General features: G+C 33.3%; 4 protein-coding genes across 6 annotated transcripts in view; all 4 read right to left on the reverse strand.

The window, feature by feature from the left end:
- Positions 1–28,787: 28,787 nt before the first annotated feature.
- Positions 28,788–30,702, reverse strand: LOC124935280. Its single transcript, XM_047475726.1, has 2 exons — positions 30,395–30,702; positions 28,788–29,940 (listed from the first exon to the last, which is right to left on the reverse strand). Exons 1-2 carry the CDS (start codon positions 30,700–30,702, stop codon positions 28,788–28,790), a joined length of 1,461 nt encoding a protein of 486 aa, XP_047331682.1.
- Positions 30,703–44,987: 14,285 nt separating this feature from the next.
- On the reverse strand, positions 44,988–56,335 carry LOC124936384 (gamma-tubulin complex component 4). The gene is made up of 16 exons (XM_047476880.1): positions 56,025–56,335; positions 55,077–55,368; positions 54,092–54,228; positions 52,429–52,527; positions 52,217–52,337; positions 51,300–51,572; positions 50,842–50,922; positions 50,568–50,651; positions 49,958–50,044; positions 49,292–49,347; positions 48,998–49,183; positions 48,575–48,800; positions 47,762–47,850; positions 47,094–47,247; positions 45,315–45,437; positions 44,988–45,232 (listed from the first exon to the last, which is right to left on the reverse strand). The coding sequence occupies exons 1-16, from the start codon at positions 56,192–56,194 to the stop codon at positions 45,164–45,166; spliced, it is 2,247 nt and encodes a 748-aa protein (XP_047332836.1). The 5' UTR covers positions 56,195–56,335; the 3' UTR covers positions 44,988–45,163.
- Positions 56,336–61,519: 5,184 nt separating this feature from the next.
- LOC124934009 (chlorophyll a-b binding protein 6A, chloroplastic) lies at positions 61,520–63,440 on the reverse strand. The gene is made up of 4 exons (XM_047474464.1): positions 63,176–63,440; positions 62,979–63,081; positions 62,031–62,319; positions 61,520–61,819 (listed from the first exon to the last, which is right to left on the reverse strand). Exons 1-4 carry the CDS (start codon positions 63,361–63,363, stop codon positions 61,680–61,682), a joined length of 720 nt encoding a protein of 239 aa, XP_047330420.1. The 5' UTR covers positions 63,364–63,440; the 3' UTR covers positions 61,520–61,679.
- Positions 63,441–66,053: 2,613 nt separating this feature from the next.
- The window catches only part of LOC124933915 (dihydrolipoyllysine-residue acetyltransferase component 1 of pyruvate dehydrogenase complex, mitochondrial), a 12,715-nt gene continuing 6,679 nt past the window's right edge, over positions 66,054–72,089 (reverse strand). For all 3 annotated transcript variants that reach the window (XM_047474359.1, XM_047474358.1, XM_047474357.1), the window contains 10 exons: positions 70,848–70,908; positions 70,729–70,773; positions 70,409–70,492; positions 68,938–69,014; positions 68,787–68,849; positions 68,152–68,222; positions 67,931–67,991; positions 67,733–67,793; positions 67,553–67,633; positions 66,054–66,534 (listed from right to left, as the gene is read on the reverse strand). In XM_047474359.1, the coding sequence (XP_047330315.1) occupies positions 66,476–66,534; positions 67,553–67,633; positions 67,733–67,793; positions 67,931–67,991; positions 68,152–68,222; positions 68,787–68,849; positions 68,938–69,014; positions 70,409–70,492; positions 70,729–70,773; positions 70,848–70,908 (663 nt within the window). In that variant the 3' untranslated portion in view covers positions 66,054–66,475. The remainder of the gene's footprint in view (positions 66,535–67,552; positions 67,634–67,732; positions 67,794–67,930; positions 67,992–68,151; positions 68,223–68,786; positions 68,850–68,937; positions 69,015–70,408; positions 70,493–70,728; positions 70,774–70,847; positions 70,909–72,089) is intronic.

A 72,089-nucleotide genomic window follows, 5' to 3' on the forward strand; every position in this document is an offset into this window, starting at 1 on the left:
ATCAGCTACGCCCCTCAGATCACCCGGTTTCTTATGTCCAAACGTCGCAATCTCGGAACCGGTGTTCCGGTTGGACCATCCAACACTCTCACCACGATCATGATGCAGAGGTGGATATCAAGGATTGAGGAACGATCACCTGAAAACACCTTTGTAAATTGGTATGTGAGGATGGTGGAAGGAGACTGGTTCACCGAGGATTAATCTCTCTGTCCTTCCATTTCTATTTTCCGGTTTCTGGTCATTTTGTTGTACGACCAGAACCGCTATTATGTCTCTTCTTTCTTATATCAATGAAATATTTTAGTTTTTCTAACTTTTCATCCTCATTATTCCATTCCGGTTTCTCAAACTCATACTCACACTTAAAGTTAACTTCACAAATTCCGGTTAACAAGATGTAACAAAAACCGGAATCTCAAGCAAAAATGAAAATCTGAAAAACATAACCGCCCATGGTTTTACCTTTCAAAATTTACCGCCCATCAAAATCAACCTTTACCGCCCAAAGTTACGGCAGTAACTTTTGGAGGGAAAATTGGCGCCAAAAACTCCAAAGTGACGGTTCATCTTCAAAACTGCCTGGAACCGCCACCTATATAAACTCAAGACAGTTCATTCAACACATGCGCTTTCTCTCTCTAAAGATTTCCAGAACTTCAAAGATTCTCTCTCTCCGATCATCATCAATCTTCATCTTTTCCTCAAAAATCATCAATGGATCTAGGCAAAGCCCCGTTTCAATGGATGTTGCAGGTTGATTTTGAAGACATCGACCAGCACGCTGAAGACAAGAACAAAGCTGTTCTTCAACTCCTTCGAGATTCTGGGTTGGAGAAGTTCCTCTCTGGCCCGTTCACCCTCTATCCGGCGGCGGTGACGGAGTTCCTGGCGACGGCGACACTGTTGAAGAGAAAAATATCGGCTACCGTCAACGGGAAGGCGGTTCTTATAACTGAAGAAATCTTCGCGGAGGCTCTCGGTCTACCCAACACAGGCTCGGACTTGAAATTCGACTTAACCGACGCAGAATCAAATGCTGCCCGGTTGGTTGTATCCCTTTCAGGTCAGGACCTGGTGCTCCACAGCAGCCGGAGAATCAAGTTGAAACCGGAATACAGGTGGCTAGTGACCATCATCTCCAAATCGCTCCAAGGAAAAGGAGGTAACTTCGACAATCTCACAAAATTTAAGCTAAGAATGCTGTTAGCAATTGTCCGCGGCGATAAGGTGGACTGGGGTTACGTGTTATACGAAGAGTTCTGTCAGATGGTAATCAAGAAAGAAGGCCGGGTGCAGGCCTATGCCATGCAAATCGTGAAGATTCTTGAGTTCCTGAATGTGGAACTAGGTGAAGGCGTACCGCTTCCGATATCCAACATCCTTGACTCTGAGTCAGTGGCAGAGAAACCGGAGAAGACGATCAAGCCGAAAACCGCAAAATCAAAGTCATCCAAGGGAGCCAGCTCATCGGTTCCGGTTGAAGAAGAAAAACGACAGAAGAAACCGTCCAGAAAAGCGGCTGAGGCAGAAGCTCAACCAGAACCAAAAAGAAGGAAGAAGGTATCAGCAAAGAAGAGCTCGAAGAAACCGGCGGACTCCGAGAGAACGCTTTCCTCGGACAATCCTCCTGAAAGAACCGCAGAGATATTCCAACCAATTCCCATCAATACCGTTGTTCCAACTCCTATTCCATCTGATTCTCCAAAGCAAACCGAATCTTCGGGGAGCGAGGAGAACAAATCAAATTCAATGGAGGAAGCAGAGAGAAATGTTGATTCTGCAACCTCCAAGTCCCCAAGCAAGCAAGCCGATGAAGTGTTAGCCGAAGTGGGCTTGAACACTTCAGAAGCTATTCAGAATGTGGTCCAAGAGATCACTAAAGAAACCGAAGAAGACGACGTTTCTAGTCGTCGGAACCCAGAAAATCAGGATGAAGTACCTGATCAACCAGAAATCCAACCGGTCGATGAGACGACCAAGTCAACTGAAGAAGCACCTCCGGCTCAGGAGGAAAACATTGAAGAAAGGGAACCTTCCGGTTCCGCAGGAGGCAGAACAGTTCCAGAAGGCCCTTCTCAGGCAGATAAAGGCAAGGGCATCTTGATTGAAGAAACTGAAACCGGAACGGGCACATTGCAGGTCGACCCCCAGACTGAAGCCACAACCGGAGAAGAATACCCATATACGTTAGAGCAAGAAAATGAGTTGTTCGATGAATTTATTCAAGATATGAATAAGGGTGCAAGTGAAGCGTTGGCTCCATATATTAGGTGGGTGAGGCTCCGAAGTGAGACCAAACTATCCGACATGCTTCCAGGTTTCAGTGGAAACAAGCAATGGGACGCACTCATCCAGTTAGAAGAACAGGCACTCGAGTTAGCCAACACCCAACTAATTCAACCGGCAATGAGCAAAGCTCCAGTAATTCTTGAGAACGTGCGGTTACAGGCTGTTGAGAATGCATTTCAAGAAATCCAAGGAAAAGAGCTGGAACCGATTGAAATGAAGATGGCGGAGCGATTTATTGGAGTACGAGAACGGCTTGTGCAAAGCTTCGAACGCCTTGATAATAAATGGTGGGATACCTGCAAGCGTCAATTCAATAATCCTGAGCAATATCAAAGTAGACCTTTCTTTCTTAATGGGGAAACATCCGGCACATCTGAAAATCCGGAACCAGAAACCGCTCAACATATCAAGGCTCTGGACATCGATCAGATTAAGCAAGCAGTGGCGGAAACCGTTAATTCATGCCTGGGGAACTTCAAGGCGGTAACCGAAGAAAGAATCTCCGCGGCTGAAGATAAAATGGTAAACTCTATGCAAGCTATGATGGATACAACAATGCAAACAACGGTCCAAGCCATGATCTCCAAGTCTGTTGAAACCGCAACCGCTCCACTTCTGGATATGCTGCAAGCAATGGCAATCCAGATCGGTGAAATGTCCAAAGTTCAAGTCGGATCAACACAAACTCAAATCGAAAAAGACGCTGAAACCGCTCGGAAGTTGCAAGAAGAAGAGATTGAAAGAGAACGGGTTCAGAAGGAACTTGAAGACAAGGATCATGAGTTGGCCCAACAATGCAATGAAGAGGAGCAGGCAAACGCTCAGGAACCGGTACAGGGTCAATCATCTCATTCCATGAGTACTCGGAACAAGAAGAAACGAAGCGCGGTTAAAGAAGTGTTAAGAAGGGCAGAATTGAAGACAGCCGAACCGGTTGGACTGAATGCGGAACCGCTGGATGAAGAAGAAGAAGAAGACTCGGAGGAACTAAACAGACGGAAAAGAAGGTCAACCGGAGAATCCACCGCAAATCCAAGCTGCAGACCTTTGACTGTCCAACCTCGTCCACCGCCAAAACCAGCTTGTGCCAACTTCAATCTTAGGAAAAAGGTCCCCGGCCATACAAGTGTGTGGGCAGGTGTGGTGATAGATGCTGACAGACGTGCCAGAGAGCACAGAGCAAGAACAGAAGAAGCAAGGAAACGTCTGGACAAAGTGCTTGAAAAAGAGCAAGACAAGGGGGGATCATCCAAGTCTTAAACTCTATTTTTATTATTACTTTGAACAATTATGTTTTTGATGTGTTTCGGAACTTGGTTTCTTTTGCTAACTTCTATATTTTTCAAACATACTTTTTATGTTTCCCAAAACATACATGTTCACCGACCTCTTGTATTTTTCAAAACATACACTGTTCAAAAATCAAACACATGTTTTTCAAACACATTTCTCTCAAACAAAATCTTTAAAACCGGCCATACATTACAAGTTTTGAATATTTATTCTAAATAATCAAAAAGGGAGAAATTGATAGAAAAATTAAGTAAGTTAATTTTCTTAAAACCGGCCACACATTACAATTTTTGAATATTTATTCTAAATAATCAAAAAGGGAGAAATTGATAGAAAAATTAAGTAGATTAAGTTTGGAACCGGCCAGACAAACTAAACAGAAATTAAACTTCATGTGCAGGTACTGAACAAACCGGAACCGGAAATCAGGCATCAATAACCAGCTCATATTACTTCAAAGAAACCGGCCTCAAGTGATCAAGATAAATGATCACAGGAACCGGCCTCTCTTTCTCAAGCAACCGGTTAGCCAAGATAGAAGAATACACTTCAACCGGATCATAATGCACAAAGACACAGAAACCGGAAAGTACAGATCAAAAGTCGGAAGATTCAAATCTCAAGAGTGACGTACTATGACGGAAGAAACGTGTCTCGAAAAGATAAAAGAAGATCGGATCCGATCAGAAGCATGGGAAGAAAGCAATGATGCCTTGGTGATCCGATGCTGACGACCGGAAGCGGATGCTCAACACGTGTATCAATCTGAAAACCGGTTATGTCATCATCTGCTCAGAGTCATCTGCATGAACGCCAGGTGTTGAGGAAGTTGAAGCGTGCAAGCAACCCTTCTGCAAACAGGCGTGATAACGATCAACCAATCATCAAGAGAGAGAAGAAAGTAGCCGTTAGCTACTTTCAGCTATAAAAGGAAGACGGATCGTCTTCATTAAATAAAAGTTCTGCAAGTGACGGATTACGAAAACAAAGTATCAAAGCATTAAATTCTAGAGAGATAAAGTTTTATGTTCTAAAACCGGTTTGCCTAAAACCGGAAATCCTTGTGTGTGATTATTGTGTTGTGTTGTATTACATCAAAGTGTGAGTTTGGTGTAACCGGCGAGTAGCGAAGTTGGGCTCGACCGGAAGTGTAAATTGTAACTCTAAAGAGTTAGTGGAGATCCTTCTCATAACTTGAGAAGAAGGGGTGACGTAGGAGGGTTTGCTCCGAACATCCATAAACAAATTCTGTGTCTTTTGTTCTTTCATTTCGCTTTCATTTCCCGCTATCTTACCGAAAACCGCAAACAAATCATACTTCCAAAACCGGTCACTCATTCTCATTAAACATCTTCCTCCTTAAACATCATCTAAAAGTCGCAAACGTTGCTTCAACCTGAAACAGACACTTCCGCCCTTGAACACCGGTTCAAGAGTCTGTGACAGGTTGTGCAGTGCTGAGAACGGTTTTAGTCTTTAACCGGACTATCACCAAGTTGTGTGTGTTGTCGTAAGCGGCCTCCCTTACTCAAAACCGGAAAATACAACCCCGGTCCTCCAAGGGCGTCCCCGATCCTAACAAATTGTATTTTCATTTTTTCATATTACTCAATATGTATTTATTGTTCAACAATGAAGGTTGTTATTACTTGACTGACTCTGGATATTGCAATGCAAAAGGATTTCTTGTTCCCTATCGAGGACAACGATATCATCTGAAAGAATTTGATGGACATCGACCAGAGACCCTAGAGGAATACTTCAACATGAAGCATTCTAAAGCTAGAAATGTTATAGAAAGATGTTTTGGGTTGTTAAAAGGAAGATGGAAGATTCTTGCATCCCCTTCATTCTTTACCATTCAAATCCAAGTTCGCATCATAATGGCATGTTGTCTTTTGTTCGCAAATATATGAGTGTTGATCCACAAGAGTCAATTATTGAAGAAGAAGAAGAGAACAATGATGAGGAAAGTGATGATGACGAAGAAGTAGAACATATTACACAAATTAATCCAAGTAATGAGTGGCTAGAATTTAGAAATAATATGGCTACTAATATGTATAACATGTGGTCCACTAGATCCAATGACAATAATGTTGACTAGTGTTTGCTTCTTAAGCTTATTATGACAACAACGTGATTTGAATTAATTCTTGAATGATTTGTACTTGATAGTTTTTTATATCTATAATTCATTTATTGTGCTTTAGATTTTCATATATTTTAGAAATTTTGTAATTATAACTTATATTTAATAAAGTTTATATATTGTATTCAATTTTCTGTTATTATTGTTTTTTTGTAGGATGTCTACATCTACTATTTATCGTGGACGTGGAAAAAATAAACAATTTTGGACTGATGAAGAGGTTGATGCTTTGATTGATACCCTCCAAGAGTTAGCTTGTGATCCATTATGGAAAGTAGACTCTAGATTTAAGAACAATTACATGGGTCAACTACGTAAGATGATAATGCGTAAGATTCCCGATTTCAATAAAGAAGCTACTCCTCACATTGAATCAAAGATAAAAAATCTTAAAGGCAAGTACAATCTCATTGCGGAGATGTGTATGCAAAGTGGTTATCAGTGGGATGAGGTTGAGCATAAGATCAAATGTGAAAAACAGTGTTTATATGAATGGTGTCTGGTAAGACTTTCTAAACTCTCTTCGATTATTTATTGAGCGTTTACTTTGGTAGTTCTTTCTATTTATTTTTACATATTCTGAATGTTATGTTATTTTATTTTGTATAGACTCGCCCAAATGCCATTGGGTTGCGGGATTTTACATTCTCATATTTGCGTAAACTAGACATGGTGTGGGGTAAAGATAGGGCAACAGGGCTCGGAGCTGAAGATATATTTGACGCAAGCATGGATCCTAGTTGGTAAAAGAATGTGATTGTGAATTCTTCATCGGATGGTGAAGATGAACCCGTTGCCGTCTCTCACTCACAAGGCTCACGTACAATTTCATCAAACAAAAAATCATCCTAGAAAAGAAACAAACTTTCACCGAGAAGGGAAAGTTTCCACAAGAAATTAGAACCTCTTCAACAAAGGATTGACTCAAAGTTGGACAACTTTAGTACCAAATTTGAGTCCATTTGTGACCAAATGGCATCACAATATAATGTTGTTACAAATGCTTTGATTGCTGAATCTAAATCTGAATTTCTAAGTGCTGCAAAGATGCAGAATGTTATTGATGAACTAATTAGCATCGGTATACCTCAAATGGATGTTGGTAAAATTGTTGAAATTTGCTACAAGGACCCTGCGAAAGCGGAAGTTATGTTCGCGTTGCCAAGTCATATGAGACGATCCTATGTGCTTGGGTTTGTTCAACCATCTTCCAATCCATGAAGTATGTATGGAATATGCAGTTTATGTTAAGTTTATGTTAATTTTCTATTTGTTGTATTAGGTACTTTAAATACTTTTATATATTTAGGAAGAGAGCATAAGAATTGTTGTTTTATTAATTGGGAAGATGGTTGTTTTCACGTATTTATAAAAAAAATATAATTTCACTTCATATTTATTGTTTCTAATTGTTTTATTTAGCATGGTATTTTATAATTTTAATATTTCTCATTTAATTAATTTTAGTAATAGATAATAAATTTTTACGTATCAAAAAATATATTAATATAAATTGATAATTATCAAATTAATTTTATTCAAATAAACATGTTAAAATTTATAATATAAACTGTTAGGATCTAGGTCGCCGCTGGTGGACCGGGGGTTGGACCGGTTAGCGATTCTCACTCGTAGGGTGGTGGTTAATCTGGTTAGAGATTAACACCGGGGTTTCAATACTACACAACCTGTCACAAACCCTTGAACTAGGTTCAAGCGCGGAAGAGGTTTGTTTTCAGGTTGAAGCGGTACACTTGTATGATAGGTACGGTCGGTTTCGGATGATGAAGATTTGGAGATGGTGGGTCGGTTTCGGTAATCTGGATATTCGGTATGGTTAGTTATAGAGTCGGTTTGGAGCGGTATGGTTAAGTTAGTCGGTTATGTAATGAAGCCTGCAGAAAGTAAATAACACAACAGATTTTATGGATGTTCGGAGATAAAACTCCTACGTCACCCCTTCCTCTCGAAACCGCGAGAAGGATATTCACTAAGGAATACAAGTACAATCCGATCGAGACTTATTTCCTGCTCGATAATACTTTTACAATTCACACCGAAATTGTAGAACACACTTTAACTTTCAACACTTAGGCTTTCTAGAATAGCACACTGTTATCACTTGTAGTAAATACTCTTAGCTTTCGTTATCCCAATGTATGTTCCACTTTTTGTTGCTGCATTTACTCTTCTTCAGCTACCTCCTTTTATAGGTGAAATATGTCAACGGTCATATTTCAATGCCTTGAATCTGATTGGCTGATCAGAAGTGCAGTGATTCAGTGTCTCAGACCTGCCGGTCTGTTCTTCCGGTTTGTAAGACAGACCTGCTGGGTTTGTCTTTTACTCAATGTAGGCACTGTCTGTTTGGACAGTTGTCTGTACTTTGAAGATTTCCTTTCTGGCTTATCCCGAAGTAGAAGGATTCGGTAGTACTGTTTTCTACAGCCTACAGTCTTTCCTCAGACTTGCATGGATATGGAAGTATTCAGTCTGTTTCTTTGGTATCATTCTCAACAGATACCCAAATTGTCTTCTTGTACTGGTCGGCCGCTTGACTTGGCCGAATGTCTTTTGATAGTGAAGTAACCGGACTTCTTCCGGTTATTCTTGTCTTGTGGATAGTCGGCTGCTTGATGGTTCCGGTTTTGAGCTTTGGCCGATCCTTCCTTTGTGCGGTCACGTTCCGAATACTCTTGATCGGTTTGGTAGCTTGACCGGTTCGGTTTCTTCAGTTGGTTCTCTTGTTCATCCGGTCCGGTTCCTTGTTCCTGCATGGGAAGTTTGTTTAAGTTAGGTTTATTCGAACCAGTCTGAATTTATCTAACAATTTCTCCCTTTTTGATTATTTTATTTAAAATTATCAAAATCATGTAAGTTTGCAACCGTAGGCCGGTTGTTTTGTTTGGCCGGTTTTTGAAAAAAAAACTTAGAGAATTTTTCGAAAAATTTTGAGAGAGAAGTTTTGGAAGAGTCTTTATCTTTTATCTAACAATTTCTCCCTTTTTGATTATTTTATTTAAAATTATCAAAATCAAGTAGGAATGCAAAATAAGGCCGGATTCAAAAATAACTTTATATATATTTATAGATGACCGGAAAAGACAAAGCATAAAAAAGTTCTAAGGCAAATGAGAAAGAGAAGAATAGTCCCTATTCAGAGTCTGTGAAGTCATAGGCACTCTTCTTTTTCGTCGGTTGCGGTTGCCTGGACTGTTGGGAGGATCGTTGTCTTTTAGACCGGGACCGCAGTTGTTCCTCGACTTCGTCTTCGACTAGGTCGGCTTGCTGCGAAGTACCCGTAGTAACCGGTTCAGAGATTTCATTGAACATCTCGGCAATGTGAACTCTCTTAGGAGCCGGCCTCTGTCTCTTCTTTGGTGCGGAAACGGAGGCGGCCGCTTTCTTCTTCTTCTCGTGTTCCTTTGCAAAGCCCTCCAGCCTTCGTGATTCCCTTTCCAGTCGTGCGGCATCCTCCGCAGCCTGACTTGCCACTTTCTCTGCATACCCTAGGTATAAGGCCTCGGCTCTTCTTATTTTTTCGGCTTCCAAATCTGTTTCGGTTAGTTGAGACGATCGCGGCGCCTCTTTATCTTTGCTAGCTTCGGCGTCCAGCGCATCCTGGACCCTTTTAGCCACTAAAGCATCAGCCTCTATAGCCGCGGCATCTGCGTTCTCCTTAGCCTTTAGAATTTCGGTCATCTGTGCGGTAAGTGCCTTTACTTCGGCCACGAGATCTTCGTTTTTCTTTTCCAGTACCGAGACCCGGTCGATTGTTGTGTCGACCCGTTCGAAATCCTTCTTCAGGTTGGAGGTCACATCCTCTAGAGTTGCGGTTCTCTGAACACACTTTTCGCGCTCACCGGCCTCTTCCCATAGTCCGGTGCTGAGTTCTGCGAGACGTGCTTGATGTTGATCCAGAAGCTGCTTTGTCACGTCTGTGAACTTCAGGGCCGAATCAAATATGTTGTTACATCTATCCTTGAACGGTTGAAACTTGGACACGTCGTGTTCTTGAACTCGGTCATCGATCCGCTCTGATAAGGATGCGTCAAGCTGCTGAAGTCGGTCCTCAACCCGCTCCGAAACTGATGCTTCAAACTTTTGAAGTCGGTCATCAATCCATTCTTTAGGAGGGACTAAAGCGGTGACTTCCGGTGGTGGAGGAGGTATTGATTGCTCGGTGGGATCAGGATCGGCTCTCTCACTGGAGTCTATCGGTGCAGCATTCTCATTTGGAAGTTCTAATGTTGCCGCATCCTCCGAGATTGTTACCGCAATTTCCAAAATCGGTACCTCGACATCTTCTAATATTGGTGCCTCAACATCCTTTGGTATTGGTGCCTCAACCCCCGAAGTCGGTACCTCAACCTCCCTTGGAGGTGTTGGACAGTCAACTGGAAATTCTTCGATTACCGGAGCGGTATAGACCGGTACTTGCTTTTGGTTGCATATTGCTTCCAGCCGCTCTATTTCTTGACGTATTTCCATTTTGCCTTTTTCAAGCTTTGTTAATACTCGCGGCGCTACGGTACACACCGATCCCCCCTCGGCATACTCTTCCTTAATTTTCCGGATGCGTCTTCTTAATTTCCGAAGATGGCTTCTCGGTATCAGGAGACAAGTTCGGCATTGTACCTCCTGAATTGTGTTGGATTTTGTGAGGCGTAAGATCATGTCCTCTACCTCCTCCAATCTGTCGATGCAATCCTGTTGCGGGAAGCTCGGTAGGATATCTTTATATTTTGTACTGAACCGGTGCTCATGCCACTCCAAATATAGGTCTATAACGTCCTCGTCTCGCTTGTTAATGCCCTGAAAGATTTTCTGGGCTAATCTTTCGGCCTCGGCCTCGTCGGCCTCTTCCTTGTTGTGGCCTTCATCATTGGCTCCTTCATCAACCCCGTCTTCACCCTCGGTGGTCTCAGGATTAGCGCTTTGTTCGGCATCGTTCGGACTCCGAGCCGAATGATCGTCGTCATTGACCGTTCTATCATCGATCCTCTCCGTGTCGGTTTCCTCAGGGGCCCACTCCTCATCTTCTGTTTGTTGTGGTGGGTCCACGAAGGTTATCTTTTCTTTCCTCTTTCCTCCGGTCTTTGTTTTTGCCGGGGCATCTTTCTTTGCGGCTTTCTTCTTTCGGCCACTCTGGAACTGGAGGCCGTCTGCGTTCTTGTAAGGAATTGCCTTGATCTAATGAGGCAACGTTTTGCTAACGCAACACCGGGACCAACGTTGAGATTCAGGTGGAGGAAGATCTTACCGAGGGGCACGGCATATCCCCACGACCGGGTTGAATCCGGTTTCACCATGTCCATGAGGTTGCCGAACACTGATCTTGCCCAGTTAACCTCTTTTTCTTCCAACAGACCGATTATCATCTTGATTTTGTCTTTGGTAAGGTTGCTGAAATTTCCTCCCCTTGCCAGTATCGCTCTAGCGAAAACGTCACACGCCGGGATATATTCCGGTTTCAGCATTTGTTTACTTCCGAATGTAGTGATCGGCTCATTGGTTGCCGATAAGAAGTGGCAAGCCGTCTCAAAGGTGTCATTGTCTATTTCTGACGTTGCATCCTGGCCGGTAGTTGGGAGACGCAAGCTCTCGGCCACCAATGCTTCGGTGATCTCGATTTGGGAACCGCAAACCGTCGCGATGATCCTGTCGTAGGAGATGATTGCGGTGTTGAAGAACTCTTCGACCGCATCTTTATAAATTATGTGAGGACCGTCTAGGAAATATCCCAGACCAGTTTTAATCAGCCGGTCAATAACTTCCTTCGCTTCGGTCGTCCCATTCTGCCGGATTTCCTCGAAATCCACTTGAGAGTAGAGTTTGAACAACGCCGAATCACGACCCATGTTGAAGAGTTTGAGAATGAGAGAAAACGGCTTCAGAGAATTTAGGAAGCTTAGAGAGAGAAAGTGAATCGCGTGAGAATGAAAGAAAAGTGACCGAAGGCCCCTTTTATAGGCACGGTTTGGAAGCCCAACCGTCCCATCATGAATGGGCGGGAATTTTCCCTCCAAGATGAAAGTGCGCCAAACTATGGGCGGTTAAGTGTGAGAAGGTGGGCGGCAACTTTGGGCGGGAGATTTCCCTCCAAAACCCTTAGCCTATGTCATGGATGACGCATTCTTTTCTTTGAGGCCGAATGATTGAGCGGTTTCGAAGTCTAACCAGACATTTTGATTGATCAGAGTGTTAACAGTTTTATGAGACCGGATGAGTACGCGGTTATGGGTTGAGGATCGGTTACTTAGATAAATTTTCAAAGAATTTAAGAAGACACGGTCATTTAAACTGAAATGATAATGGAATTCAAGAAATATCAGATAAAGAAAACCGATTATAAGATTCGGTACAGGAATAGGCATACAAAAACAATGAAAAATATAGCCTATTCAACAGACATTCTCCAGAGCCGTTCTCTTGCCGAACCACTGTTGAGGATGTTTGAAGAGGGAGCCGGTGTGCCCGGTCCGAACTTTGGGCGATACCCGAGAATTAACTTGCTGATATGCGGTGCATACCCGAGACCCTTCTTGGTCAGCACCATATTCTTTAAGTTTTCCCAAATGACCGATGACCAATTGATGGCCGATTTGCGAAGAATGTTGGTCATGATGTTGTAGGTATTCCTGGAATACCGTTGGTTGGGTGATTGACACAGAATTGACCTGGTCACGATTTCGAGCAATAGCTGACCGTGACTAGCAAGTTGGGTTTTTGGCCCAAACTGTTCCACCGGAAGAGGGGTGGCCGATAAGTAGAGCGCGGTTTCAAATCCCGCAGGGTCCTGAATAGCCGGGAAGTCAGAGAAACCTTCAGCGGGTAGACCGAAGAGTGAGGAAAATTCATTCTCGTCGATCCAGAATGTGTGGTCTCTGACAGTCGAGACGATGTATTTTCCTCTGATGCAGGCGCTTCGAAAGAAGGCCTTGACATCATCTAGAAGGATTGGACCGGCCTCTTCAAGAAACGGTTGAAGACCGGTTTCAACGAGAGAGTTATACATGATTCTCTGATTAGTAGTGCAATCCCTTATGTCCGTGCAAGATTCGAAATCGATGCATAGGAAGTTTCCCAGAGTTCTGCTCGGCATGATTTCGGTATTGAGAGAGAGATTCAAGAAGAATACAAGTGATTTTGTTCTTATGAATGTGATAGAATGAGAGGAGGATGACTCCTTATATAGGATCGGTTTTGGAGGGAAAATCTGAGCATTGATGGTCAGTTTTGTTTTATTAAGGAAAAGAATCTTTCCCTTTTCAAGGCGCATGGGGAAGGAGCAAAATGCAAAACCCAAGGTAAGTGTTAGTTGAGAAGTAACCGGTTCGGTTGGATATTAAATGTTCGGGTGGTTGGGAGTTATCTCATTAATTTTGAATTATCTCATTAAATGCATTTAACACATAACGATATTGATTAGATAGAGACCGAAAATGGTAGAGATAATGCCGAAACATGGCATACAGAAATGAAAAACACAAATAAAACCGAAGTAGACATGGATGAAGCCGATATGATCAGAATTGAGTTGGTTAAGGATACATCCGGTACATGCTGCAAAACGACCGGATGCAGGAAGGAGTGACTTAGCGGGCGCGGGGATTGAAATCTTGAGGGAGATTGAAGTTCCCCCTCCTCCATTCTCTCTCAAACTGTTCATAGAATGAATCAGTTCCTTCCCTTGTGAGCACCTGAGCATGACTTAGACCTTCGCCGGGACAGGTCGGGACGCCAAGCTCCTCAAGAAGTCGGCTTACTTGGGGAATGAGGGCCACTGACCGGGTGCCGATTATCCAAATAAGGACGTCAAACAGCACTCTAGACCAGTTCACCGGCGCACCGGTGACAATGGCCGCCATCATGTTGAAAACCGCCACGCAGTAAGTGTTAGTGACATCTTTTCCTAAGATGCCCCTTCCTAACACGTCGTTGAGTAGCTGATATTCAGCTCTCAAGTGGGCCTTGCTGCCGTGGTCATCCACCGGCTCATTCGACCGGGCTAGGTTGTGTGAGACCTCGGCCTTTAAGTTGGCCGGGGGGTTAAGATCTGTTAGCCCTTGTTTGGGCAAGCCGAAGCACCGGGCGAAGTCTTGCTCGGTGAAGTCAAAGAGAATACCCCCCACTTTAGATTGAATGTGGGTGTCAAAATGTGGTGTTCCTCTGAACACTCTAGCATTTTGGAAAAACTCCAGAACAGACCCAGGATAAATGGTGAGTTTATCATCAAGGAAGTATTGGAGGCCGGTATCCTCCAAGGATTTTATCATTTTATAGATGTCGTAATGATCGGTATTGGAACACGATTCAAAGTTAACCTGAAGAATGTTTGTGAACTGAGACATTTTTGCCTTAGTGATAGAGAGGGTGTTTTGTTTTGTGAGTGTTTTGGTGAGTGAGTGCTTCCTTTAAATACTGGTTTTGGGGCTAACCTATTATCCGGGCATTAAATGAGATGATATGTATTAACCGCGGGATAAGAAACTTTGCATGAAATAGGCAGTTTTGCAGTTCTAGGTGTCGGTCATAGGCCTGGACTGTGAAAGATATCAAAAGATCTTCACGTCTTTTTAGGCGCGACCAGGTTTACTCTGAAAAGGCAATGATGCAGAACAGATACCTGTAACCTCTGATAACTATTCCTCTTTTGTTTGAAATTCAAATAATCTAGGGTAACCTGCTTCCGAACCGGTCAGGTATCAGTTGTTCATCCCGATGCGGTTATTTGGTGCATGCACCAAGTAGCCGGTCGGTTTACTCTATCTGATAGACTGGGCGGTTCTTCCACAAACACCCCGAAGATTCAAAGTTCAACATCTTAGGAAGAATTACCGGTTTGTCTGTCTGAACCGATTTCCCTTTAATTATCCTTTGGAAGGATTTGGCTAATGTCGGTTAAGCCGAGAGTAAGTCTGAATTGAGAAAACTTAGCTTCCTGCAGCGGCTTCGTGAAGATATCGGCTACTTGTTGATCGGTCGGTACGTATTCCAGCCGGATATGCTTCAGCGTGACATGCTCTCGGATGAAATGATGCCTTATGTCGATGTGCTTGGTTCTGGAGTGGAGAACCGGGTTGTAGGTAATCGCAATGGCACTTGTGTTGTCACAGAAGATCGGTGACTCTTCGGCTATGATACCGAAGTCCTTCAGCTGTTGTTGGATCCACAGGAGTTGAGAACAGCAACTTCCGGCCGCCAAGTATTCAGCCTCCGCAGTTGATGTAGCCACCGATGTCTGTTTCTTGCTGTGCCATGACACCAGTCGGTCACCTAGGAACTGACATGTTCCACTGGTGCTTTTCCTGTCGATCTTGCATCCTGCATAATCTGCGTCTGAGTAGCTTGTTAGATTAAAGAATGAGTCTTTTGGGTACCACAGACCGACATCAGGAGTGCCTTTTAGATACTTCAGTATCCTCTTTGCGGCTGTGTAATGAGATTGCTTTGGATTTGCTTGAAATCTTCCACACACACCAACTGCAAACAGGATGTCCGGTCTACTTACTGTTAGATACAATAGGGAACCGATCATGCCCCGGTATGCAATCTGATCTACTGATTGGCCTTCATCATCTCTGTCCAGTTTGATGGATGAGCTCATTGGAGTGGCCGCCGAGGAGCATGTGTCCATACCGAATTTCTTTAGCAGCTCCTTGGTATATTTAGGTTGACTGATGAATGTTCCTTCCTTGAGTTGTTTAACCTGAAGACCTAGGAAGAAACTTAATTCTCCCATCATACTCATTTCAAATTTGTCAGTCATCATTTTTGAGAACTTGTCACAAAGCTTTGGATCGGTGGAACCGAAAATAATATCATCTACATAAATTTGAACAAGTAGGATATGTTCCTTCTTTTCAAACTTAAACAAAGTTTTATCCACCGAACCGATGGTGAAATCATGCTCTAATAGAAATGCGGTTAGCGTATCATACCAGGCTCTAGGTGCTTGCTTTAGACCGTATAAAGCTTTGTTCAGCCGGTATACATGGTTTGGAAATGCAGCATTTTTGAAACCGGGTGGTTGTTCAACGTACACTTCTTCACGTAGGTCACCGTTCAGAAATGCACTTTTAACATCCATTTGAAAAACCTTAAAGTTTTTTAAAGCCGCAAAAGCTAGAAAAATCCTAATGGCTTCAATCCTGGCTACAGGAGCAAATGACTCTTCAAAGTCAATACCCTCTTCCTGTTTGTAACCTTGAGCCACTAATCTGGCTTTGTTCCTCGTGACCAAACCGTCCTCATTGAGTTTGTTTCTGAATACCCATCTTGTTCCTATGACCGATTGATCTTTCGGTCTGGGAACTAAGTACCAGACTTTACTACTCTCGAACTGGTTTAGCTCTTCTTGCATTCCCAAGATCCAATCCGGATCTGACAATGCTTCATCTATCCTTTTCGGTTCAATCTGGGATATGAATGCTGAGTTAAAATATCCTTCCAGAAGTTGACTCCTAGTTCGAACAGGTTCTGAAGGGTCACCTATAATTTGCTCAGGAGGATGTTTACTGTTTCTTCTGAGATTCAGTTCAGGGGTGTCTACCAAGTTACCGTTTGTTTGATCAAGGCTAGACTTGTCGGTAGGCTGAACGAGATTGTCAGACCGACCGACTCCCTCGGATTGGACCGAAGTGTCAGCTTCCTGTTGTGGAACAGCTTGATCCGGCTGGGTATCAATATTACCCATTAGGTCATGGACAAACCGCCTGAAGACCGGAGTCTCATCTTCACTATCAGAATGAATGTCGTTATTTTCCAGTCTGTTGTGTAGATCAAAGCATGAAGCTGTATTGCTTTCAACCGATTCATCGAAAACAACGTGAATTGTTTCCTCCGTGGTTGCAGTTCTATTATTATATACTCTATATGCTTTACTTACTGACGAGTATCCAAGCATGATGCCGGTATCGGTCTTTGCATCAAAAGCGGTGAGTTGGGTTTTACCATTTATATGAATATAACATTTACAACCGAAAATTCTGAGGTACTTGAGTTTAGGAACTCTGTTAAAATAAACCTCATACGGTGTTTTGTTGTGAAATCTGTTAATCAAAGACCGGTTTTGTGTATGGCATGCAGTATTGATAGCCTCAGCCCAAAATTTCTGAGCAATGCCGGAGTCGGCTATCATGGACCGTGCGGCTTCCTTGAGAGTCCGGTTTCTTCTCTCGGCCAGGCCATTTTGTTGAGGAGTCCTAGCACTAGACAACTCGTGTCTAATGCCGGCTTCATCAAGATATGCAGTCAATGTACTATTAGTAAATTCGGTACCTCGATCACTTCGAATGCTATTAATACGAGTTGATTTTTCATTTTGCAAACGCTTAAGAAGTGTGATCAGGTTTGATACAGTTTCACGTTTAGATGGTTGAAATATTACCCATGTATATCTAGAATAATCATCAATAACTACCATGGTATAGAGCATACCTCCTAGGCTAATGACCTGAATCGGTCCAAATAGATCCATGTGAAGAAGATCTAGGCATCGGCTGGATTGAATATTTCCATTACTCTTAAAAGATGACCTAGTTTGTTTACCCATCTGGCATGCTGAACAGACCTTATCCTGGTTAAATACTATATCAGGAATACCTTCAACTAGCTTTTTACCGCGAATGTAGTTTAAGGTTTTCATATTTAGATGGTTTAGTCTCTTATGCCATAGCCAGGTTTGATCAGTCTTAGCTATCATGCATATGGGATATTCTATTCTTGTTTTCCAGTCTACCTTGTAGATGTTACCTATTCTATTTCCGGTTAGTAGTACGATGCCTTGAGAGTCCTTAACTAAACATGCATGTTTAAGGAATTCTACCGTGTATCCGGCGTCACACATCTGACTAATACTAAGTAGATTGAAACGTAGGTTTTCAACTAAGAGTACATTATCAATAGTTAGATTACCATGGACAATCTTACCCTTGCCCACAGTTTTACCTTTTGAGTTGTCACCGAAGGTAATTAGAGCACCGGTTACTGATCTGATGTCGATTAGCAAATTGCTATTTCCGGTCATGTGCCTGGAGCAACCGCTGTCCAAGAACCATTCGGAGTTTCCTAGCCGTTTCTTTGGATCCTGCAAAATGTACATATTTACAACTGTTTGGTACCCACATTTACTTGGGTCCACATGCGATTAGTCCCTTAGGTACCCAAACTTTAATAAACCGGACGGTCTTCTTTGCTAGGGTTTTAACTGTCCTTTTGACACTTGGTCTGGTGTATTTCGGTTTTCCATCAAATGTCCTAAATAGTGGTCGTCTTTGGTTCGGTGATCTGTAGTTTGACCTACGCGGTTCAGGGAAGTCTTTCTTATATTTGAGGATTTCGGCTTTTCTTTTCTCAAGGTCAAGCCATGAATCGGTTCGGCCAACATAATCGTATTTTAGCTTCTCTTCCCTATAATATGCGGTTTCCTCTTCTTCGGCTGTCCAGGTGCTCTTAAGAAATTTTATAAAGGGGAGATTTCCTTTTGTAAGCCTTGCTTTCTCTATGGGTTTTCGTTCTTTGGAGCTATTCCCTGTGTATCCTAGACCACGCTTACAACGAGGATGCCTATAGTGTTTATTCATATTCTTTACTATATCGCTAGATCTCTTATAGGCGGCCATCGTATATTGAAATCGGGCATTCTCTTCCTCGGTTAGTTCACTAGGTTGTTCGATCTTAGGATCTAACTCGGTTTCTAGGGTGTGGGTATCATCAGGTTGTATGACTTCCAGTTCGGTTATGATAGGTGCCTCTGGTTCTATTGGGATAGGTACTATGGGATCGGTCTTGATGTTGAGGTGTTTAGGTAACATGGTCAATAGGTTCTTATATTCTTCTACCATGTCATTTAATGCTTCATATAGCTCGTCTTTAGTAAATTCATCATAGGGAGAGTCAAATACATGTTCCTCATTGGCCATGAGGCACGTGAGTTCATCGTCACTGTCACTGCGAGCCCATAGACTTCCTCCATCGTCGGCTATTAGTGCTTTTGGTACCTCACTTCCTTCACCGGTTTGTTGATAATTGTTTCTGTCATTTTGATAGTCCGGTTTCTGGGTATCCCTTCTTGGTTTCCTGCATTCCCACTTAAAGTGTCCCATACAATTACAGTTATAGCATCTTACATTGGATTTGTCACCATAGTAGTTGTTTGTCGGTTGGCTCCTTTTCATGAACCTCCCAAACTTCTGTGCGAGCATGGCCATGGCGTCCTCAGTAAACTGTTCGGCTGTTCTGATAGGTGCGGGTGCAGGAACCGGTATCGGTGCAGGTGTGGGTACAGGAGCAGGTACAGCCGGTTCTGTAGATGTGATTAGTGCTCTGGTTGATGTTGAGACCGAGACTTCCTCTTCGGTTCTAGATTTCATTTCGAATTCATATGCCTTGAGATCTTCGAATACATCGTATAGTTTCATCTTACGTAGGCTCTTTGATTCTCTCATTACCATTGTCTTTATATCCCAGGCACTTGGAAGAGATCTCAAAGCTTTCATAACTACCTTTTTGCTCTCATACTTCTTGCCCAGAGTTGCTAGTTCATCTAACACACCAGTGAACCGGTCACTGTATTCCTTCATAGTTTCTCCTAGTTTCATTTTGATACTTTCGAACTTCTGTGTGGCCATCATTATTTTGTTCTCCCTTGTTCTTTCATTTCCTTCAAAGATCTGGATGACTGTGTTCCATGTCTCCTTCGCGGTCTTGCAATCTCTGATCTTGCAATAAGTGTTTCTGTCTACGCTGTTGGAGATCCGGTTTCTTGCATGGTTGTCCAGATTGTTCCTTCTCCTATCTTCAGCCGTCCATTCTTTTCTATCTTTATCAATGAATATCGGTCCTTCGGTTAGAATGGATTCCATTTCATCATCCAAGGTGACTAGGTGCAGGTGCATGCGTGCCTTCCAGTTGGCAAAGTCATCACCTTCTAGCATTGGAGGCCTATCCTGATACATGTTTGCTTGAGTATTGAAACTAACTGCTCTGATACCAATTGTTAGGATCTAGGTCGCCGCTGGTGGACCGGGGGTTGGACCGGTTAGCGATTCTCACTCGTAGGGTGGTGGTTAATCCGGTTAGAGATTAACACCGGGGTTTCAATACTACACAACCTGTCACAAACCCTTGAACTAGGTTCAAGCGCGGAAGAGGTTTGCTTTCAGGTTGAAGCGGTACACTTGTATGATAGGTACGGTCGGTTTCGGATGATGAAGATTTGGAGATGGTGGGTCGGTTTCGGTAATCTGGATATTCGGTATGGTTAGTTATAGAGTCGGTTTGGAGCGGTATGGTTAAGTTAGTCGGTTATGTAATGAAGCCTGCAGAAAGTAAATAACACAACAGATTTTATGGATGTTCGGAGATAAAACTCCTACGTCACCCCTTCCTCTCGAAACCGCGAGAAGGATATTCACTAAGGAATACAAGTACAATCCGATCGAGACTTATTTCCTGCTCGATAATACTCTTACAATTCACACCGAAATTGTAGAACACACTTTAACTTTCAACACTTAGGCTTTCTAGAATAGCACACTGTTATCACTTGTAGTAAATGCTCTTAGCTTTCGTTATCCCAATGTATGTTCCACTTTTTGTTGCTGCATTTACTCTTCTTCAGCTACCTCCTTTTATAGGTGAAATATGCCAACGGTCATATTTCAATGCCTTGAATCTGATTGGCTGATCAGAAGTGCAGTGATTCAGTGTCTCAGACCTGCGGTCGTCTCAGACCTGCCGGTCTGTTCTTCCGGTTTGTAAGACAGACCTGCTGGGTTTGTCTTTTACTCAATGTAGGCACTGTCTGTTTGGACAGTTGTCTGTACTTTGAAGATTTCCTTTCTGGCTTATCCCGAAGTAGAAGGATTCGGTAGTACTGTTTTCTGCAGCCTACAGTCTTTCCTCAGACTTGCATGGATATGGAAGTATTCAGTCTGTTCCTTTGGTATCATTCTCAACAGATACCCAAATTGTCTTCTTGTACTGGTCGGCCGCTTGACTTGGCCGAATGTCTTTTGATAGTGAAGTAACCGGACTTCTTCCGGTTATTCTTGTCTTGTGGATAGTCGGCTGCTTGATGGTTCCGGTTTTGAGCTTTGGCCGATCCTTCCTTTGTGCGGTCACGTTCCGAATACTCTTGATCGGTTTGGTAGCTTGACCGGTTCGGTTTCTTCAGTTGGTTCTCTTGTTCATCCGGTCCGGTTCCTTGTTCCTGCATGGGAAGTTTGTTTAAGTTAGGTTTATTCGAACCGGTCTGAATTTATCTAACATAAACCAATCAAACACATCAATAATCATGATAATAATTAATAAAAATATAATATAGAGAAAAAAAAATGTAATATCAAACTTATTAATAATTTATTTTAGTTTGACTAATTATTTTTCTTTTTTATATTTATTTATTTTTACAACTATATATTAAATTTATTTATTTATTTATATAATTTTTAATTGAGTATTAATAAATATAAGTATATTAATAAATAAAATTAATAAATTTATAAGTATATTAAATTATAAATATATAAAATTAAGTATAAAATGAATTATTGTACAAATAAAATACTATCAATAATAATCCTTAAACCAAACCAAACACTTTCAATGGTAATGGTAATTATTATCGGTCTTAACCAAACACTACTCTTCTATCAATCATATCCATTCTCATTCCACACATCTATTAATCACATTCTTATTCTCACTCCCTTATTTGAACCAAGCGCCCCCTCATTGTTTCACCATGACGCATTTTGAAGCTGTCGAACTGTTGAGTAGCAACCATGATCTTGTTTTTTTGGTTTGCTCGTTGCCCTCACAAAGTTGAGTGAGTCTGTCCCAGACCTCTTTGGCAGTGTCACATTCGATGATGTAGTTGAACATACTGTCATCGAGAGATCTGTACAGAACATCAAGAGCCATGTTGTTGAGGTTATTATGCCTCTTTTCATCAGCAGTCCAGTCGGCCTTCTCCTTATCAATATTGATAGGACCTTCTGTGACCACACTCCACATGTCATCATGAAGAGAAGAGAGATGAGCACGAACTCTTTTCTTCCAAACAATGTAGTTTTCACGAGAGAAGGTTGGAATGGCTGTAGCACTGGCATCTTTGGGTATGTTCGACATATTTTAGGAAAGGCTTGAGAATAGAAACAGGGCTCTGATACCAATTGATAGGATCGGCTTTATCGATAGAGATGGGGGTCTGACTAAGGATGAAGGCTTAAGAAAAACAGTTTGAAAGAAATCCTGTTAGGGATTTAATTTGCTTTCTATTCTACGCAAACTTGTGTAAACACTTGAAACGGATTAAAGGAGGAATTGTTTACTTGGGTTTGAAGCACAAGACGAAATATGAAAAGATGACAGAAAAGAAGAACACAGTAGTTTGTTTATGGATGTTCGGAGAAACTCTCCTACGTCACCCCTTCTTCCAACCACCGGAAGGATTCACTATAAGATGATTAGAATCAAATACAGTTTACACACACTCTTAGCTCACTATTGAACATAACACTTTCTGTTCAATTACAAGATGAAGAATATCAATCAGCTAAAGGTGCTTTGATTCTAGCTCTCTCTCTCGATTCACACACAATACAATTAGAAAGAAGCTTCACAGTTTGAATTTAGTAAGCAAGATGATTGAGTAGTTTCTCTCTCTGCAAAATCAGATTGCTTGTTCTTTGCATTCGCTTGTTCGTGAGACTTGTTAAGGCAGATTGTCCGTTGTCCTTGAGATTTATTAAATACAGAGCAGGAGCTAACGGTCGAATCTTCAAGAATGATACGTGGCATTCTTCCATTGAAAAGCCTCCATTGTACACAACAGGTTCTGTAGGTTCTGAGCACAAGGATCGTGGCCGTACAGAACTGGTAGTGCGCAGAATATTCCATCAGGGATGTACCTACAAAACGGGTAATGTGAGGAAAATTCTCTTATGTGGCATTCCTTGATTGGATGCATATAGCTGATGTACTAATCTTCAATAGAAAGTGGAGTAGAAGTAGGGTACAGCTATAGCCCGTGGGTAGGAGAAATGCTAGATTCAAGCGTACTGCTTAAACTAAGCATTAGACGTATTTCAGTTAGACAGATTTTGAAAATTAGTCTAATGAAATAAGTCATCTCCTTCTAATAAAAAAGCGTCTATTAGACCCCCTAGTCTAATAGAATTAGACTCGCGTCTAATTACAATAACCATTAGACTGGCACGTCTAACTCCACTGAGTTAGACTGACACGTCTAATTCTGAATATCAATTAGACTACCCGTCTAATTACTAAAATATTAGACTACACGTCTAACTCCGATGAGTTAGACTGTACGTCTAATTCTATTAGACTCACGTCTAATTCAGTGTATTCATTAGACCTTCCGTCTAATTATTTACATCTATTAGACTACACGTCTAACTTCGATGAGTTAGACTGTACGTCTAATTCTATTAGACTCACGTCTAATTCCGTGTATTCATTAGACCTTCCATCTAATTCTTTACATATATTAGACTACACGTCTAACTCCGATGAGTTAGACTGTACGTCTAATTCTATTAGACTCACGTCTAATTCCGTGTATTCATTAGACCTTCCGTCTAATTCTTTACATCTATTAGACTACACGTCTAACTCCGATGAGTTAGACTGTACGTCTAATTCTATTAGACTCACGTCTAATTCTGTGTATTCATTAGACCTTCCGTTTAATTCTTTACATCTATTAGACTACACGTCTAACACCGATGAGTTAGACTGTACGTCTAATTCTATTAGACTCACGTCTAATTGTATGCAATGAAAGTCAAAATCGGTCTAATGACACTCATTAGATCCAAGTCTCATAACATGTTGTCTCAATACACTTGTATCAAAACTCATAAGTTATTTCATCATCAAAATATCAGTGGTTAAATTATTTCAACACTTAGTCAAAATAATTTGATCCAACAGACAGCATCTCCAGATCTTGTCCATGCACTAACTACATAGTTTAATCTCTTATTTTCAGATGAAAGAATTTGAATCTGTTCTTTGAGCATCTCATTCTCAGAAGAGATCTCTGTTAAGTTTTCATCAAAAACTTTTGATTCAGATTCTTTGTTGGAGGAAAGAATAGTTGATTCATATTTGACTTTCATTTCATAAAAAGAGTCAGTTAACTTCTTGTACTCAATAATCATTTCATTGAGTGCATTAGTTAACTCCTCGTTTGTAAATTCTGGTTCAGAGATATCATTTACCTTGGATTGATCATCTGTCATCAGGCATGTGACAGCTTCATTCTCTTTTTCAGCAGGAGACTCCTCTGAGTCACTGTCAGCCCATCTAGATTTGTTTTCATTACACATGAACGCTTTCTGGTCCTTCTTTGCTTAAACACCTCTACCGTAGATCTGGTTGAGCTTATCCTATATCTCTTTAGCAGTGGAACAGGACTTGATTTCACAGAACACATTCATATTGATCGACTGGTATAGAATATTTTTAGCAACATTATCCAGGTTGTTGGTCATCTTATCTTCAGTAGTCCACTCACTTCTTGGCTTCGAAATCTTTATGGGGCCATCAGTAATAACACTCAACATATCATAGTCAAGAGCATCCATGTAAGCTTGCATTCTTATCATCCAATATTCGTAGTTGTCCCTTGACATAAGAGGAATTTCATTGATGATAGATATGTTTCAGGTTCTTGATGCTTGAGAATAGAAACAAGGCTCTAATACCAATTGATAGGATCGGTTTTATCGATAGAGACGGGGGTCTGGCTATGGATGAAGGCTTATGAAAAAACGGTTTGAAAGAAATCATGTTAGGGACTTAATTCACTTTCTATTCTACGCAAACACTTGTAAACACTTGAAACAGATTTAAGGCGGAATTGTTTACTTGGGTTTGAAGCGCAAGATGAAATATGAAAAGATGACAGAAATGAAAGAACACAGTAGTTTGTTTATGGATGTTCGTAGAAACTCTCCTACGTCACCCCTTTTTCCAACCACCGGAATGATTCACTATAATATGATTCGAATCAAATACAGTTTACACACACTTAGCTCACTATTGAACAGAACACTTTCTGTTCAATTACAAGATGAAGAATATCACTCAGCTAAAGGTGTTTTTGATTCTAGCTCTCTCTTGATTCACACACAGTACAATCAGAATGTAGCTTCACAATATTCAAAGGCTTGAATTCTTTGTAATTTCAGTAAGCAAGATGATTGAGAGATTGGCAATTCGTAATGTTTTTTGTCCGTTGTCCTTGAGATTTGTTAAATACTGAGCAGGAGCTAACGATCGAATCTTTTAGAATGATATGTGGCACTCTTCCATTGGAAAGCCTCCATTGTACACATCAGGGTCTGAGCACAAGGATCGTGGCCGTACACCACTGGTAGTGCGCCGAATATTCCATCAGAGATGTACCTGCAAAACAAGTAATATGAGGAAAATTCTCTTACGTGGCATTCGTTGGTTGGTTGCATATAGTTGTTGTACTGATCTTCACTAGAAAGTGGAGCAGGAGTAGGGTACAGCTATAGCACGTGGGTAGACGGGTGCTAGCTTCAAGCATACTACTTAAGCTGAGCATAGACGTATTTTAGTTAGACGGATTGTGAAAATCAGTCCAATGAAATCAAACATCCCCTTCTAATAACAGAATCTATTAGACCGCCTGGTCAAATAGAATTAGACTTACGTCTAATTACAATAACCATTAGACTACACATCTAACTCCATTGAGTTAGACTGCACGTCTAATTCCGGTTCTACCTCAGACTTGTCTGAAGGAGTTAGACTTATGTCTAACTTTCACAATGCATTAGACTACCCGTCTAATCATTCACTAACCATTAGACTGCACGTCTAACTCCACTGAGTTAGACTGCACGTCTAATTCTGGTTCTACCTCAGACTTGTCTAAAGAAGTTAGACTCACGTCTAACTTTCACTAAATTAGACTACACGTCTAATTATCCAATAACCATTAGACTGTACGTCTAACTCCACTGAGTTAGACTTCACGTCTAATTCTGGTTCTACCTCAGACTTGTCTGAAGGAGTTAGACTCACGTCTAACTTTCACAATCGATTAGACTACACGTCTAACTCCGCTGAGTTAGACTGCACGTCTAATTCTGCACATATTAGACTATCCGTCTAATTGCAAATCTATTAGACTTACGTCTAATTCCGTATACATTAGACTTACGTCTAATTCAGTAAATATATTAGACTGCACTTCTAACTCTGGTGAGTTAGACTGCACGTCTAATTCCGTATACATTAGACTTACGTCTAATTCCGTATACATTAGACTTACGTCTAATTCCGTATACATTAGACTTACGTCTAATTCCGTATACATTAGACTTACGTCTAATTTTGTGCATTCATTAGACTTCACGTCTAACTCCGTTGAGTTAGACTTAAGTCTAATTCTATACATTCATTAGATTGTACATCTAACTCCGTTGAGTTAGACTGTACGTCTAATTCTATGCATTCATTAGATTGTACGTCTAACTCCGTTGAGTTAGACTGCACGTTTAATTCTATACATCTAATGTCAAAATTGGTCTAATGATCCTCATTAGAGCCAAGTCATATGAAATATGATTTCAATACACCTGCATCAAGACGCATAAGTCATTTCATCATCAAAATCTCAATGGTTAAATTATTTCAACACTTAGTCAAAATAATTTGACCCAACAAATGCGTTTCAACCTTAATTTGTGTGACAAGCATCTTTTAAAATGAAGCATTTATTTTTAAAAGATTTTGGAAATATCTGGGAGCTTTAGAAATTAATTATATAAAATAATTAATTTTTATTCAAATTTTAATAATCTGGGAGTTAAATAATAATTTAACTAGAACCCGATTTCAGTTAATCAAACATAAATAATTTAAAAGATTATTTATTTGAAAACAGAGTTGCTAAATGATTTTAGAAAAAACAGTAAAATGTACATGTAAAAATGTATTTTATACCAAAATTTTTATAAGGAGTTTATTATTTTTATTTTTGGGGGATTTTTAAGTATTTTGGGGTATTTATTTATTCTAAGCCATGAATTATACCTAATTTATGTTTAAAATCATATTAAATAATTTCAACCCATTCTTAGGTTTAATTTGGATGAAATATATACAATATTTTAACCTCAATTTATTTTTAGATTTTTATTTAATTTTCCTAATTAGGTTTTAATTATTACAATAATTAACCCTAATTTGATTTTTAATCTTTAATCATTTTGGGGTTATTTTGAATTTAAAAATTTAAATATTAATAATATTATTTATAAATAGTGTATCAAATTTTCATGCTTAAAATTTTTATTATATAATTTTGTATGAGTATGAAAAATCTATATATATGAAAAAAAAATTCATCTAGCCTTAATCAATTAGCTCAATTAGACATATAATAAAAGTTCATTTAGACTTATATACTATTAAAAATTGGCTCAAACTATGTTACCATATACTTTTTTTTATTTTTAATATTTATTAATTAAATATTCATTTTTTTTTCTCTTTCTTATTTATTTAGTAATTAATCTATTTATCTCTTTTTACTATTACTTTTTTATTAATTCATTTATCTCCTTTTTACTATTTACTTTTTTTTATTATTTGAATATTTTGTTTTTATTTTTTTTTTACTATTTTTTTTATATCAACATAATATTGTAATCTATAAAATAGATCAATATTTACTATAATAATTAATTCTATTAAAAATTATAAATCAAAAATCAAAGATTAAACATAGGTGCTATTAATTTTATTTTTGTTTATACTTAAAAAAAATAAAAAACAAATTAAAGAGACTAAAAAAGATTTATATAATATTATAGTAAATATTGAATTATTTTATATATTATATAAAAAAATAGTAGAAAAAATAAATAAAAAATTAAATACTTAAATAATAAAAAATTAATAAATATCAATTATTACTAAATTTAGTTAGAATAATCAAAATTATTATAAATATAAAAAACTTAAATTAATTAATTAGATATTTTTTTATTTTTTTATTTTTCAAATAAGTATATGATTATAAAGAATATTAGACCCAATTAAAATTTTAAATATTTGTAATTTAATCCAAAATTAAATGTTTGATGAATTATTTTTCTAAATTAATTAGAATAATCAAAATTATTATAAATATAAAAAACAAAAATTAATTAGTTAGATAATTTTTTAATATTTTTATTTTTCAAATAAGTATATGATTATAAAGAATATTAGACCCAATTAAAATTTTAAATATTTGTAATTTAATCCAAAATTAAATGTTTGATGAATTATTTTTCTAAATTATTTTTCTTTCCAAAATATTATCAATTTATATTTATATGATTGGTTTCTTTTCACATAGATGTTATCGATTTACATGATTGGTGCATATGTATTATTTCTTCAAATTTATATACTTTGTGAATTTAAACATATAAATAAATATTAAATTTGGACTGAATTTAATTTTAAAAATTAATATCAATTCAAATCTTTAAATTATATTATTTTTATTTAAAATTTTTATATATAAATAAAATTTTGTTTATATATTTACGTGCATTGCAATTATTTTATTCCCTTCTCTCCTCTGGTCATTCAATTAATTAAATAAAATATTAAAATAATATAAATTTTAAATTATTAATTTTTATTTTATCATTATTAACACTATTTAGATTTTTATACCAAAATAATTTTCCCTCTCTCAAAATTATTACAAATCATTTTATAATAAATAATTCGAATTCAGACAAGTATTTAAAATTGTAAATTGATGAATATAGTATTGTTATCATTTATTCATATATATATATATATATATAAAAAAAAAACCTTCTCTTTTAAAAGATCACAACTGTTCTATTTAATTACCAATTTATCTCCTATAAAATGAAAAAGATGAAATTAACTATGGCTTTCAAAGGATTAAGAGTTTGAAAATTATAATATATATATAACATTAACATAAAACTTTATAATGAAATTATTAAATTTAAAAAGCACATGTTATACAAAATACAATTTTGCATTCTCTACATTCATAGCCAATTCCAATTCCAAATACTTGACACGGTGATTCATTGCAACGGTTACAAACAAATTGAAGGTCAGGCATAATGCTTGTTAGGGGATGTTTGTGACGCGGAGAATGATATTGTCCGCCAATCTTGAAACGATCCGGAAATAAACCAAACAATTCTCGCACACAATCAGCATCAACACACTGGTCACATTCAAAACAGTTGTACATCCAACTTTCTGAATGTACTTCCCTCTCACAAAATTCACAGTGGTATGTTGATGCACCTTGATCATAATTACTCATGAAAACATGAATTGGATCTATCAATTTGAATCCATGTTTGTCGTACCAATATACAATTTCTCGAGGCAATATCAAACATTTGGGATGAATGCTAAAATTACAAGCATCACAACCAAATGTGAAGTAGGTGTGACGAAACGATGAGATGGCAGAGATATACATACTTTTGTCCTCTTCAAAGAAATTGCTAAGACCACATGAGATGCAACCTCCGATGGATCTCCCATACTTAAGAATGAGAGGGTGTTTGTGAGTCTCGTAATTGACTAGTCTAGGAAGGGCAGCGCATTTAACGTCCAAGTAGTATTCTTCGCATTCATTGCATTTGTAGGCAAACCCATTCCCTGTCATTTGACAACCTTGGCATACAAAGATGCCTAATAATCCAGGATCCATCTTTTCTTGTAGGATTAGTATGTGTCCTGTGTCTGTGTGACCCGGATGCTTTAACTCACGCGGCAATTTAGCACACCATTTGTGTAAATCGAATTTGCATGTGGACTCGTTGCAACTATAAAAGGGAGCATCATTCAATAGAGGAAGCATGCACCCATTGCAGACTTCATATTCACGTCTACGTGTACTTGTCCTGCTATAGTTAAAGTTTGTAAATTTGCGTAAATCAAACTCAAGTGTAAGTGGATGATCATGGCTAGGGTGATTTAATATATCTCCATTTTGATCTTCGGCATCCTTCCATTGAGATATATTTTTAATAAATTGGGCTAGCGTGTTCTGTACTGCCTCACTAGAAGGCAATGGAAATTGGATCAATTTGTCATTTATTTGATCTTCTTCGAACGTCTCAATTATTGGATCCCTACATAAGAAGATTATAAAACACAAATCAAATGTAAAAAACTAACAACATTGTAAGAAAATAGTTGTATGAGATGTACCATTTCTTAGTTGAGCAATTTATGTGAACATAGTATTTACACCTCTGACAAAGATAGAAACCCAATTGGATGTTTATATGTTCCTTACAAACTCCGCATAGACACTTGGGTAAACATTCTCCCTGTCGATGACATAACTTAAGCGGATGCACGTGACTATCATGTTCAATACTTTGAGGCAGTGAGTGACATTGCTCGTGGATCCAGAACCAGCAGATTTTGCACTTATAGGACATACCAAATTCTTTATGTTTCTCACCACAAAAACAACAAGAAAATGATGCGGGGGATAACTGAGCGGTCAATTCGTGGTTGTGCAGAGTGCGAGGACAAACAAGAAAGGACGTTGATGCGCATCTTAGATCCAAGTCAAACTTGCAAACCGCACAGTGATAACAAAATTGCGTCACTGAAGGGTAGTAAGTTCTGCAAACATCACAACCGTAACCAGAGTTGGGATAAGGTGAGTTTGTGTGGAGGATTAAAGAATGTTGTGGGTGTTTTGGATAGTCTTTCATCTCTTTGGGTAAAGATGCACAAAATTCGTGAAGACGAAAACCGCAATATTCTACACAACATCTGAACCCACCTCTTCCAATTTCATTGCCACAACCATTGCAATCTAGTACATCTTCATATTCATCTTCAATTTCAAATCCATTTCTAATATCTTCCTTGTACATTAATGGATGTTCATGTCCAAAATGTTTAATACCTTTCTCTCTTGCTTCTTCTATGAGTGGAAAAGGCACAAGAAAAGATCCTGAACTTGGAGGATAATCAACTTCTTCTCCTTCTCCTTCTCCTTCTCCTTCTCCTTCTCCTTCTCCTTCTCCTTCTCCTTCACCACCTTCACCTTCTCCTTCTCTTGCTCTTGCTTTTGCTCTTTCTTCTTTCTCCCAACATTCAAACTCCTTCTTCCAACCTTCTAAGAATCCAGCTGGAAACATGATCAGGAAAAGGAGGCACAAAAAATATCCAATTAGTGATTTGGGGTCTAATAAAATCCTTATAATACATTGTATGTGAGTGATTCATTTAATTATTATATGTCAGTGAATTGGAATGGTTAATTATTGAAGAGAACGTGCTTAAAGAAATTTGATAATATAAAAATAATTATAATAATAATAATAATAATACTTTAGTACTATTTGTAATATTTTAATTTGTTTAAAAAAAATATTTTTGTGAATAATTTTATAATTAAATCATTATAAGTATATATTTTTGAATTCTCGGAAAGCAGGCTGAAAAGTTTAATAGAGTGAAAAGCTCAAATTCTCTTTTCCTCAACCACAAAGTGGGTTTTGGAGTTTTGATCTGGTTTACCTAATCAACAAGTTAAACAAATTTGAACATAAATTTGTAGTATATGTAATGGAGTTCAAAATTATAGTGAAAATGGGCTTCAATTAAATCTAAGGGTGGATTTAAATCTAATATAAAAAATAAATAAATTTCTATTACAGTGAATCAAACCGAAATTATTTTAGTATATTGAGTGTTTTTTTTTTCAAATTTGAGTTGATATTACATTTATTCAATCTGTATCAGGTTTCGTTGGATCAATTTTTTCGATCGAATAATTCTCTCGTCGTTAGTGGATCGTTTGTTATTTATATTCTCAGATCTATATATATATATATATAGATGCTTAATTTTTAAATTGTCCGGATTGCCGGGTCGAGAGCTGTGGTTAATTCGGATACTTGGGTCGGATTGTGGGTTGACCCACCTTTAAATTTAAAACGGTTAAAAATAAAATTAAAAATGCTAGAAATATGTTTCGAACTTGCAACCTAACAAAAACAAGTACAACTCTTTAACCAACTAGGCTACAAAGAATTTATATTTTAAATTCAACACCAAATTTGATACACGCGAGACGTTTTAATATTAATATAAGTTCAACTTTTTAACTAACTAATCTATATATATATAATAATGCTTAATTTTTAAAGTGTCAGAATTGCCGGGTCGAGAGCTATGATTAATTTGGATACTTGGGTCGGATTGTGGGTTGACCCGCCTTTAAATTTAAAACGGTTAAAAATAAAATTAAAAATGCTAGAGGTATGTTTCGAACTTGCAACCTAACAAAATATGTACAACTCTTTAACCAATTAGACTACAAAGACTTTATATTTTAAATTCAACACCAAATTTGATAAATGCGCGACGTTTTAATATTAATATAAGTTCAATTTTTTAACTAACTAATCTATATATATATAATGATGCTTAATTTTTAAAGTGTCCGAATTGCCGGGTCGAGAGTTGTGGTTAATTTGGATACTTGGGTCGAATTGTGGGTTGACCCGCCTTTAAATTTAAAACGGTTAAAAATAAAATTAAAAATGCTAGAGGTATATTTCGAACTTGCAACCTAACAAAATAAGTACAACTCTTTAACCAACTAGGCTACAAAGACTTTATATTTTAAATTCAACACCAAATTTGATAAACGCGGGATGTTTTAATATTAATATAAGTTCAACTTTTTAACTAACTAATCTATATATATATATATATATAATGATGCTTAATTTTTAAAGTGTCCGTATTGCCGGGTCGAGAGCCTTGCAACCTAACAAAACAAGTACAACTCTTTAACCAACTAGGCTACAAAGACTTTATATTTTAAATCCAACACCAAATTTGATAAACGCGGAACATTTTAATATTAATATAAGTTCAACTTTTTAACTAACTAATCTATATATATATATATATATAATGATGCTTAATTTTTAAAGTGTTCGGATTGCCGGGTCGAGAGCTGTGGTTAATTTGGATACTTGGGTCGAATTGTGGGTTGACCCGCCTTTAAATTTAAAACGATTAAAAATAAAATTAAAAATGCTAGATGTATGTTTTGAACATGCAACCTAATAAAACAAGTACAACTCTTTAACCAACTAGGCTACAAAGACTTTATATTTTAAATTCAACACCAAATTTGATAAACGTGGGACGTTTTAATATTAATATAAGTTCAACTTTTTAACTAACTAATCTATATATATATATATATAATGATGTTGAGTAAATGGATATTTGGGTCGGATTGTGGGTTGACCCACCCAGAAACTTAAAACGATTAAAAATATAATTAAAAATGGTATCCGTAATTTTTTTTTCACGGTTTTTTATATTATTAATCGTGCAAATGCACGGGCTAAATGCTAGTTGTGTTAATGATGATTTCTCGAGTTTGTGTTCGTCCACCTCTTAACAAAAAAAAATACAGAACAAATGGATCTGAATTTATTTTTTATTTTTTTAATAAAGAGTTAATAGATTTGTTATATCTTAATTAAATAAACTTTTAAAATATTTAAACTTTTAAATTTATGATTAAATTTTTTTATTTTAAATTATTTAACTATAAACACAAATTTTAAAAAGTTATAATATTTTTAGTTCTTGGTTTTATTTTATTTACTTTGACTTCACGTGGTCCATTTTAAACTCTTAATATATTTGTACTCTGAAATTTATGATTAAAATTTTATTGTTTTACATCGATCTAATTTTTTTTTTAATAGATGGCTAGGTTTAAACTTATAATCTTATCATTTTTCTCTTTATCACCTTTTAATATTTTTTATTATTATTTTTTATTTATTTAATCTCTTTTTAATTTTTTTTATTCATATTTTCATATATTCTCTCATTTTAATTTTTTATATTAATATAAACTTATTATAATAATAAAAATAATAATAATAAAAACATAAATTTAAAAAATGTTCAATTAAAAAATCTAAAAAATAAAGAAAAAGAGTTCAAAAATATAAAATTAATTTTTTTTTAAAAAAATAACATGAATAATTAAATAATAATAAATTATATCAGATTTTTCTAATAAATAAACTCAGACAATAAATATTTAAAAAAAAATTTAAATGAAAAGTATTGAAAAATTTAGAGATTATACCTTAAATGAAAGTTCTTAAATAAATAGTAATTTTAAGAAAACTAGAATTAATAAATGAGATCATTTGCTGGAGGTGTTTCTTTCGAGACCAGATCTGGTCCATGTTAAATAAACTTTAAAATATTTATAGTCTGAAATTTAGGATTCAAATTTTATTATTTTAATCTATTCAACTATTAAAATAATTTAAAAATAAAAATTTAATATTTTTTAGTTCCTGGTTTATTTATTTACTTTGAGATCTGGCTATGTGAAATAATCTCTTAAATTATTTATACTCTGAAATTTCTGATTAGAATTTTATTATTTGACTAAAGCTATTCAATTATTAAAACAATTTAAAAAATAAAAATTTAATCATGTGTAGTTATTGGTTTTATTTTATTTTATTTAATTTGAATTATTTGTTTTTTAAGTTGTGGATTTTGTAAAAAATTTTAATCTTTTGTTTAAAATAATTTTTTTCTAATAAAATAATTTTGTTGTTAAAAAAACAAATTTAATGAAATATTTTTCATATATTTTAACCATATAATATATAAGCATTCTAATTTGTTAAAGGTTGTTTGAGTGACTAAAAGTTGGTATTAATTTTGACGTATTAATGTTTTAAATTAAATATTTTTTTTGAGATGTCTGTGTTCTAAACTATTGAATGTGGTTTGAATGCTTTAATAAATATGTAAGATGTGAGAAAATTGAAAAATCCAAAAAAAAGTATTTGTATGTTTACAAATATCGTAAACCAGACAGTTCAAAACTTGGTAGTATGTGAAAAAATTTTAAATCTCAAATAACACTTGTTCATTTGTTATTTAAAGAATATCAATTTTTAGTTGATAACGACTTAATTTAATTAAAATGTTACTATTTTAAATAAAAAAAAGTTATATTAATGAGAAAGAAAGTATATATAAATTAGTTGGGAGATAACTTGATTTCATGAAAAAATTACTTAGGAAAAAATAATAATATAAGTTATAGGAGAGAGAAAACTTGATTGATTGTGAAGAGCAAATATAATGCACCTTCAAATATTTTTGTTAAACGTTATTATATATATTTATCTTTTTATTCTGTATATATATATATATATATGTAATTATATATAATTAAATATATAGAGAGTAAAATACAATTAAAATATCAGTTTGTATAGTTTATATATATTAGAAATAAAATTATTATATATATATATATATATATATAATAGATACTATAGAGATTGTTTGATTTCGATTATTTGTTTTTTAAGGTTTATAATTTTTTTTATCAGATTAGTTTTAACTATCAATTTACTTAATTAATTAAAATATTACAATATTTTACTTACAAACTCATATTAAAGTTTAAGTTCATTGCTTAGACCCTTTAAACAAATAACTAATAATAATGACATAAAACAATTTATTTTTAAAAAAAAAAACTAAAACTTAAATTTAAAAATAATATTCTGTACAATTTCAAGTTTCAATATTTATTTTTAACATGTTGGTAGGTCCTCTTCTTCCTCTTATTATTATTATTATTATTATTATTATTATTATTTTATTTTTAGAAAAAAAAGGTAACATTTCCTATGTTGATTTGTATTTTTTTTTTAGAAAAAAAAATTATATCTATTAATCCACTGGTTTAAAACTTATAAGATGTAATTTTTTCGGCCTCGTAAGAAATAAGTTTTAAATATAAATATTTGTTTGAAAATTTTAAAATGAAAATAAATCAAAACGGAAATATTTAAAAATCAAATTTTGCCTAAAGAGTCTCCACCTAAAATTTCGGGAAATTGGAGCAAATGACCGATGTGGTGAATAACCAAAAGTGCGGGCCCATAATTTAAATAGCGTTGTTGACCCTCTTTTTTTAATGACAATTATACCCTTACGTAACGCAACTACAGTTGCGTGACGCAACCGAATTTTTTTTCGTCTCGCGGTTGCGTGACGCAACTGGGACATTTTCGTCCAAAAATTTTTTAAAGAATAAAAATATAAAAAATTGCGTTCGTCAGAAAAAAAACAAAAAAAGATCAAATTTCCCAAAATTTATTCACTCTCACCAAAAACAATTCACCCTGTTTTTAAGGTCATTTGCTCAAATTTCCCAAAATTTCTTACAAAATAAAGAAAATAAATTATTGCACTATAGAATAATAACACGCCTTTAGAAAAGAGAATACACGTCATAAATTTTTTTTAACACTGTAGAATAAAGTATTAAACAAATTAGGGAAATTTATAATTCATATCCTATTAATATATATATAAATTAATTCTTAAATTTTCTTGTTAACTTTTTTATTATTATTATAAATAAATAAACTATTATAAATATTAAACATTCAATTAATAATATTATTTGAAGAGATTATAAAGAAAAAGCTTGATAATCACAACTATATTTATTTATTAAAAATTACATGTTACTAAAATCATGATAGGTTATATTTTTTGGATATAGTATAAGAGAATATTAAAACTCCTCACAAATTTTTTCAAGAAACAAATGATCAAAATAATATAATTGAAATCAATAATCTAAAATTTAAACAATGGCGTATCCAAGATCAAAGGGTACTTGCATGACACTTTTCAACATTGACCGACGAGATTCGTCAAGAAATCTTACAATCATCTTCGGCGCTAGAACTTTGGGAAACCCTAGAGAAGATCTATGTTTCTCAATTAAAGAGCAGACTATTTTAGTTACAAAGTCAACTCCAAAACGCACATAAAGGTAGTGACTATCTTCTTAATTTAATTCAACATATCAGAAACTTGTCAGATGCACTTATCGCTGCCAAATAATATGTTTCTGATTAAGATCTGCAACTAACCCTACTCAACGGGCTCAGAGACAAATTCGAGTCGATGATATGTGTGTTGTAACTTCCGGACAAGATCTATCGTTTAATGATATGACAAACATCATTCCAAATTATGAACAATGACTCATATTCAAGAAAAAAATTCCATTATGAAAATATTTTGTCCTTAGACGTTTAAGCGAATGCTGCTTATATTTATGGGTATCGAGGTAAAAAGAACCAAAGACAAAACCGAGACAATAATCGTCTATAGTGTAATTTTTGTCATAAAATTGGTCATCGCTCCGAAAGTTGTTTTTATAATCCACCTTGTCAAATTGGTAATGTATAAGGACATAGTGCTCTTGAGTTCCCTCGTTTTAATTCCTATATAAATCCTATGACAATGTTAGTTACATCGTCTATTATTGTAGATCCCACTTGTTGTCCAAATTCAGGTTCTACCGACCATATTAATTATAATATTAATATTAATCTACACCTACATGCTACTTATACAAGTAATTGAACTATTAAAGTCGGAAACAGTATGCCTCTAAATATTTATAATATTGGTACCACTAAAATTTTAAATAAAAAAAATTCTCTACTTACGTAATATCTTACACGTTCCGGATATTACTAAAAATCTGATGAGTGTCACGAGATTTTCATCAAATAATAACGTGTTTTTTGAATTTCACCCGAATGTTTGTCTTATTAAAGATCGAGATTCGAAGATAGTGCTTCTTCAGGGATTACTCAAGGACAAACTTTATTGCATTAACCCTGTTGAAAATTCGTTTTCAACATGTTCTAATAAACAAGTGTTTATTGGTATTCGATCTCCGGCTCAAATTTAACATACACGACTTGAACATCCTTCTAGCGCTACTACATCTTTAGTTATATCACATTTTAAATTACCAGTTTTAGATAGTAATACTATTTTCTTTTTGTGGATCATGTCAATAAAGGAAAACACATAAACTGCATTTTTCGGCTTCTAAATCTACATATATGGCTCCTTTAGACATAATTCATTCATATGTTTTGGGGTCTGCTCCTGAATTTTTGTTTACTAGTTTTCGTTATTTCGTACATTTTGTGGATGATTTTAGCAAATTCATATGGATATATCCGCTAAAGAAAAAGTCTGATGTTTTGAATACGTTTATCAACTTTCTTCAACTTGTTTAAAATTTGTTTAGTTGTAAAATCAAAATATTGCAAACTGATTGGGGATGAGAATATAGAAATTTTAAACAAAAATTTATAAACAAAAATTTATATATCCATAGTTTTATTTATAAATTAAAAGGTCCTCAGTAGAGTCGTCAAGAAAGTTGTAACCCCCGGGAATATTTTTAGTTCATAGCTTAGTACGTGTCGACACGTGGCAATACGGGGGGATTTGGGTGGCTCTAGATTTGATGGTTTCAACCTTGGTTTGCGCGTCAGGAATTTTTTTTAAATAAAATATTATTTTTAAAGATTTTGACAGTACTTGGAGCTTTTAAAATCAATTATGTAAAAATAATTAATTTTATTCAAATTTTAATAATTTAAGGATTTGTTGTGACCAAATGACAATTTGATTTGGAATCCGATTTAAATTAATTAAACATAACTGATTAAAAAAGATTAATTATTTGAAAACAGAGTCGCCAAATAATTTTTAGAAAAGTCAGTAAAAAGTACATGTATAAACATACTTTATTCTAGAATTTCCATAAGGGGTTCGATATTTGGTTACGCTCAAGAAAGGGCTTTCGTGCTATGACCTCCGCGCCCATTAAAAATGGTTTTATTTTTTAAAAGTTTGGCTATCAAAATATTTATTTATAAAATTTATTTCCTTTAATTAGTAGTTTAGGGTCATAAACAATGATAAGTTTAGATTACGTAAATAATTGTAAAACATTATTTAGAAATGCGTACATGTGATTGCTGTTATATAATATTAAGCAAAAACCCTGAAAAATATCAGAAAAGTATTAGAATTTAAAAATAAATTCCAAACAGAGCCTTAGTCAAAATATTTGTTTGGGAAATATCCCGAAAATATTTTGAAATCAATTTTCTACCTCTCAGGATTATTTGAAAACAAATTGGGGTTCCAAAATTGCAAAAATAATTTTGGGTTTTGAAAAGTGGAACCAAACAAGCCTTATGAAAAAAAATCCTAATGGTTGGGTCCAATTTTATCGGTCGAATACCGGATGGGCTTAGTCTAGATCGAGGGAGCTCTCAGTCGAGGCTCGGGATACTCGGTCAATGGACTGGAGTGTTCGGTTCTGGGCTTTGGGAGGCTCGATCTTGAATTCGGATTGTTCGGTCCTAGGTCTAGGAGACTCGGTCCGTAATCTAGATTTCTCGGTCGTGGGTCTTATGAGTCTCGGTCCCAAGTTAGACTTCTCGGTCCTATGTGAGAATCATCGATCAGATTTCTCAGTCCTAGCTCAAGAACACTAGTCCTATGGCTCGGTCTTAACTTAAGAACACTAGTCCTTGATCTCGGTCTTAGGTCAATTTTCTCAGTCTTTGGTCTCGGTTAGGATCGAGAATTCTCGGTCTTATCTTTTAGTCCTCGGTCCTACAAGACTCGGTCCAAGAACACCGAATGTTCTTCATTTGGTATGAAAATTGCAGATTTGTATCTTTTAATACAGATCATGAAAACATGATTCATAAGTTGCTATCAACTCCATTGGATGTAGGGATCATAACCCATAATCCTTAAACCGATCAATCGAACCCTAAAATGACTGATTTTTCAAAACGATTTTTGCAAAATTTGGGAATTTTTGAATTAGACCATCTCATGGCCTAATTCTTGTTCCAACAGCTTCGAAATGATGTTTACAATCGGACACAACCAAAACAACATCAAGTGAGCTCTATAACAAATTTTAAAACTGAAAATTAAATTTTTTATTTCAAAATTTTCAGTTCGATCAAACATGATCGAGATACATGTTTTATCATTTGAAAATCATCTTAACATGTTTACAAACATGTTAGGCAACTATTTGAATCAAAATTCAAGCTTAAAACCTCAAGAATACGAATTTCAAATTTTCCAGATTTTCAAATCAAATTAAGGTTTTTTTATTGGGGTTGAATTAATGAAATATTTTCAACAGAAAGCTTGGACATCATCTAGGGATTGATTTCGACTATAGAAAGCACGAAAGTGAACCCTAAATAAGATAAATCCGGTCGAACTTGAAAATTTCCAATTTTGAATCATAACTTGAATTACAGCGGATCTGAAAACTTACCATTGAATAGAGAACACTCCAATGATCTTTATGAAGCTTTCCAGAGCTCTAAATCGAAACTTGGAACGCCGGAATGATTTCTTCAAAAACCAGTCGTCGGAGCTTCTTTGAAGATCTTCAAACAGGCTATAATTATTGGATTTTGTTCGATGGATTGGAATAAGAACACCTAGGGAGAATTTATACTAAAGTTAGGTCGGTTTCGAATTCGAATTCATATTGAATTTGGCTTCTAAAAACTCTTCTGCTTCGTCTTTGTTTTGTCATCGCTAGCTTAGTTCTAGGGTAGGTTTCACTTCTTATCCTAGGGAATTGAAGGTGATGGAGAGACGTGTACGTTGGCGAAGTTTGGAGGGATAAGGTTGAGAAACGAATGAGATAGAGCTTCTAGAAGGATGTCGGTGTCAAGCGCGAGCCTCCAGCATTCGTCCTGTATCATCGGAAAAGATGAACAAAACGACATCGTTTTGTTTAAATAAACGCATCGTTGGCGTTGGGTCCATCGCAAGGCGTTCCGTCTGGTGTTCAGGCATCTGGTCCCGTGTGGAACCGTGTGCGCGTTGCTTTGGTTACAACTAACTATGTGGCGTGTTCTTGGGAGCTAGATGAAAATCCATCCAGTGTTGATCCATTGGACAAAAATCCTGCTGCTGCTGATTTCTTTATTTTCGGTCGCACTAGATTATCAGTTTTTATTATTAGTAAAAGGGTTATTTAAAATCGAATTTTTAACATTTTTTTACATTTTTCTTCACCAAATTAATACACGAAAATATTTTTAACAACATAATAAAAGTTATGTTCATTTATTTTATTTTTGATTTATTTTATTTTTGAGTATTTTTGGGTGTTTTTGGAAAATTTATTTAATTAATTTAGGTTATAAATTACACATAACTTAGGTCTAAAATCATAATTAAATTATTTGAATCTCTTTATGAATTTAATTTGGGTAAAATAAATACAATATTTTAATCTCAAATTAATTTTGGATCTTTAATTAATTTTTCTAAATATGGTTTAATTGTCATAATATTTAATCCTAATTTACTTTTAATCTCTCCTTTTGATTATTTTGAATTAAAAAAAAATCAAAATATTATTTTACAATTATTATCATAAATTAGAGTATTTCAAATTTTCATGCTTACAAAAGATAATAGTTATTAAACATGATAATAATTTTTAAGTATAATAAATATTATTCATAAATAAATAAACTAATTCTTTTGAAATGTGAGGAAAAAAATTAATGAAAATTAAAATTTATTATATTCATAAATTAACTTTATGATTATAAATAAATCAACTCGGTTTTTTTTATTTTTGGGACAAAAAATGAAATCAAATATTTAAAAATAATCCGAAATTTTATTTTTTATTAAAAATGTTATGTTTATTTTTTGGGGTATTTTTATAAAATGGTTCTAAGCATTTATATGTAAAAAATAAAAAATAAAATATATAATTGAAACAAATAGTGGGTCGTGGATTTTAACGAACTTCATCTTCAACCTCTCGCTATCTTCAACCTCCCGCTGCTCCAAATTCTGCGGTTTTTGTGAAATATATGGGCTCAAGAATGACAAACTTGTTTTTCCAATTTCAAAATTTTAATTTGGATAATAAATAAATTTATTTCATAAAAAAAAAACTTTTAAATTATGTTAGTAGTGAATCTCAATCAACAATTTAAATTTAAAAAAATTAAATTGTAAATGAAATATATTAAACTCAAATTTATTAAATTAAAATTTATAAATAAGTTTAAGATAAAATGTGAACTTACGGGCCTTAAATGTTTCATAAAAATTGTTATAAATTTAAATGTTTCATAAAGATTGTTATAAATTTCTTGAACGCATAATTAACACTCAAACAACTTCGTGAAAAATGAAATTTTAACAAAAATTTGAAAAACTAAAAAAGGTGAATCATCTAAGTTGATTTCATTAATTACAATTTTTCCTTGTCTTGAGTATTCTATTTATGTTGATTTCAAATCTTCTTGCCCCTCCAATATGGATTTTGGCCTTTTGAGGAGGAAATAAGTTTGTAATTTTTGTCGCTAAATTTAGCAACTAACAATGTTTCTAGGTCAATATTCATTAATTTATTTTTCATTTTTTTTAAAAAAACAAATAAATCAAAATTAATATATATATATATTGTTTTTTTTTATTTATTAATTATTTTATTAAACCATATAAAATAAAATAATATTTTTATTAATAGATTAAAACTATTATTTAGTTTAAAATATTTTTGTAGGCTCCAAATTTATTTTAAAAAATATATAAGTTGAAGATTGAAAATTAGTGTTTACAATTATAATTAAATTATAAATTTATTAGACCCTAAGCATGAAGTCAAGATTCCTACAATTTAAACCTCTTTATCGCTTAATTTTAATCTTTAAGATCATCTTCAACCCACCTGCAAACCCATCTTCATAATAGGTTTTAGCCCTCCAACTCACCTGCAAACTCAACTGCATTTTGAGTTTTTCTGCAAATTCTCTATCCTCCGTACCCAAATTTGAAGGGACACTGTTCACATATTCAAAACTTTTCAAAATTTTCATTTTAGTCCTTTTAGTTTGTTTTTAATTAATTTACATAACTTATTTATATTTTAATTTGTTTACTTATTTTATTTATTTATATTTTAATTTATTTATATAATTTATTTATATTTTAATTTATTTATATGTTTAATTAATGATAATTTTAATTTGTTTATATGATTAATTTATATTTAAATTTGTTTACATTTATATTTTATATTTTTTAAGTATTATAAATTTATAATAATAAACAATATTGTATAAATAATGGATTTATAATTAGAATTTAAAAGTAATTAATAAGTTGTTGTAAAGTTATGGGTTAAATTTATAATTTTAGATAAATATATAGATAATATTGAAAAAATTAAAAATTATTATAAAAAAGAATATTCTGAAAATATTTTTTTGAGTTTGAGTTTTTGGGTTAGAGATGACCTAAAAAGAAATAAATAATTTAAAATTTATATTTGAAATAATTTGTTTAACTTAATTAAAAATAATTTATTTATCTATTAAAATACTATATTAGTCCTATTTTATTTTTAATAAAATTTAAATACTAAATAATATTTCCATTTCTTTCTGTGATCAATTACTTATCTTTCATATCCAATTTGATTTCTTTTGTATCTCATTTCTTTTTGTTGATCAATTTATATATTCATGTCATGTTTTGGATGATCAATTGAATATCTTCATGTATCATATGAATATACATATATTGTCTTATTTTCATCCGGTTCAGTTTTCCTTGCTGATTGTTATGGATTTCTCATTTTTATTTCAAATTTGATCAACTTTTGAATATGATACAGAAACATTGTAAAGTAGGCTAAGATTCTATTTGTGTAACCTTTATATCATTCTTAGGCCCATTTTGATATGTGGGTTGTTTCAGAAACTTTATTTATATTCAATAATCTTCATGCCACAATTTATATTTATCACTCTTTTTTAATGAAGATGGATGCCACAAATCCAAAATAGTGGAATTCGAGGTACAAGAAAGTCTTAAAAGTAGATAAATGACAATAGTAGAGACAATTAATATTCATGGAAATGGTCAGATCATAACTTCTGTTTTAAAGATGATCAAGTTTAAAGGAAAAAAAATATCAGTATTTTTTTTAATATTCAATATATTACATTACATTGCTTTAATTATATAAATCAATATATTAAGTTTATTAACTAATATTATTAGTAAATAAATATATAATTGTCTTATATATTTTTTCATATATTAGTCTTAAATATTATCAAATTAATTTAAATATTAAGTACTTAAATTTTAAATGTTTCTATTTTATTAATTCAGTTTTTTATGTTTAGATAATTTAATACTTAAAATTCAATGTTCATATTTTAGTTTTTAATTTTATTAAACATTTTGTGGATACATTTTAGGATTAAATATTTTCCAAGACTTTTTCGGAATATCCTCCTCTTAGTGGGATATTTGGCAAACGGCTAGGTTACTAAGAGCATTGAGAAGAAGACTTCCCATGCTAAGGTGACATAAACGGCTGCAAAGAAGGGTGTTAAGTGATAAAAATGTTGAGAAGAATAATGCTTTTGGAGTTAAGGTGACAAAGACCAGAAGGGATCTCGGATCTGGATCTCCTGTTAGATACGGGATTCCCCTGTTCCGCCTCATGGGGAGGGGCAAAATGATAAATAAAAAAAATTAATATGACAATTTTGCCCCTCCGGGAATCCCATAACAAAGGATTCCTTCTGGACAAAGACGGCTACAAAGAAGGGTGTTAAGTGATAACACGGATACTTTTGTCAAAAGCAGTTGCAAAGAAATGTGCTAAATGACAAGAGCGTTGAGAAGAAGTGAAGTGGGTGGCAAGTAATGAGAGATCTATACATGGTTTGTGTATAGGTAAAATTGGTTTGGTCATTATTAATTATTATACTTTTTGATTTTAAGGGTTGAATGGTCTTGAATTTTGCCTAAATTATCTCATTGTGAAATGGGTTTTTGATGTACTCCAGTCTCCAACCAGATTGAGTTTTAATGAATCAGCCTTTTTCATGTTCTCTTTCTTAGGAGGATTGAGATCTTAATAGGTTTTTTTTTATGCTTCTTAAATAAGAATGAATAGGAAGTATAAAATATAAGTTATTAAAAGGTGGTTTTGCAATTTTATTGAAAGAGAATCACAACCATGGTCAATCATTTGGATTACTTGTCTAATTTAGTTTTGTAGCTTTTATTTTTAACATGGTGAAGACAGTTTTATAGATATGCTTATTGTAACATATCTAAAAAAATGGTTTTTGACATTTGTACAGTCTGGTTGACACAATCTTTAGATTTTTACTATTATAGTAGTTTCAACTGGTTTTGATGAAAACATGTGCGAATGAAATAACTTTTTCTTTCCACATCGAAACATTTAAATCAATCCCAACAATGAGGGGAGAAGTTTGAAAAGAAATGAACCAATATAACATAAGCAAACACAAATAAATGGACAAAGACAAACTTGCAGTTCTTTCAAGGAAAATCATAAATGGTCACTCACAATCAGAGATTTCGCGGAACTGGGACCTCTGGACGAGGTCTAACAACATTAAGCACTCCTTTAGCAGTCGCCTGTTTATACAGTAAATTCGAACAATAAATGAGAGATGCAAAAGAGTTTTTTCCAATAATAATAATAGAGTGAGACATTTACCTCAAAATATGAATTGAAATTCAGACGCAAAAGGAAACGCCTAAGAAATGGAGCTCTTTGACTCCCAGCTAGTCGGCTACTACGCAATATAGTGTACAAGGAGTTTGATTTCTTGTTAAATTCCTGAACAAATTCATATATGGTAAGACAATATAATATAGCAGCTTACTAAGTTATACAGGCATTAAATGATTAAACTATAAGCAAAATAGAAAGTCACAACTTATCTTCACTCTCCATATAGCATAAATGTTTAATGATAAATTCATGTCATAGATTAGATTGGTTTATGATGATTTAATGCAGAAATAGTTTAAATTGCACAAAAAATACTAGACCCCATAGTTTTGGCAAGTTAATCCGTCCTGAAGATCGAAGATTTAGAAAAATAATGCTAACTCAACCGAACCGTTTACAACTAAGCAACCTTAGTTCGATATAATCACTCCATTTATTTAGGGTTTCTATGGTTTAAGTGGTGATTTTTTATTCGCAATAAAGTGAAAGGGACTCTCATTTGGTGAGAAAGGGAAAAACATTATTAAATTTTTTTATTATTATTTGCCCTTAGTTTTTCTCTAAACTATTTTGCTATAATATTCAATAGACAAACTGAACCGTTCAATCACCAACCAACCAATGTAATCCATAGTGTTGGCATTTCAGTTTTAGTAGAATTAAGATTACCCTAGCCTGAGTTAAGAGAGGGAGAGTTCCTTTGAGGGTGAGAGAGTCACTCACACATGCAGATACGGGAATAAACTCATTTTCGTGGAAGGCAACTCCAAACCAGGCTATGTGATCACTTGCATGTGATCGCATAGCCTGGTTTGGGGTTGTCTTTCATGAAAATGAGTTTATTCCCGTATCTGCAGGGTGTCTCCATAGCCCTTCCCGAGAGTTGACGACAACGTCTCTGAATCGTCTAATAGTGGAAGGAGGGGTGGGGAGAAGGGGGGCAAGTGGTGGGTGACGAAGAGGGGTCGCAAGAGGCGACTCTCACCCTCACAGGAACTCTCTCTCTTCATCATTCTCGTATTGAAGGGAGTTTTGTTCTTGCATAATGCAATTTATTTGCATAATTATATGATACCACAAGATGTTTGATGTGGGTTATTTGGGATAATTTCCAAATAACCCTTTATCCAATATTCCATATCATTGAAATCATCAAACAGAAACCAAATTACCCTGCTATTTTTTTATGTTGGAAGTTATCATGACCTACACTTCCAACTTAAAGCGTCAAATTACTCTTACTTTTATAACATTTTAAAATAATAAATAATGACATTTTGATCATTTTACCTAAATAACCAACTTCTTACACTAAACAAGATTATATGGAAATAACCAGTTAGTTATTCAAATAACCCGAGATCCAACAAGGCCTTAATGTCCTTGAAATTACTTTATTATGAACAAAACAGTCCATTATCTTATTAGGGACGACAACTTCTACTGGTATTTGTGAAAATGTGAAGCATTTTAAAAATTGATACAGTGGAAAAGGAGTGGTAGAGTATTTGTAATGATAAAAGGAAATGATGTTCCTCATAAAGCTCACATATATTGGAATAATTGTTTTTATGAAACTATTCACCTAAATGAGATTTAAGGAGCAATAATGTACCTCTCCATGAATCAAGTAATACACTATGACTACTTCATGCTTATAGTGCATACAGGTAGAAAACTATAAGCAAAACCATGTTTAAGATTTCATATAGATTCTTTAAAAGATTGGAAATAGTCATAAGGAATAGTATAGGGAATTACCTCAGTGATGTGCTCCAGTTCAACCATATTTACATTGGACTCTTGGTTCTCAATTTTCCAACAGAACTTGAGGCACAATTTCATTATGCCATCGAGTATCCTTGATACTGATCCAATGTCCAGGAAGGATTGCGAAATTAATGCTGCTATGTAACTGAAAGAAAATATTTAATTAATCATTTTCCCTTTCTATCAGATGGAACTTCATGCATCAGTCATAGTTTCTCAGTTTCAATCTATGTAAATCCTTCACATAATGAAGATGCATTCAACTTGAGAGCAAAACAAGATGCAATATATTGCATTAAACTTTGTGAAAACTAAAGATAACTCACATAAATTGAACCCAAGGGAAAAAAATGGAATACTCTTGCTCATGTAAACCAAAACATGCACTTTTTAACTACAAGAGAAAAATGTCAAAATAGCGACATCTTTCCGTTTTGGTGTTTTGAACAAAAATGAACATTGGATGTTTCTACTTCAATAGTGGTCCTGAGGCAGTGGAACAGAACTGCAAATCATTTTTTCCGTTTCCTTGGCAAGTACATTTTTAGAACCAAGAAATATTATATGTGCCTCGAGTTCTTTTAGTTGTAAAGGTACATGGTTCTTAATATTTTCGCTATAGAAAGACTGCAAAATATGATCCACTCATGATAACTTACTCATGATGAAAGTTCACAAGTTCAGTAAAATCACAAGATCCTTGAATCCGGGATTGCAGTAGATTCCACTGAGATTCTATCACATCAACCTGTTAATAAACAAACATCTTATAAGTTGTGCAACTTCCAAAATCAAAGGCCAGCAACAATGATTTAGATTGACTGCATGAGAAATCTTTAACATAATAGCACTTGAATTAAAAGAAGAAGACATTCTCAAATTATTTTCCTTCTCAATGTAGGCATTCACCTTTCACAGTTGGGATATTACACAAACTACTATTTCTAAAATTTGGAATTAGATGATATTACAAGATATTTGGTTGCATTATCCTCGTCTTATATTAGCCTATACATGTAGGAATTACCTTCTCAATGAAGTCAAGTCCCAAACAAATATTAGTTGCATTTCACATGGGCTAGAGCCATAAGGTTAGGAATTTAGGGTTTGTTCACATCTTGATCCCTATTGCTCTTTATCCCGTTTGGTTATTAAGTCAGTTTTCAGGCTTCTTCATATTCTAACATGCTATTACTTTGTTATAGTAATTTCTAGTTCTTTAGTAACTTTTTCACCTAAATATCAACAAATCTTCCCCTTATTACCCTTGTTGGCAACCTAGTTACGTGGTTCTTTAGCTAGTGTCTTCTATAAGTTTAGATTTGCTGCTTTATCTGTTGGATGGAAACAGTATGCTTAATTACTAATGTATCTTTCTTTGCCAAACAGGCCTGAAGGTAGTTGATGCCGATATTGAAAATTTATCCCATTTATGAATTTGCGAGGGGATTAAATAACAACAGTAGATATACCTGTATATAAAATTGGAGATTTCTGATGAGGAAGGCCATATGCTCTCTAATGTGCCACATGGGTGTAAAACGTTGCCTTCGTTGATTCGATACTTTGTTATTAACGCGGTCTGTACGACGCTGTGCAAAATCTGTGTGATCTTGATGCATTACAGATGCCCATGATTTCTCTAGTTCCATCTGTGTTCTCTTCAAACGGAGCAAATACTGGAATATACGGCAGTACCTGAAATAAAAATAAATAAATTGGTAACAAGTAGTGAGAAAGTAAAGTCCACAGAACAACTACAAAATGAAAATAGAAATGCAAAACCTTTTTGTTTCACGGAGTAAAGTGTATTAGCAAAAGATAATAACAGCTTCTAGTCAAAAACATGTAAAGTTAAATAATGAAAAATTAGAGAATCTTGTTAACGGACTTACTTTAATAGTATTTCTTGAGTAAAAAATAAATGCAAGGGCCAATCAACTGAATATTCAAGAGCAATTGCATCCCAACCATCCAGAGATGTTTCTGAAGAATCAGAAAATGCAGACAAGTCTCCAATTATTTTTGCTCGTGGAAGATCTGCTTGGGAGGATCTAACTGCAATTCCAGAAGAGGCCATCCTATAAATTGAAAAAGGAAAATTAACTGCAGAACTTTATACAGGGGTAACCACATAAAGTAACTGCTACACATGTTTAGCATAAAACCAATAATACTCAGAACTATACCGTATTGACACTCTTGAGAAATACTTGTCCTCGTCACCGATGGTCTTTATTGAAGCCTGCATACATGCACAGACAACACAAAAATACTTACAAATATGGTGACGCATAAGTAAACTGTGGGAAAATAATCTAACAAATAATGCTCATAAATGAACGACATTGCATGAAATTTGATTGAACAGTAGGATTTTTAAATCTATTCATGAGACAATTTTGATATATTATTTGAAAATATGGTTTTAGCAATCAATATTTTTATCTTTTTTATCTTTCACACTTTTTTTGTATACAAGGAGCAGGGTCAATTCACTGCTATAACTAAAAGCCGCTCCAAGGTTACGCGACCTAGGAGCTTGTTTGATGTGGGCTTATGTGGAACAAATCTAGGTTATGAGAAAAAAAATTGTTTGATGTAAAAGTGGGTTTTTTGGGTTAAATTACTAAAATATCTTTTGATATTTTAAATTTATAGCACGAAAGAAACCACATCCACAAAAAGAATATTTTTTCACAAAAGTAACAATATTGCATGATTACATAGGAGTTCAGGAAGAGCTAGCCTATAGACCTGTCAATGTCACCAATGTGACAGGAAACAATTGCTGATATTCAGAAGAGGATAGTAGCACGTAAAATAGGAGTATAAACATTTAGAATTATAAATACCAACTGAAAAGGAATCATAAGGTCAGCTTCAGCAGTTGATTGTCGAGGTGGCAACCGCATCAATTGTCGACTTTCTTCCAGAAAAATCTAGCATGATAAACCACATATGTTAACAATGTGCTTCACATTTAGTATGAAAAGACTTTAAAAAATAAATGGAGTGAAAGAAAGCATGTCCAATTAAAAATTGATATCAGAATTAATATGATAATGACCCAACTGGAATCTGTATTCACTCTGTAACTGCATGCGATTCCACCTGGTACTGAATATTGGCTCAACCGCTCAAGGCATAGTAAATAGGCTAAATATATACTCAGCAGTCAATAACATCCATAAGTTTTATACATGATGAAATTGCACATACATCAATAATCTACCATGATATCATATCATCAGACCCTTGCATATTCTGATCTTTATAAATATTATATCTCTTTGCATAGCCCTAATCTCCACGTCTTTATTCTAATTAATTTAACATTTTAGATGCCATTACAAGTTAATCCATATAGGCATATAATGAATTCCTACTGCCCAAAACAAAAACTGATATCAGGCTATTAGAAAAATACAGGTGTCACATAATTCTTCTAGATTCACCCCTTACCTGAAAAAAATCACCCTTGGCCAGCAAGAAGTAGTCTTTAAGGGCCCTCAAGTGACCATTTAGATCAGCTCGTACTACCACAAGCTGCAAAGGAGCAGAATAACTCATATAAACTCGTATAACTTGAGTTAGACTGAAATCCATTTGCTTATAGACATGGTACTTGTAAGTTGTAATCTACATTTACAATATATATGTAGCTTATACTAACCAGTTAGATCAACTTAGATAGTATTCTCAAGAAATAACTGGTGAAAAATAGCTTATCTAGTACCTGCCAAAGGTGGGTAGCAGCAATGGCCCGAATGGAGTCCACAGCACCCTCAAATGATCTTCTGTGGAATTCAGACGATTCCTAGACATTAAACAAACATCTTACAAAAAGAAAAAATTATATTACCAGAATAGTATCCACAAAAAAAAAAAGATAATTACCAGAATAGTTTGAAAAGCAGTAATAAACATGTATTAGTTTATCAGCTAGTTGGAGCATCTAATATTCAATAGTGAATGCAGAGAAGAGATGAACAAATGTAATACCTTGGGGATCAAGGGTTAGTTTTCAGCTTTGGGGGATCAAGAAGAGGAGAAAGAAAGAATAGGGAAACTTTCTGTTACTCATTGTCTAATTTGTGCATAAGTGACTTGTTACTCATTGTCTAAACGCATCTTGCGTTTTACTTTCAATGAAAAGTTGACCTTTTCAAAAAAAAATGTATACTAATTAAGTACCTTTAGGTCTTGAAGCAATGCTTCAATTTTGTCCGCCTCAGACTGTGGAAGTAACTCTTCTCCTTTCATAGTCTCCACTGAAGGTTCCTTCCTGGGAAATATTAGTCCTTCTGATCTTTGACTTCTTTGTGATGTCACTCTAGACATCTCTTGGTAATATAAAGCATTTTGAGATTGGAATGCTGGACTGGGATTGCGAAGAATTCTGATTGCTTTTCCAGAAAACAGAACAGACTCTGCAACCCGCATTGGTATGTATTCTGGAAGCATATCCTACCATCAATGTAGAAAGTATAAAAGCTTGATGATTAGCCAAACCAGAAAGTTTTATATTTGAAAACAATTAAGCACTATAGTCTTATATGTTCTTGTTTGTCTCTAGAAACATCAAGAAACACATATATCATGAACACTAAAAATTGTAGAAAACAGAATACCCATATTCTTTAGGGAGAGATAAACAGGAATTGTTTGAATTTGAAGTGAGCGACATGTGCTCCTATAGATAGAAACTTAAATATGTTAGTGTTTGCCTTGTATAAACTATACATTGAATCTAAATCAATATACAGAAAACAATGGATACGTTCATCCTCTCAAAACTCTTGTTTACTCGCACAAATAAATAATTTAATAATAACCATTAGGTGCAACGTTTAGCAATGCCCATAAATTGATCTTATCTAGTAAAATCAAGATCATAAATAAAAAAACAGATAGTAATTATAACATTAAAGCAATACATTGCATAATTAGTAGCATTCTCCTGTTCTCAGGCCTAAATATACAAGCTCAAAATGGTAGAACATAGTCTTGCAAAATAATCAAAGATCATTTCAGAAAAAACTGCAAATTGTACCTTTCATGCATAACAATATTGCCATGAGAAAATGGAGGAAAACAATGGATTCACTTACCAGAGATATATGAAACCCCAAATGCCAATCACTTAGAGTTGCATCACTTGTTGACATGTGCGAAAATTTATCAATCATATCTGGATGAGATGGATCATGCGCTGCTTCCCTGTTTTCCTGCCTTGACAAAATAAGATAGCATATGTCCCTAATGATGGCAAACACCTTCAAAAGAAAAGCTGAGCAAGTCAAAATTTGTCTTAATCCCTAACCTCATAATGAAGAACTCGTCATGCTGATCGTTAAGAATCCCATACACCATCCAAGAAGCAAGTTGATTATACATAACCTGATGGCCATGCCAAAGAAGCCTGTGTTTCATCAGATAAATTAAAAATTATATACTGATTTACTATTCCAAATATAACTAAGACATAAGCAGAAATACAAACAAATTGGAAAAAGACAGATAGTATCGTCCGCCAAAGCAGTTATATGATACCAATAAATTATCGTAATCAACTGTCATCATATCTCATAATCACCTTCCATTACAGATCTCCCACCAATTATTATATAAAAACTGCAAATTTAAAGCATCCAAATGTGATTCCCCTCTCGAAACCACTAAAGCCATGCAGAGGGCGGATTCATCCAATAATTGGCCTGAATATGGGAGATTACCAATAGACTAGGACATTACAAGGAAGTGGAGGTTCCAGCAAAGTCTGAGTTGGATGTACCAAGTATCACTTATCAGCTACTTATCAAACAACATATTATAAAAGTAATCTCTTCAGCGCAAATTATAAAACAATTGCCAAACCAATAGGTCGCTTGGTAAGGGGGAGATTATGAATTGTATGCATTTTAAAGCAATATTGAAGTGATAAAATATTAGTAAATATATATAATTCTTAAATAATATGTAACTTTGGTCTTTGAGCGGAGGGCGATTGTTCGACCTCCACTTGGTGTGTTTCACCCTTTCAAAAAAATATATATGTAACTTTGGTCATAAATCAAATTATATGTTCAAAGAATGTTATTTTATAGAGAAGATGTAATACCCAAGTATTATTATAATAACAATATAATAGTAATCATAGTAAGAGAATAAATATTGTGAACCACTGGATTGGATATGAAAGCCGCCCTTTCATTTCTCCAGTTTCTGCTGAAAACAAAGGGAGGGAGAGGAGATGTGTTGAGGATTGTATACAGGATGATAAAGAAGAAAAGGATTTCTTGAGGTTGGTTGGTTAATCTCATCCAGAAAGGCATGTGTATAAAGATAGGTGTTTGTGTATTTTCAGTATTATTTCTACATCTTTATTATATGTTTGGGGTAGGGCCTTACATCCAAAATTACAGTTGACCATACAAGGCCCATGAAAATCAAAGGGAAGAGTAAGTAACAAGGCAAGATTGAAGTGAGAGATCTTCTCATTAGCTTATGGTTGTTTATATGGGAAAATACTCCATACAAGGCCTCACTATGAACTTTTTTCTTCAGGACTAGCAAGTAGCAACCCAAACTTTAACATGACAATAAATTAAGTGAAAGATTTCCTCAAAGAGGTTGTTGATACACAGAAAAGCTTCAAGTAGCACAGGTGCAGTGACCTATTTTATCATAAGTATGCTTGATGAGATAGTTGTGTTTTCCTTAATTAGTACATTACACATCTGATAAGAGCTTCGAAGTGTGGGAAAACAAAAATATTTATACCTTTACAAGTTAAATAGAAAAGCTATGAACAAAAGCCAAAAGGATATTTTCCTTTGAAATTCACTATTAATATGAAATTAGCTATCAAATATTAAGTAACAGACGCGAACTTTGCATTTTTTGTAGTTGTAAAGAAAATTTTCTTTTAAAAAATTAATTAAGCAACGGTATATATTACATCCTGAGTATGAAAGTAAGTATACCTTTGAATGCATGCTTGTAGTTCAGGCACCCCACAATGGCATCTTTTGTACAGGAGATTAAGAAGACGTCCACCAGAAATATCATCACGCTCTATCTCAAGGATAAGCTCATAGAGGGGTGGCAAGAGAATGAAGAACTAGAAGAACAACCAACTTCAGAAGGTTGAATTGCCAAAATTACAAATTCATATTACTGAAGGAGATATAAATTCTTCAAAAAAACAATAACTGATCGAAAATAAGTTCTCATGGATTCAAAGAAAATGTTTGTCAACATATATCATCAACAGAAGAGTGTTCACAGTTAAGGAGGGACTGTATCAAAGACATATATGCATCTAATATAGCAAAAGGAAAATTAATGCTCATCAAACTTATTAAAATAATCAGCTTAAGGATATATAACTAAAAATAACCTACTAAAAATAAAAATATAGATTGGATACAAAAATTATAACTAAACAAATGCAAGGAACATTGTCTCCAAACTGAAAGTCTATGAGAAACCAATAAGAACATGTTACAAGGGTATGGTTACTAGCTGTTAGTGGCGGTTACAAATAGAATAGTATATAGTTGTTGTTATATTGTAGGAATGAAAATGACTAAATTTAGTTTCCAATCATTTTTTTAATCTGAAAACGGATGCAGATACAAAAACAATACAATAAGTGTTTCTAAATGAGGCCAATTCTTGGGAGATACATATAGTTTGGTAGTTCCAAATTAGACACAAAAATATAAGTAGGGAATTTGTTATCTCATAACTTATCTACATATTCATGCTAATGTGACCTAACCTAAATATTGCAATGCTTAGACTTTTGTTTTTCAACTCAATTGATATTGCTGAAAGCTAGAATGGAACTTCAATACTGCGGCCTAATTCAGTTTATGAAGTAATTAGTTAGGCTACTACTGAACCATTATAAGAATGCAGAAATACCAGCAAAGTATGCAAATCAAGTTATTGAACATGACAGACCTTATTAAGTCCTTGGGTTACTGTTGCTATGATGGGCACAGTATCTGACAACAACTTTTGCTCAATATGCAGAACAGAAGATCTGTAGATGGACAGCACCTCAACAATTCCATTAGCAACGGCCCTTCTGTATATACTGTGCTTCTCGTTTTTCCATTCCAGTAATTCAGAAGTTTTCGCCTGAGGATAATGTTTGGCGGACCTTATCCAACTTAGGTTTCTAGATTTAGAGGCGAAACGATCAAGTTCCCTATAGTAAAACCCCAAAGTGATTATCCTTTCAATCACAGACCTGCAAAAGTTACCATAACAAAACATCAGCAATTTGAGGAAATTAATGTAGCTTAGTTGGGGATTCACAATCATAAGAAATATACTTCCTAATATACAAAGTTATCTATTCACAATCAACTTTTTGAGGCACTACAAGGAAGGAAATTGTCTGAACCATCCATACTTCATACACAGCAAAAACAATTTAGGGGTTGTTAGAGATATATCCAAAGGCAGCTGACTCAATGACCAAATCTGAGTCAGACAAGTCATCAGTGGACCAGCCAAACACGAGAATAATGGCATCCAAAGGAATAGCAGTTAATAGAAGTCCTCATTCCGAAAGCTAAGGAAATTGAGATAATCATCCAATATGAAGATAAAGACTAGATTTTTATTTCCGTATCCTATAGCATGTAATCTTTTATTTTCTAGGTTAGAATTTATTCAGTGAAAATAACAACATTATCAGAGGGTTCAAAAGGCTGCTAAATAAGTTGAACAGCTGAAAATTTTAGTGTTTGGATTATTCAGTGTTTTTTTTTTTGTCAATGCGTCAAGAGGGCTGAAAATGTAATCAAATTCGGCTGACTTCGACGAAAGAAACATGTAAGCGAAAAAAATCCCCAAAATTAGCATATTCAAGGGTATAGAAGAAGGGAAGAAACGGCTAACCTTTCGCTTGGTTGTATGAAGGAAAGATCAGGGGCAAGTCTAAATGTGCATTCTTCGGAAATGGGGGCGTCTGGAGATAGGGTAACGCCAATAGAGGCTCGCTGCTCTCTCTCATCGATAATGAGATCTCCGGTGTAACCCAACAGCGCCAATAAAAGCTCGTGAAGCATACTTTGATCCCGACCGCAGATTTCCCTTCCTGGAGACGATTTCTGGGATAAATTTGGACTTTGGAATGAAGATTGAAGAGAATTTAGAGGACACTTCAGTCTAGTACTATGGTTCTTATGATGGGGAAAGAACTTCTTGGGGGATCCCGCGCTTTAGAAATGCCTTGTTGAAAATCAATTTTGTTTTTTAAATAAGAGAGAAAAAGAATGGGAGAAGAGAGAAAGTTGAGAAAAAGAGAGGGGTTTTATTTTTACTTTTAATTCATTTTTATTTGTATATATATATATATATATATATATTAATTCAAATAAACAAATGTATGGCATAATCCCATCAACCAATTTTATTTTTATTTTAGTTTAATTTATTTTTGAAATGAGTAATATTAACATATAAATAGCATGTAACACGTGTATTTTTACGAGTAATATATAAAAATCAAAAAAAAATTACGATAAAAATATGATAGCATTTTCAATTTACTCTCACATATATATTTAAATTAATCATAATTCTCAACCCGGCAATCCGGACACTTTTGAAATTAAACATCATTATAATTATATATATATATATTAGTTATATTATTAAAACGTCTCGCATTTATCAAATTTGGTGTTAAATTTAAAATATTAAGTCTTGGTTAAAGGGTTGTACTTGTTTGGTTATGTTGCAAGTTCAAACATACATATAATATTTTTAATTTTATTTTAATCGTTTTAAGTTTATTCAACCCTAATTTGACCTAATTATCAATTTACTCTAATATCGATAATCCAAACAATTTAAAAATTAAATATCATTAATTATATATATATATATAATTATAAACTAGTGGGTTGGACAACGAAATGAAAGACAAAATATACAAATTAAAAATAAATTTATAAATAAAATAAATAAAAATAACTTAGACAAAAAAAGGTAAAAAAATTGTATTTTAAGCGCGTAAAATATGTAAAGAAAAATTAATAGAGGACGCAGTACATGTAAGATATAAGAATAAAAAACAAAATGTATAAAAAATCAAAAAACTTTCAAACAATTTTTTTATAAATAAAACAAAATTATATATTAAACCTCTTAAATAGCATTGCACTTATCTTCTTGGGTTACAAAATTGTTAGCATCGACACTTAGGATAACCTACAAAATAAATAATAATATTATTAAGACCAAAATGTTACAAATTTGAATATCATGTAAATAGCTCTATCTAGTTCGATGAACTTACGATATCTACCATGGTTTTTTGAATCGACTATAAAAAATGTGAGCTTATTAAATAAAATATTCACAATTATAATATATCATTCAAATTGTAACTACAAAATATTATAACTTTAGATATCATTTTTCTGGTTCTTCAGTTTTGAAAACATTTGAAAAAACTTGTAGGTTGTATAGTGGTGTAAATTGTACTTAAAATTTGATTACAATTTCTGGTTGTTGACATGATAATAATTTTAATTAGTGGATAAATGTATGTATGTATTTATAAATAAATAATTGGAATAAATTAAGTATTAATAATTAAATGAAAAGAGTCTAATCAAATTCTATTGATAAAAAGTCATTTATTTTAAATATATGATATAAATTAATTGGAATGAGTCTAAACAAATATATATATATATAATAATAATAATCCTTAATTTTAACATGTCAGTCGATAGATAGGGTTAATTTGGGTATATACGTAATAGGAAATAGATATTTGAATTAGATTTTGGGTTGACCCGCCCATTAGTTTGAAACAGTTAAAAATAAAATTAAAAATAATATATATATATATTTCGAATTTACAACCTAACAAAAACAAGTACAATAATTTAACCAACCTAACAAAAACAAGTATAATAATTTAACCAACTAGACTAATAAACTTAATTTATATTTTGAATTCAATACAAAATTTGTTAAACGTGCGACATTCTAACAATATAAGTTCAACTTTTTAAACTAGTATATATATATATATATAATAATAATAATGCTTAATTTCAAAGTGTCCGGATTGACGGGTCGAGAGATGTGGTTAATTTGGATATATATATGAGAGTAAATGAATATTTAGGTTGAGTTCGTGGATTGACCTGCCCATAAATTATAAACGGTTAAATTAAATATGGTATATATAAATTTCAAATTTATAACTTAACAAAAACAAGTGTAACACTTTAACTAACTAAACTAATAATACTTTATATTTTTAGTTCAACATAAATTTTGATAAGCGTGCGACATTTCTAATAATTTAAGTTAAACTTTTTAACTAATTAATTTATATCTATATAATAATTTCAAAATGTCTAGATTGTAGGGTCGAAAGCTGTGATTAGTTTGGATATATATGTGAAAGTAAATTGATACTTGAGTCGGGTCAGGAGTTGACCCCGCCCATAAAATTGAAACGGTTAAATTTAAAAAAAAATTAAAAAGCTAATTAAATTTTTAATTCCTTAAGATTATGAATAAATAAAATTATTTCCTTATAAAAAAAAGAACATTTATTTTTTTTTTCTTTTAGTTATTTTGTTTAACATTTTTATAGGCAAAATAGGAGAAATCGTGTAGGCTTAGAAGGTGGTGGAAAGATCTTGAAATCTTCCTACTCGAATAAAAAGTCTTATCATCTTTCGTAATTACATCCACAAGAAAGTCGCCCCCATTATCTTTTGTCTTTTTTTTTTTTTCTGATCTTTTTTTTTTTTTTACTGACCGCTTTGTGAAGTTGTAGTTGAAGGCAAAAACATCTAATTGGGCTCATGTGAACTAACTAGAGGAACAACACGTGGAGCTCTCATCTCCAATGATACCATCATGCCTGACTTAGTTCATCCATAAACAAGTATTCATCTACGAACAAATAGTTTTGATCTTATCAACTTATACATATAAATTATGGGACTATGTGCTTAGATTGATTTGAAATTCCGCTTAAAAACACCTAATAATTTTGACATACTCACAAAATTTAATTTTACTTCTCCTATCACTGTTGTCTTTTCTTTTAGATAACTATGATGATCTAATGAACCTAAAGTTTTATAGGTTGTGGTTTTCGTTTCACCGAAGGAGGATCGGATGTTTAGAAAGAAACTCTTGCGTCGGTTAAGTATAATCGGTAAATTTCAAAAAAATATTAATAAATATTTATATTTATACATTAAATTTAAATATTTATATTTATATTCTATTGATATATATAAATAGAATATAAAATAATAATTTAAAATATAGGGTATTTTAGTATTTTGGTTAAAGATTTGAGTGATGTGATAGATAAAAAGGAGAGATATAATAGATAAAAAAGAGGAGTAATGATAGGGGGAGCGAAAAATTTACAGCGAATGTGCAGCGAAGTGGAAGGCTGACTAGGCATGATGACTCAACATTTCAAATTTTATTTACCTCTCTGATCATTAATAATTTATCTCTCTTCTCTTTATTAATCATTTATTTTTTATCTCTTCTTCAATCTTTATTAATAATTTATTTATATTATTAATTTGTAAATATATATTTATATATTTTATTATTTAATTTATTTATTTATAAGAAATTTAGAATAATAATAATAGGGACAATAACAAATTAAATAAAAAATATATATATTATATTTGATAAATTAAGATAATAAAAAATTAAATATAAAAATTCTTAAAAATTTTATTTGTTTTTAAAAACAAATAAATATATATTATATAATTTTAAAAATTATATATTTAATTTATTTATTTTCCCTATTATAACTCGTTTTTAAAAACAAATAAATATATAAATTATATATAGGGAGAGGAAAGAAACAATTAATTTAAAAATTTTAAGAATTTTTATATTTAATTTTTTATTATCTTAATTTATCAAATATAATATATATATTTTTTATTTAATTTGTTATTGTCTCTATTATTATTCTAAATTTCTTATAAATAAATAAATTAAATAATAAAATATATAAATATATATTTACAAGTTAATTATAAAAACAAATTATTAATAAAGATTAAAGAAGAGATAAAAAAATAAATGATTAATAAAGAGAAGAAAGAGAAATTATTAATGATTCGGAGAAAGAGGTAAATAAAATTTAAAATGTTGAGTCATCATGCTTAGTCAGCCTTCCACATCAGTTCGCTGCACATTCGCTGCAAATCTTTCGCTCCCTCTATCGTTACTCATTTAATGTGATAGATAAAAAAATATAAAATGATATTTAATATGAGTTGTAGTTCGATATCATAGGTAGAGAGGAGTAGCCCACCATCATTATTACATAGTACATACCACTATCATTACTTTGATTCTAATCTTTCTAATAATAACAATAAAATAATTAGTTTGACAACAATTGATATATTTTTTTTATTACTTTTGAATAGAATATATTCAATTTATTAGATTTTGTTTTAAAAATAAAATATATTTGAGTATAATATTTTAATAAATTATTATTTAAAATTAATTTAAATTATTACAAAAACACTGTTTCTCCTTAAAGCTGAATCAAAACTAACTCCCGGTTAGATTTGGGATTTAAAAAAAAAACTTAATTATGTTAAAAAAATGATGGATGAAGTTAATTTAATCTTTAATGTAGACTTCTGCTTCAGAAAAAGAAGACGTACCAATAAAAAACATTTTGTCGGTATCTATATCTTAAAATAATTAATTAAATTTTAATTATTTGTTTTAACATATATTTTATGTAATTATTTTTAAACTTAAACATTATATATTATTGAATGCAAATAATTGTAAGTGTCATCTGGTTAAAAATTATGAGTTAAAAAAAAGACAATAACATATAGAATGTTATACAATTTATGTAGTTTGATTTTATAATGTTATATTTTTAAATTTTGAATAATAACGGTGGTTTGATGTTTTGATTGTTTGATATTTTCATTTTGAAATATTATGTTTTTCAATGTTGAATAAGTATGAAAGTTTGATATTTTAATTTTGAAAATAAATTTTGTTTGAATTAGAGTTAGAAAATTTAATTTGAATTTAAATTTTTTGAATCAAAGTTCAAATTTAAAAACTTATTCGAGTTCGAGTCAATAAATTAAATATTGAATCAAGTCAAACAGGACGAATTGACTTGAGTTTGGCCTAACTCATTTATATCCTATGTTTTTATTGGTTAGTCCTTGATATCACACCACTATCTTCACCCCTTGGATTCCAATATTTAAGTGATTTTGTTTTCAAAGTAACAATGATTTTTTTTATTAAAAATATTCTAACTTTTGACACCACTATATGAAAGAAAGAAAAATACACACACCCATCATAGAATGATCTAAGATAGCTAATTGAGCTCTACACAGATCAAACATCTTCATATTTCACTCTTAGACACAATGAAATAGTTTACATGGGAGTGAAGAATGGAGGTTTATATTGGGCATGATCATATGATTTGATATAACAAAAAAATAATAATAATAATTATACAATTCTTTCATGGAGAATTTACTTGGGGATGAGAACGTCTCCAATGTTTCTGTGCCATGGGTCAGCCAAATGTGTAGCCAAGTTTTCCAATGGCCCGGTTCCAGGGTAAGCCGATTGTTGTACAGCAAATCCCACAACTGCCAACAAAGCCAACCGTCCTAAAACAAACAAAAAAACATCGAATATCATCAGCTTAAATCATTCGCGGTTCTAAACTCGCAAAATGCTGAATTATATTCAATTGTAATTCATTAAGGTAGTTCAAGTGATAAAAAAGAAACTCTTAATTTAAAAACCAAATAGTTGAATAATGATTCATATTATGATACTAAGAATGTTCTAAAAAAGACATAGAAGAAGGGATCTAACCGTTTTTAACTTCTTTGACCTTGTACTCAGCGAATTTGACGGGGTCTTTAGAGTAGCCCAATGGGTCGAAAGCACCACCAGGGTACTTCTTCTTCTCGGGATCCTTCTCCATACTCCTTTGATGTTCGACGAATGCTATCGCAACGAACTCAATCGCGAGAATGGTGGGTAGAGTTCCCCATGGGACAGGGTTCCCAAGGTAGGTTGCTTGTCCTCCGGGAATGGCTGCCCATTCTTGAGCCTTCACCCAGTTGCCTAGCCCTAAGGCTTCAGGCACCAAAACCCCTGGCTGTAAATAAATTATTTGAGTTAAATTGAGTAACATATATTTTTGGATAACTTTGGTACTTTGTATAGTTATTAATTCAAAATAGCCTTTCATCAAACAAGCCTTAACATAGGGATGACGATTAGGGCGCGGAGATTGTATTTACCATACGGGTTGGGAAATCCACGCTACATGACACTGTTTATATTATATTCTCTAAACAAAATTATCTACGATAAAACTATATAAAATAAATTTTATATAATATATTGAAAATTCATATTATTATAAAGAAATAAACTTAAAACTCTTATAAAATAAGAGTATTTAATTATTAATGTTCTCGCAAAATCAAGTTGAATCGGGCTTGGGACACATATGCCATCTCGTCCCATACCGATCAACTATTGGTCAAACCATGAAAAACCCATCTCAAACAAAAAGAACAATTCGAACTAGAATCCACTAACAAGGTGTGGCAAATTATAATTGACATCCTTACCTTAATCCCTTAATCTAAAACTTAAATCATAGAAATTTCAATAGACTGAAATAATTCCATAATGTATAACCAAAATAAAAAAAAAGGAATATTAGGATTGAATCCAATTATCTAAATCATGCAACATTCCATTCAAATATAGACATAATTATAAATTAGAAAAGGAAAAGGAACTTACAACAGCAAGCATAGCCCATCTGCAATGAATAAGTTCAGACTCTTTAAATCTCTCCAGATTCTCAGGAACTTCACCAAGTCTAAGTGGATCAAAACCAAAGTCACTGCAAAAACAAATGCACAACACCATTCATTTCTTCTAATCAATTAAACTAATAAAATTCGAAATTGACTTCTTCAATGAAACAGATCATTTACCCAGGTGCTGATCCATCTAGATAAGGCGGTCTAGGTTGACCAGGCATCCATTCAGCGGTCATGGTAAGGCGGGAGCTGGTTGTAGCCATTGGAAGTGGTAGACTGGCAGCAAATTTAGACTTGGAAGATGACAACACTGACGGGCACACGGCAGCTACGCCGCAGCTCATCAATGTGTTGGACGCCATTTTTGTGACTGTAGAAAGCTCTGAGAGAGAGTGAGAAAGGGTGAGAGATAGAGAGAGATGTGGGATGGAGGAATTGACAAATGGAATGATGTATATGAAGTGTTAAGCAAGGGGATATAGAAGAATCTCAATCTTTGTTTCTATTGGTTAATGAGAGATTGAAGATGAAATATGATTGGTCATATGTCATTTTTCATATATCTTTTGTGGATTTTTGTTAATTGGGTTCTAAATCTAAGTTGATCCTTGTATTTCTATCAAATATTCAAATTCACCGTTAGGGTTTTGAAAAAATTAACTTATCATTCGGTTTGCGACTAATCCCCGCAGATTAAACACATAACCCGCAAATATACTCAACTAATTTAACCAAACAAGCCGAACGAGCTCAAACTCAGGACCTTCAGATAGACTGGTACCTAAGATATCCATCTCATTTCGCCGCAGGATAGAAAAAGGATATAAATAAATAAAATAAAAACAATTAACTTTACACAATATTATAAATAAAAGTATAAATAAAAGAACCAAGTTCAGCTCGTATGATCTTGAGATTTATTTTCTTGATTTTGATCAAGGTTAAGACCAGTTCTTATGTTTCGAGTTCGATAGAGTTTGCTGTAACAATTATCAAAATTAGTTTAATTTGTTTGGAAGAAAACTAGTTTTTTCTGATTTAATCCGTAGATCGAATACAAATTGTATTTGCTTTCATAACAAAAATAAATTATCATTTAAAGTAATATTTACAATATCATCGATATGTATATAATATATTTATATCATATATTTTCTTGCATAATAAAATAAATATATTTACCCAATTTTGAATGGCTTAAATATAGTTGAGATACATTTTAACTTGATCACATTTGTAGACTAACATATAACACAAGATGATATGGACTAACTTATTTTTATATTATTTTTATTTTTTAAATGGTAAATATATATAAAAACACAGAACTCACATTCATTTTTCTCTTAAATTTTTATCTTTAAACTTCTTCTTTTTTCTCATAATTTCATAGCAATTTGAATTATTTTTATTAAATTTAGAGAATGTTGGAATATTTGGGTTTTGATGTTTTAAAAAAAGATGTTTATGATATCAAATTATTTATTTTAATAAAATATTATATGTATTTTATATTTTAAATATTTATAAAAACTTATTTTAATGATTTGGTGAAATATTATTAGAATAAGATAAAAAAAATTATAAACTTTTATAATAAACAATACTTAAAATTAGATGTTTAAAATAAAAATAAAATAGTAAACATTAAAATTAATATGTATAAAATATTAAAAAGTGTAGACATCAATATATATTAAAAAAAACCTAATATACAAACTTAAAATTAAGCCACAATTCATTATAAATGTATTTGCATAAAATATTTAGAAATTAAAAAAGTTTCCAAATGTATTTTTATTTATATTTAGTCCAATTACACTATCTATACCAAAGGTGACGAGAAACAAGTCCAACAAATTATTTATCGATTTCTCGCCACACAAACTCAACTCCAACTCCAAAAGTATTTCTAAACCGGCACAACTTATAAATGAAGATAAATATTTAATAAATTTTTATATAAATAAAATATTATTTTTATTGTCTTTGATAAAAAATGGCGCCCCTCAAAAGTTTTCACAATATGAGAATTTTCAATCGAATCGGGTTAAATTACTCATTAAATCACTGAAGTTCATAATGTATTGTTGTGAATTGTGATATGATTTGTTAAATCAAGCTCAAGTTGACACTAATACCATTCATGAATAAAATTAAGTTATTGAATAAGTGATTTATTTATAATTTAGAACTTAAACAAAGCAAAATGTTTAAGTTATTTTTACAACTTAAACAAAGCAAATTGTTTGAACTTTTTATACTCTTGATATTTTGGAAAATGACAATAACTAGTATAGGTTGTGTTTCTTTAAGAATGTAGACATTAAACACTATCTCCTTTATCTTTAATATGGAACACATTAAAAATTAAATTTTCTATTATTAATAACAAAGCTATTGTAATGATTTTTTTTAATAATACCATTATTTGTATAGCAAGTCATCAACTATTATTAATATAGTAAAATATATGTCAAATGATTGTTACAATCTAAACAATCTTAATTGTATTTTTTAAACCAGAGTTTATTATTGCTTTTATTTTTAAATTAAAGTTAATTATTATTTAAAACATTCTTAATAAAATCAAATTTAAAACCTTTTGATCTATTTGATCAAATTTTGTCCTGGAAAGAAATGTGTTTTAAAATATTAAGAATTAAAATTTTAAAGGTGTATACTGAAGTGAAGAATTTCCTGATATAAACCAGCTTTAGGTTGTTTGTGTTGATTCAGAAGAATTTACATTAACTAAAAAATAGTCTATCAAAACTTTGCCAGATAAAAAAAGTGACCTAAGAAATTAAAAGATCACGAATTTGATTCTCCCTTAAAAATATTTGAAATGTATAGTACTCCTTATTTAAAATAAAAATAAAAATAGTCAATCAAACCATCTATCCAATGTAACCCATTAAACTTAAATCTACAAAGCCTTCAAATTTCATATCTAACTTAGTTTTGAACAATCCAAACAAGATTACACTTTCAATTCATATGAGAGATCAAGCCAAGACGGATGACTAACTTGAAAATGGTTCAAACTTACTAAATTGAGGTCAAAACAGAAGCCTTTGTTTTGCAATTTCTGTGTATAGGAATCCCACTTTTCATGGGAAAAATTATTTATTGAATACCCAAAGCACTCTTCTGAGGGGGAATTATTATTGTTAGCTAGAACCTCATATAGAAGGAAATGAGGCAATGTAAAAATTATTCAGGATTCAAACCCATGAAAAGAAAAAAAAATATATATTGATTACAAACAAATTAATAACAAAACAAAAAAGAATTTTCTCAATTAGACTCAATCTCCCAGACTCATCTCATCAATGAATATGGCGCCAGGAAATGGCAAAGAGTAAAATTGCTGCTCCAACAATCACACGAATGGAAGACGATCTTCTTCTTGGAGAAAAATACCCAAATCTTGGTATCGGTTTTTATTATTAAGCTCTTCACACATTATTGTCACAGAATAAGTCTTTTAATATCACTGAAGTTTAAACTTAGAGATGAAAGGAAAGAACCTGCATGCATCATAAATAAGATAGGTTATATAATGCAAAATTGCAAATATGTGAAAATTGACAAAAGCTTGACAAAACTAACCAACTCAAACAAGCAAAAACATTATAATCTCAATTGAGTTGAGATTTGATCCCTAGATTATTTTTTTCTAATATGTAGAATAACTGGATTTAAGTTGAGATATGGTATAAGTCCTATGATTTTCTTGTTCTAGAAGTTGGGGATTGTGTTAACTTTCTCAAGAAAATAAAACCTAGTATTAAAAAAAAGACCCCATAATATGATTATGATACTATTACTTTATGGTATCTTATAAATATATTATCTTTATAATTCAAGTTAACAACACTATCAATAATATAATTCATCGAATCCCCAGGGTAGCTCAAGTGAAGGGAGTTGTGTCTAAGAGACTAAAAGTCACGGGTTCAATTCTCACTTAAAACACAATAAGTTGAAGTGGAGGTAATGACTGTGGGATCATGCTAACTTCCTATATTAAAAATAAAATAATAATATAATTCATCGAGTTTCTATATTTTTATATGTTTTTAATTCAAAGAACCGAAATAAAATAGAAGCCACCAGCTATGTTACAATCAAGCAGCAACTTAGTAGAGTCAATAATCATGTCTATCATGAAAATAAATTTATCTTTATTTCTGTATCTGGAACAAAAATACAAACAATAAGGTGCTTTCAAATGGGGTCAATAATCTCTTCTTTTCATTTCTTTCATTATGGGGGTATAAATAAGCCAGGTGAATAGTGCTATTTAGATTTCCATACATATTGATGTATCTACAGACCCGACATAAAGATTGCATTTTCTAGGTTGTATACCAATATCACATAACCATAAATTGGAATAGTTAGGGAATTAAAAACATTACTTTTGCCGCATTAATGAGACACTTGTAACTATAATCAACTAATCGCAGGTCATTAAATTGCAGAATGTATGCTGGTGGTAAGAATGATAATTGCAGTTAGAAAAAATTATTGCTATTTACTTACCTCCAACTTTACCATCAAAAACACGATGATCAGCAGATAACGTCAAATTCATTTTTGTGACAATTCCAGGTCTCTCAATTCCTTAAAAGTATATCAGAATCCAAATCACAAGGTCAAAAGGCTATCCCCATCAGAAAAAAACTTAATTAATTTTAAAAAAACGCGGATGATGGCACATACCATCACTTCCCTGCACTGGTTCAACAACTTGGTTTCCCCTCCCTGCAGCGAGAATGCATGCCTGGAAGAGATAAAAAATCATGGTTAGATTTTATAAGAATTTTTATGAAAATAATATCGTAGAACACTTCCCCATGTTTAACATTTTTTCCATGATTGAGAATTACACCATCTCTATAATGAGGAGCCTGTGGATACCTGTGGAGGATTTATTATTGCACAAAAATGATCCACTGGGTACATGCCAAGGTTGGATATACTGCAAAACAAAATTAAACATTTTGCAGGCTATGATCAGATAGAGCAATCAAGAAAAAGAAAAGATCCGAAGAAACCACCTCAGACATAAGTAAATAATGAAAAGATGAAGGCCAAATATTATGTCATCAGAGAGAAAAGTAGGCCTAATTTGCTAGTACCTGAAGGTGCCACCTTGAAATTCATGGGGAGCAAGTTTGCCTGCTCTTGCCCTAGCAGCTAGTTCCTTGACCTGGTATTGATAAAATCATTCAAGAAGAAGAAACTATTGGTAAATCTCAGTTCAGAAAACTAAACCTTTGCAACTTCATGCTTGGATTGTGAAAGATGAATGGGAGAATGAAGATGGTTTCTGGTAATATGAGCCTATTTGGAAATGTGTATTTTGTGACAATTACGAACCCATTGGAAAATTGCCAAAGTGATTCTTTTTTTAAAATTCCGCTTGGGATAAAAATTTGGATCATGATCTGATTAGTTTTTGGATAATGATCCAGATTACAGTGTGACTTGGTTGCATCATTTGGCATAAAAAATATTTTTTTGCATATGATCAGATTATTTGTTTAGATCATTAATATTTTTCAGACATTTTTAGAATTTTTCAGATAATAATCAACATGAAAAAAAGTTGATAACAAAAATTGTAAATATCAAGTTTGAGTTATACAATCATAGTATTTCCAAATAGCTCATGACAGCATGATATATTACGATACAAAAAGATGCAACTGGTTTCCAAATGCCTGACATTCAATTGGCAATTACTAATATTATATAAAAAAAACATATTCACCTCTAATGATATTGCTGATATTGACTTCTGATCTGCATTCCTCACAATTGGAGTCATCAAACCCTGTTATGATTGGAGTATTATACCCTGCTTGTACAGTTTTAACTAACTATGGAATAATACCTTCAGGGGAAAAGGGCTATGGAAATACCTTCTCAGTAGCAACTGCAATAGATATGTCCACGGAATCACATAAAACAATTTCATCTTTCTCAACATTCCAGTAAGCTGCCAAGGATGTACTTTAATCAATATAAATGAACAAGAAAAAAGTGAAACATAAGATAAAAGAAGATAAGTGGAACATAAATAATACAAAGATAAATGCAATTTCTACAAACCATAACAGTACATACTACACATTAACCTATAATATTTTAAAAGAAAATAAGAAGTTTGCTGAAACCCAAACTATTAACTCAGATAGTTGATCTGCCAAATCAAATTATTAACCTAGTTTTACCTATTTGATCTGTCAGGCTACTAGAAGACTTCATTTTTAACAAGGGGCCAAAGAGAATATAGAGTTCAATGATTGAACTTTTGGTTTCAATAAGCCCACTTTAAGGGCGGGAGAGTTTGTTTTTCCTAGAATCCACCTCGCAAAAATCACTTTTATGATAACTGAAAAAACACACACTACCACTTGTTTTAATAAAATGGGTTATAGCGTACAAACACTTGCACCATTAATAGCTCAATAAAATTAATTATATAAATATTTTTATTTTTTCTATTTAAAGTAGTATTTATAAATATATTATTCAATCACAAAGCTCACTTCAGATTATAATCCAAATCCAAAATAAACAACCTCTAACTACTTCATTAATTTCTCCAGTTTGAAACTATTATTAGCCTAATTTTTTTTAACAAAGGGTTATAAATATTTTATAAAGGTTGGATTTTTTTGCTCCTAATGTTTTGGGGCATCCCGATAATTATATACCTGTAAATCCAATGTTGAGACAATAACAAAACTACTTAATAGGAAGTACCTTTAAGAGAATAAAACTAAAAAAAAGGTAGCATGCACTGATTAAGGAACAAGGACAAAAATCAGCAGCAATGTTTTGGTTCCTTTTTTCCCATCTGATTTTTATCGTTCAAGGTGAGGTCCTTACATCTAGAAGTAGAGTGATTGATTCATTTTAATTATCTTTTTACATATTTACAAACGCTGGCAAGCTATCTAATAAACTTTGATTTAACTAAAAAGAAAGATTAGCATCCTTCACCAAATTAATTTTAAACAACAATATAATGTATCGATCTAATTAAGGATACAGTTCAATAACACCTGGCTCAAGATTCAAGAAAAGTCCAAAAATCTAGATCCATGCTCAATCCTCAGAACAAAGCATATTTAAATTTGACAATAAAACCATTTTTTGGTATGAACACAGTGAATACAATTTGAGTTGAGCAGTTTATGTTTCTCATAAAGGCATTCTTTAGTTTTTCAACAAAAACAACCCTAGTAGGAAAAATGAATAAGTAATACTGATCTTATGATTAGAATCCAATAGTTGATTCTATCTTCATTATCGAGCAAATGTTAAGACAGATTCTATCTATTGAATAACATGTTCTTATAGCATGATAATAAAACAGAATCATACCATTTGCCTCTGGTACATTTCTCAGCGCAACTGCAACAGCTTTGATGAGAATGTCATTTACAGACACTTTAATATCATACTTCTCTGCAAAAAGTGTTAGTGAAAAGATGAGCTTACAATCACACAAACGTTAATGAAGGTAGAAGAAATTGACTCCATTAGTCATCTTAGAAATATCGTGTTCCTTGCTGTGCTAATTAAAAGTTAACTAATGCCCGAGTTCAATAAAAATATGGGGTTCATAATGCCATAAATAATTAGCTAAGCTTTGTTGAGTTGACTCGGAATATAGGATTAAGTAGGAATCTTAAAGACCATACCTTTCAGTTCCTTTCTAAACGATAGAAGAGGATCCAGTATAACATCTGTTGGAAACCAAGAATAATTAAATTAGGTGATGACAAACCCAAATGTAAATAATTTTAGGAATATCCAGAACCTGAAGATAAGTATAAGTGTGGTGTAGATATTTTTGATTCCAGTAGCCTCTTAGCTATTACCTGCAAAACAAGAACATGACTTCTGTCAATCAAGAAGCAAGTAAACAAGATATGTTTAATTCTTCTGATCCAGCAATTCCTTCTCCGTAAAGGATTACCAGTTATCTGCCTCAAAGTAAGGAACACTTCAAACAATGCAGATTAAAATATAGTACTATGAATAGCCTAAGGATGGGTAAAGTGTAGAGTGTTTGGAGAGAGAAAAAAGCTACTTCATTAAAACAAGACAGGCTATTCATATAAACAATGTATGCACACCATTCTACAACAACAGAGTATATTCCAATAGGATGAATCAACAACGTGAAAACAACAATTAGTTGTGGTCTGAATCACCAACCTGCTAACCTTAAAAATATGCATTTCTCAAGTTGGTCACAATTGTTTACATTTTTCGTATCTGGTCAACACAGATGTCCTCCCTTCCCACCAAAACAAAGGAAGAAAGAAAGAAATTCATAAGCTTCTATGTGCATTCTTAAGTTATCAATAAACTACAAGACTTTAGAAACATAGAATCCATCTCTTGTGGAGGAACAAGTGAATAGAATACAAAACATCAATAATAATAGCTGCACACACATACAATTCAAGGAAAGGACAATAAGTATTTTCAGATCCTTCAAACAAGAGAAACTAACCACGAGAAAGAAAACCACGATAAAAATTAAGAACTACATTGAAATATAAAAATCAAAGTACGAGAAAATACAAATATTGATTCAAATGAAAAAATAGTGTGCAGTCACATAGATTTTTACTAAAGGGCAATAGAGGTGCAAAATTGTTCCTAACAGGAAGAACACTCGGGGATTAGCCAACAAACAAGGAAAGACAGATGACAGTGTCTTCGTAAAAGAAACAAATAATCAAAATTATATATAAATGTTTACACATATTACTGCAAATACCAAGACAGTATGATCAGATAGAATTTTAAGAGGAAAAATACAATAGGACCAGCGTTGTTTCCCAGTCTTAAAATCCATCACATATTTCTTAAACATAGTACAATTCTGACATGTATTTAGGAGGACAAAGTTATGAAGCTAAAAAATTTCAGTCAAGGACCAATATTTTCAACCCTAAGCACTGCTAATGTTTTTTAATTATGATTTCCAGTCTGCAGTAGAATCCAGAGTGTCAAGCATGACCACAAAAAAATGTTTTAAATGGTTTAC

Source organism: Impatiens glandulifera, chromosome 4 (genome assembly GCF_907164915.1).
Source record: "Impatiens glandulifera chromosome 4, dImpGla2.1, whole genome shotgun sequence".
Taxonomy (NCBI): domain Eukaryota; kingdom Viridiplantae; phylum Streptophyta; class Magnoliopsida; order Ericales; family Balsaminaceae; genus Impatiens; species Impatiens glandulifera.

Bases quoted from the DNA above. Each gene is read 5' to 3' on its own strand.
- LOC124934009 (XM_047474464.1), bottom strand. From the start codon at position 63,363: ATGGCGTCCAACACATTGATGAGCTGCGGCGTAGCTGCCGTGTGCCCG. The intron at 63,082-63,175 runs GTAAATGATCTG...TTGTTTTTGCAG, and splicing joins CTAGATGGATCAGCACCTGG to TGACTTTGGTTTTGATCCAC. The intron at 61,820-62,030 runs GTTAGATCCCTT...TGTTTGTTTTAG, and splicing joins GGTCAAAGAAGTTAAAAACG to GACGGTTGGCTTTGTTGGCA.
- LOC124935280 (XM_047475726.1), bottom strand. From the start codon at position 30,702: ATGTACAAGGAAGATATTAGAAATGGATTTGAAATTGAAGATGAATAT. The intron at 29,941-30,394 runs GTTTGACTTGGA...CTTCTTATGTAG, and splicing joins TATCACTGTGCGGTTTGCAA to GGATCCAATAATTGAGACGT.
- LOC124936384 (XM_047476880.1), bottom strand. From the start codon at position 56,194: ATGCTTCACGAGCTTTTATTGGCGCTGTTGGGTTACACCGGAGATCTC. The intron at 55,369-56,024 runs GTTAGCCGTTTC...TAACTTTTGCAG, and splicing joins TTCATACAACCAAGCGAAAG to GTCTGTGATTGAAAGGATAA. The intron at 47,248-47,761 runs GTAAGTTATCAT...ATTTTCTTTCAG, and splicing joins CTTGTGAACTTTCATCATGA to TTACATAGCAGCATTAATTT.